The sequence below is a fragment of the Musca autumnalis genome, unplaced genomic scaffold (assembly GCF_047663935.1).
Source record: "Musca autumnalis isolate F117 unplaced genomic scaffold, ASM4766393v1 scaffold_1, whole genome shotgun sequence".
NCBI lineage: Eukaryota > Metazoa > Arthropoda > Insecta > Diptera > Muscidae > Musca > Musca autumnalis.
The window spans coordinates 60,063,286-60,135,374 of NW_027411644.1; the positions used below are offsets into that span (position 1 = coordinate 60,063,286).

General features: G+C 35.9%; 2 protein-coding genes across 7 annotated transcripts; both read right to left on the reverse strand.

The window, feature by feature from the left end:
- Positions 1-5,002: 5,002 nt before the first annotated feature.
- Positions 5,003-37,853, reverse strand: RASSF8 (ras association domain-containing protein 8). 5 transcript variants are annotated; one of them, XR_012411671.1, is made up of 9 exons: positions 36,671-37,853; positions 25,265-25,794; positions 24,194-25,193; positions 19,423-19,539; positions 19,159-19,355; positions 18,937-19,093; positions 18,259-18,346; positions 17,996-18,170; positions 5,003-6,192 (listed from the first exon to the last, which is right to left on the reverse strand). XR_012411671.1 is itself a non-coding variant. In XM_073976000.1 (8 exons), the coding sequence occupies exons 1-8, from the start codon at positions 36,740-36,742 to the stop codon at positions 18,070-18,072; spliced, it is 2,262 nt and encodes a 753-aa protein (XP_073832101.1). In that variant the 5' UTR covers positions 36,743-37,853; the 3' UTR covers positions 17,754-18,069. The 5 variants fall into 5 exon arrangements, 1 of the variants encoding a protein (XP_073832101.1); XR_012411673.1 differs by having other exon boundaries at positions 5,003-6,209; XR_012411670.1 differs by having other exon boundaries at positions 5,003-6,327.
- An 8,324-nt stretch (positions 37,854-46,177) lies between these two features.
- On the reverse strand, positions 46,178-51,224 carry mor (SWI/SNF- related protein mor). Of its 2 annotated transcripts, XM_073975979.1 has the most exons (7): positions 50,969-51,224; positions 50,740-50,865; positions 49,729-50,647; positions 48,287-49,657; positions 47,676-47,783; positions 46,917-47,597; positions 46,178-46,854 (listed from the first exon to the last, which is right to left on the reverse strand). In XM_073975979.1, the coding sequence occupies exons 1-7, from the start codon at positions 51,083-51,085 to the stop codon at positions 46,619-46,621; spliced, it is 3,558 nt and encodes a 1,185-aa protein (XP_073832080.1). In that variant the 5' UTR covers positions 51,086-51,224; the 3' UTR covers positions 46,178-46,618. The 2 variants fall into 2 exon arrangements, with proteins under 2 accessions (XP_073832080.1, XP_073832088.1); XM_073975987.1 differs by lacking the exon at positions 47,676-47,783.
- Between the last annotated feature and the right edge of the window lie 20,865 nt (positions 51,225-72,089).

The following is a 72,089-nucleotide window of genomic DNA, read 5'->3' on the forward strand; positions in this document are numbered from 1 at the left end:
AAGGGTCTATAAAAGCACCCTTTCTTTGAGAAAGGGTCTATAAAAGCACCCTTTCTTTGAGAAAGGGTCTATAAAAGCACCCTTTCTTTGAGAAAGGGTATATAAAAGCACCCTATCTTTGAGAAATGGTCTATTAAAGCACCCTTTCTTTTTGAAAGGGTCTATAAAAGCACCCTTTCTTTGAGAAAGGGTCTATAAAAGCACCCTTTCTTTGAGAAATGGTCTATAGAAGCACTCATCCCTTTAGTAAGGGTCTATAGAAGCACCTTTTCTTTCAGAAAAGATCTATAGAAGCACCCTTTCCTTGAGAAGGGGTCTGTAGAAGCACCCTTTCTTTCATAAAGGGTCTAAAGAAGCACCCTTTCTTTCATAGAGGGTCTAAAGAAGCACCCTTTCTTTCATAAAGGGTCTAAAGAAGCACCCTTTCTTTCATAAAGGGTCTAAAGAAGCACCCTTTCTTTCATAAAGGGTCTACAGAAGCACCCTTTCTTTCATAAAGGGTCTAAAGAAGCACCCTTTCTTTCATAGAGGGTCTAAAGAAGCACCCTTTGTTTCATAAAGGGTCTAAAGAAGCACCCTTTCTTTCATAAAGGGTCTAAAGAAGCACCCTTTCTTTCATAAAGGGTCTAAAGAAGCACCCTTTCTTTCATAAAGGGTCTAAAGAAGCACCCTTTCTTTCATAAAGGGTCTAAAGAAGCACCCTTTCTTTCATAGAGGGTCGAAAGAAGCACCCTTTCTTTCATAAAGGGTCTAAAGAAGCATCCTTTCTTTCATAAAGGGTCTAAAGAAGCACCCTTTCTTTCATAAAGGGTCTAAAGAAGCACCCTTTCTTTCATAAAGGGTCTACAGAAGCACCCTTTCTTTTATAAAGGGTCTACAGAAGCACCCTTTCTTTCATAAAGGGTCTAAAGAAGCACCCTTTCTTTCATAAAGGGTCTAAAGAAGCACCCTTTCTTTCATAAAGGGTCTAAAGAAGCAACCTTTGGTTCGGAAAGGGTCTAAAGAAGCACCCTTTCTTTCATAAAGGGTCTATAGGAGCATCCTTTCTGTAAGAAAGGGTCTATAGAAGCACCCATTCTTTGAGAAAGGGTTTATAGAAGCACCCTTTCTGTGAGAAAGGGTCTATAGAAGCACCCTTTCTTTGAGAAGGGGTCTATAGAAGCACCCATTCTTTGAGAAGGGGTCTATAGAAGCACCCTTTCTTTGAGAAGGGGTCTATAGAAGCACCCTTTCTTTGAGAAATGGTCTATAAAAGCACCCTTTCTTTGAGAAAGGGTCTATAAAAGCACCCTTTCTTTGAGAAAGGGTCTATAAAAGCACCCTTTCTTTGAGAAAGGGTCTATAAAAGCACCCTTTCTTTGAGAAAGGGTATATAAAAGCACCCTTTCTTTGAGAAATGGTCTATTAAAGCACCCTTTCTTTGAGAAAGGGTCTATAAAAGCACCCTTTCTTTGAGAAAGGGTCTATAAAAGCACCCTTTCTTTGAGAAATGGTCTATAGAAGCACTCATCCCTTTAGTAAGGGTCTATAGAAGCACCTTTTCTTTCAGAAAAGATCTATAGAAGCACCCTTTCCTTGAGAAGGGGTCTGTAGAAGCACCCTTTCTTTCATAAAGGGTCTAAAGAAGCACCCTTTCTTTCATAAAGGGTCTAAAGAAGCACCCTTTCTTTCATAGAGGGTCTAAAGAAGCACCCTTTCTTTCATAAAGGGTCTAAAGAAGCACCCTTTCTTTCATAAAGGGTCTACAGAAGCACCCTTTCTTTCATAAAGGGTCTAAAGAAGCACCCTTTCTTTCATAGAGGGTCTAAAGAAGCACCCTTTCTTTCATAAAGGGTCTAAAGAAGCACCCTTTCTTTCATAAAGGGTCTACAGAAGCACCCTTTCTTTCATAAAGGGTCTAAAGAAGCACCCTTTCTTTCATAGAGGGTCTAAAGAAGCACCCTTTGTTTCATAAAGGGTCTAAAGAAGCACCCTTTCTTTCATAAAGGGTCTAAAGAAGCACCCTTTCTTTCATAAAGGGTCTAAAGAAGCACCCTTTGTTTCATAAAGGGTCTAAAGAAGCACCCTTTCTTTCATAAAGGGTCTAAAGAAGCACCCTTTCTTTCATAAAGGGTCTAAAGAAGCACCCTTTCTTTCATAGAGGGTCGAAAGAAGCACCCTTTCTTTCATAAAGGGTCTAAAGAAGCACCCTTTCTTTCATAAAGGGTCTAAAGAAGCACCCTTTCTTTCATAAAGGGTCTAAAGAAGCACCCTTTCTTTCATAAAGGGTCTACAGAAGCACCCTTTCTTTTATAAAGGGTCTACAGAAGCACCCTTTCTTTCATAAAGGGTCTAAAGAAGCACCCTTTCTTTCATAAAGGGTCTAAAGAAGCACCCTTTCTTTCATAAAGGGTCTAAAGAAGCACCCTTTCTTTCATAAAGGGTCTAAAGAAGCAACCTTTGGTTCGGAAAGGGTCTAAAGAAGCACCCTTTCTTTCATAAAGGGTCTATAGGAGCATCCTTTCTGTAAGAAAGGGTCTATAGAAGCACCCATTCTTTGAGAAAGGGTTTATAGAAGCACCCTTTCTGTGAGAAAGGGTCTATAGAAGCACCCTTTCTTTGAGAAGGGGTCTATAGAAGCACCCATTCTTTGAGAAGGGGTCTATAGAAGCACCCTTTCTTTGAGAAGGGGTCTATAGAAGCACCCTTTCTTTGAGAAATGGTCTATAAAAGCACCCTTTCTTTGAGAAAGGGTCTATAAAAGCACCCTTTCTTTGAGAAAGGGTCTATAAAAGCACCCTTTCTTTGAGAAAGGGTCTATAAAAGCACCCTTTCTTTGAGAAAGGGTATATAAAAGCACCCTTTCTTTGTGAAATGGTCTATTAAAGCACCCTTTCTTTGAGAAAGGGTCTATAAAAGCACCCTTTCTTTGAGAAAGGGTCTATAAAAGCAACCTTTCTTTGAGAAATGGTCTATAGAAGCACTCATCCCTTTAGTAAGTGTCTATAGAAGCACCTTTTCTTTCAGAAAAGATCTATAGAAGCACCCTTTCCTTGAGAAGGGGTCTGTAGAAGCAACCTTTCTTTCATAAAGGGTCTACAGAAGCACCCTTTCTTTCAGAAAGTGTCTATAGAAGCACCCTTTCTTTCATAAAGGGTCTATAGAAGCACCCTTTCTTTCATAAAGGGTGTATAGAAGCACCCTTTCTTTCATAACGGGTCTATAGAAGCACCCTTTCCTTCATAAAAGGTCTAAAGAAGCACCCTTTCTTTCATAAAGGGTCTAAAGAAGCACCCTATCTTTCATAAAGGGTCTAAAGAAGCACCCTTTCTTTCATAAAGGGTCTAAAGAAGCACCCTTTCTTTCAGAAAGTGTCTATAGAAGCACCCTTTCTTTCAGAAAATGTCTATAGAAGCACCCTTTCTTTCAGAAAGTGTCTATAGAAGCACCCTTTCTTTCATAAAGGGTCTATAGAAGCACCCTTTCTTTCATAAAGGGTCTATAGAAGCACCCTTTCTTTCATAAAGGGTCTATAGAAGCACCCTTTCTTTCATAAAGGGTCTATAGAAGCACCCTTTCTTTCATAAAGGGTCTATAGAAGCACCCTTTCTTTCATAAAGGGTCTATAGAAGCACCCTTTCTTTCATAAAGGGTCTATAGAAGCACCCTTTCTTTCATAAAGGGTCTAAAGAAGCACCCTTACTTTCATAAAGGGTCTAAAGAAGCACCCTTTCTTTCATAAAGGGTTTAAAGGAGCACCCTTTCTTTCATAAAGGGTCTAAAGAAGCACCCTTTCTTTCATAAAGGGTCTAAAGAAGCAACCTTTGGTTCGGAAAGGGTCTAAGGAAGCACCCTTTCTTTCATAAAGGGTCTATAGAAGCACCCTTTCTTTCATAAAGGGTCTAAAGAAGCACCCTTACTTTCATAAAGGGTCTAAAGAAGCACCCTTTCTTTCATAAAAGGTCTATAGAAGCACCCTTTCTTTCATAAAGGGTCTGTAGAAGCACCCTTTCTTTCATAAAGGGTCTATAGAAGCACCCTTTCTTTCATAAAGGGTCTAAAGAAGCACCCTTTCTTTCATAAAGGGTCTAAAGAAGCACCCTTTCTTTCATAAAGGGTCTAAAGAAGCACCCTTTCTTTCATAAAGGGTCTAAAGAAGCACCCTTTCTTTCATAAAGGGTCTAAAGAAGCACCCTTTCTTTCATAAAGGGTCTAAAGAAGCACCCTTTCTTTCAGAAAGGGTCTATAGAAGCACGTTTTCTTTCTGAAAGGGTCTAAAGAAGCACCCTTCCTTTCATAAAGGGTCTAAAGAAGCACCCTTTCTTTCATAAAGGGTCTAAAGAAGCACCCTTTCTTTCATAAAGGGTCTAAAGAAGCACCCTTTCTTTCATAAAGGGTCTAAAGAAGCACCCTTTCTTTCATAAAGGGTCTAAAGAGGCACCCTTTCTTTCATAAAGGGTCTAAAGAAGCACCCTTTCTTTCATAAAGGGTCTAAAGAAGCACCCTTTCTTTCATAAAGGGTCTAAAGAAGCACCCTTTCTTTCATAAAGGGTCTAAAGAAGCACCCTTTCTTTCATAAAGGGTCTAAAGAAGCACCCTTTCTTTCATAAAGGGTCTAAAGAGGCACCCTTTCTTTCATAAAGGGTCTAAAGAAGCACCCTTTCTTTCATAAAGGGTCTAAAGAAGCACCCTTTCTTTCATAAAGGGTCTAAAGAAGCACCCTTTCTTTCATAAAGGGTCTAAAGAGGCACCCTTTCTTTCATAAAGGGTCTAAAGAAGCACCCTTTCTTTCAGAAAGGTCTATAGAAGCACCTTTTCTTTCAGAAAGGACTTCTATAAGAAGAATTATTGATATTCTATAAGAATACCTAACGCTCTTCTATAAGAAAACCTAATGGCCTTCTACAAGAAGACTTAATGGCCCTCCATAGGAAGGCATTGTGGCCTTCTATAAGAATACCAACCATATAGACGTTATTTGTCTTGTGTCTTACCATTTCAAAATTATTAAATAAAACAATTGTTTTTGTTATGCTTTAGCTAGGTTTGCTTATAAATTGCATTCTTTAAGCTTCATAATTTTTTTATTTTTTATTTTATATTTCATTTAAAGAAATTTGCACTAAATTGAATTTTAATTTGTTTTGAAATACAATAAATTTCATAGCTATTTTCTTTTGTTTAGACATTATTAAGTAATTAATTATTAAAAAATAACTAATAAATGGTGCATAAGTAATATATGTTTGTATGTATGTATTTATATAGTAACTATATATTTGAATACCGATTTAAGATGAAGAAAATGGGGCTAATAACTAAGCTAAGGCTAAAACTAATGGAGAATGGAGGGCAAGGAGAAACATGTTTAATAAACTTTTTTGTCTAACAATTACAATAATTAATAAAGGTTGGGTTTTAATAAATTGTAAATTTCTTTTTAAGAAAATTAAATAAATTTTTGTTTTTGGAAAAACATTGCTTTTTAACTCGTCGCTATTTTAACAATTTTAAATATTTATAATTTTAGGCTTATTAAATATTGTGTCTATATGTATCTATGTATGTGTGTGTTGTGGTAATACAAATGGTGTTTTTGTGTAAAGAAACCATATTGTTTTTTGTATAAATGCCAAAAATTAAATAATTGTACTTCTTTTTGAGTTTCTCGATTTGATTTGTTTATAAAAAAAAACTTATTTTTAAAATACACAATTTTTTCTTTTAACTTAACAACAATTAACAATTACTTATATGAAATAAAAAAAATCATTTAAAAAACAAGCTACAAAACTTACTAATACTAAATATATTAAATATATGTCTTTTATTTCATTTTATTTGTTTTGTTTCTTTATTTTAATTCCTAAATCAAAAGGCAATGTGTTTTACAGAAACTTTATTGCATTGTTGTTGTGGGCTGTTTAATTCTACTTTTTAATTTTTTGTTATTAAATTACACAAGATTTTAAAAAATATAAAAAATAATTAAAGCATAATGGCAATCAAATTGAGATTTGAAGTTGTTTAAATTAAATTTTATTTATTTTTTATATTATAAGAGATTTTTAAAAACTTTTCTTTTGAAAATTAAAAATTATACAAACATTTTAAAGACTAGATAAAAAGAATAGTAAATAAAAATAAAAACAAAACTATAGCAGTACCATGTTTTTGTTGTTGGTTTTTTTTTTTCATTATAATAAAATGCACCTGTAATGAAAGTTAAACTAAAATATAAAATCTAAATTTAAGTTATATGTTTGAAACACATATGTCTGTTTTGAGATTAAACGCTGTTAAAGGGGAATTTTTATTTGTAAAGGTGTAAAGCTGGCTGTAAAAAATCTTAAAAAAAAATAAAACAAAAAGTTAGGTTAGGTTATTGCAAAATGTGCCTTGAAGACTCATCTCAGTTGGATGTTGAGTAAAATAGAATAATGATTATATAAGAAGACATAGTGAAATTTTATGAGAAGGCCATGTGGCCTTCCATAATAATACCAAGTGGCATGTCATAAGAAGAAAACGAAATTGCCGTCCATAAGAAAACCAAATGGCCTTCCATAAGAACATCTGATGCCCTTTTAAAAGATGACTATTGACCTTACCTAAGAGGACCGGTCACTTGGTCCTCTTAGGTAAGGTCAATGTAAAATGGAACAAGTAAAAAAGTATCAATCGCCTTTGCCGACAGAAATATATCCCCACTCAGCCTGTGTGGATTGAAATACTTTTTTTTTCCAATAAAAACAAAAAAAAACTTTTCAAAATTTTGGCCGTATGCACCGATAGGATAGGATAAAAGCTCAAAAATTTCCGGTGATGTCGATAGATAGGGCTTTTTATCACACTAGCCTGCGAAAAACATAATATCGCCAGCTATATTCCGTAATATATTCGGTTCGTGCCCTCCAGCCACTACATATGGTGCCATAGGGTTCTTTTTACAACTTTCGGGCTGTTTTCTCAAGAAGTATGAACTTTCCCCTGAAAAAACTTTTACTGTCGTAATTGAGGCAGCGAATGCAAGTTGCTTCAACAAAAATCAAAGTGATTCGAGAGCAGGTCTTAAAGTGAACTTATCTAAAATTTTGTGTGGGAGGTACCCGAAGGAGTGGACCAATATATTCCATATTCGAAATTGATCTATATCTGGTAGATATTTTAGGATGTATAAAGTATGGACCAAATCGGTCGCTCCCATCAAGAGTAATCGTGTGCACAATTTTTCCGAACATTTTTGAACTTTTGTGGGGGAGGTACCTTAAGGTGTGGACCGATATGGCTTATCTTCGATCTTATACTAAGTGTGGACAAAATATTACGAAGGCAAAAATTTTGAATCGAGTCTGCAGATCCGTTCAAGAGTTATCTTGCGCACCAATCACCTCTCACGGTGTCATAGGGGTTTTTTGAAACTTTCAGGCTATTTTCTCAGGAAGTATGGACTTGCCCCTGATGAAACTTATACCGTCGTATGGGGGGCAGTGAATACAAGTTGCTGAAGCAAAAATTAAAGCGATTCGAGATATGGCCCTAAACTGAACTTTTTTGAAATTTTGTGTGGGAGGTACCCGAAGGAATGGACCGATTGAGTCCATATTGGAACCTCATCTAAATCTGGTAGAAATTTCACGATGTGCAAAGTATGGACCAAATCGGTTACTTCCTTCAAGAGTTATCGTGCGCACAAATTTTCCGAACATTTCCGAACCTTTGTGGGGGAGGTACCGGAAAGAGTGGACCGATATAGCCCATCTTCGAACTTAAACTAAGTTTGGACAAAATATTACGAAAGCCAAAATTTTAACCTAATCGGTTCATCCCTTCGAGACTTATCGTGCGCTCCAGCCAGCCAGACAGACAGACAGACGGACGGACATCGCTCAATCGACTCCAAATTGTCTGAAACACATTTCGTCCAAACATACTTGGGGTCTAAAACCATTATTTCGATGAGGCACATTTTGCCGTTATGAAAGTAAGGGTATCTAATGACCTTCTATAAGAATGTCTAACGGTCTTCTATAGGAAGACAAAAGTGACCTTCCACAAAAAGATCAAGTAGACTTTTTATACAAGGCTTGACTTCTCTGTTTCTCCTCATTCAGAATATGCTAGGATTCTTTATAAGGCTACTTATATTTTCTTTTAGAAAGTCAATATAGTGGGTTGGTAGGTCTTATCTACCCGTCTGGTATAACGATATTGAGCGAGACTGAAAATTCGGACAGGAATGCTCAAGCATCACGTTGACTATAGCAGGGAGTTCTTTGACCCCATAGAAAAGTGTGCGTCTCTTGGACTGAGTCAGAAAGATTCTCCAGAAATTAACTGAAAAGACATTTTTCACTTTAACTACGATTGGATACTGCGGTATCCCCCGCAGGGTCTGAAGAGAGCATCAAGCAGCCAGATCGCAATTCTTTTCGGGGGTAAATCATCGCCCGTAGCCGATAGACCCTTTTTGGATATATTAGTGGGCGATGTAAAAAAAAATAATTCCTACGATCAACCTTAAGGGTTAGGTTAGGTTTGGGGATGTGTAGTCGATATATATGTATATTGACTACGCCACTCGGAGACCTTTCGGTCCATTGTGATCATCCATAAAGAAAAAAGGAGGTTCAGAATTACCTGAAAAGAGAAGAGAGAAGAATAAAGAAAAAAGGGGGGGGGTGTGGTTTGGAGAGTAGTAATAAATGAATTATTAATAAGAAAGAATGAAGATATAATAAAGACAGAGAGGGTGGTTTATTTGGCGATGGTGGAAAAAACTGTCAGAGAAGTAGTTACGCTTATGGGTCGCGCCGTCCCAGCCACTTTAGATTTTTGATGATGTTGTTTATGATTGTTGGTTCCATGTTTGAGTAGAAGGTTAAGCTTGGAGGAAAGCGTATTCCTGTTAATCTATACCGCTTTCGAGTTAACATCGGGCAACGACATAAAATATGCTCGATCGTCTCCGTTTCCTCCTCATCTTCACAGAGCCTACAATAGTCCACGCCATCATCCTGCCATTTGCCGATAAAAGCTCGTATGTTGCAATGGCCGGTAATGACTCCCGTCAATACCCTGATTTCTGACTTACTCAAACTTAAAAGCGAAGTTGTTCTCTTTGTTGAAAGATTCGGCCAAATGGCCCTTGACACGTTGCACCTTGGTTCATTATGCCATAGTTCCTTGGCTTGTTCTTCAAAGAACGTCTCCACCTTCCGAAAAACGTGACATATGGGTGGTTTAATAGAAACAGTGATAGCTTGACTTGTTGATTGAGATCCGTGTCTTGCCAGTTCATCTGCCTTCTCGTTTCCCACAATGTCACAGTGTCCCGGTACCCAGGAGAGTCGGACAGCGTTAGTTAGGTTCGCCAAGGGTACTATGGAGACTTCTCGATATCGCATATCAAAAAAAACTTCTCTACAAGTGATGTCTTAAGACCCATTCAAAGAGATAATGTGAATCGGGTTGGAGTGACAGAAGTCTCCCTTGTCCCTTCTGGGATGTTTTAGAACAATTATTATTAAAAACACTCAGGAACATAACTGAGGGGATTTGTATATTACACCATGGTGGCACCCTGAAGATGTTGAGGTTGGAGAGTAGAAAATGGTCCACTTCCCACATCAAATGTAGCATATTTGTTGACAGGGTCCCAAACGGGTTTTAAGAGTCGGAATTTAGATTCCGTTGAAAATCAAATTCATGAGTCGATTTGAAAGGAAATACTCACATTTTGAAACTTTGGTCCAGATGCTTGAAAAGCTCAAAACCTGGTAACTTCCAACAGCTCACATCCCTTTTAGAATCCAGTTGTGTTTGCGGCAGGGTCGGGTAACTTTACTTCATCGGTTCAGACGACGGCAACACGACAGATAGACCCTTTTTACCCAGCCAGGACGTCTTAGTGAACGAGATGAACTGCTGATTTCCGTATTGACAGTTGCTTTGTATTCGTGCATGAAACTATGAAATCGATTTAAGAACCCCTAGTTTCATGCACGAATACAAAGAAACTGACAATACGGAATTCGGCCGTTCATCTCGTTCACTAAGAAACTAGGGGTTCTTAAATCGTGTTCCATACTAGAGTAATTTTATGAAATTGAAGTAGTGGGGAAATCGATTTAAGAACCCCTAGTTTCATGCACGAATACAAAGCAACTGTCAATACGGAAGTCGGCCAACCACTCCTCCATATCGCCAGCCCTGAAAAGCACTGAGGCCAAGAAAAGAAACATGTCTTATGTAGGAAATTTGTTGACAGGATCTCAAAGGAAATTTCGTATGCGGAATTTCTTGACAGCCGGTTAAAAATCAAGTTTGGTGAATCTATTTTAATGGAAATATCCTAACGCTGCGAAATATTTCCTCCCCCTAGACCGAATACCAACATTCGGTCCGGATGTAGACACCAACCCCAAGCCACAACGGTCCAGGTCCAAAAACTCAAAATCGGTGGCTTGGAGTAGGTCGCACATCTTCCAGATACTAATTGTGTGAGGTGTGAAGGTTCGGGCAACTTGAATCTATCCTATGAACGTACTGAAATCAGCGTACTAAAATCGGGAATGTCTAACTGACTGGTACGGATGTCACACAAAGCCTTACTGGGTGTACTTCTTGTATACCTGTCACTAAGGCTGTAGGGGGAACGGAAAAGCGAGAATGGTTCAGAAGATCCCAAATGCTTGGCAGGTCCCTGCAAGACCATCAGCTCTTCTGAGAATCATGGTGTAAGAAAAATGTTCGGGCAACTTGAATCTATCCTTTGAACGTACTGAAATCGGCAAAATCTGACTGGTACTGATGGAGCTGTCACACAAAGCCTTACTGGGTGTGTGAATACTTCGTTTGTCCCTGTCACCAAGGCTGTAGGGGAATGGAAAAGCGAGAATGGTTCAGAAGATCCCAAATGCTTAGCAGGTCCCTGCAAGACCATCAGCTCTTCTGAGAATCATGGTGTAAGAAAAAGGTTCGGACCACATCAATCTATCCCTTGAATGTACTGAAATCGGGAAAGTCTAACTGACTGGTAGAAGATCCGAAATGCTTGGTAGGTCGCTGCAAGACCGTCAGCTCTTCTGAGAATCATGGAGCAGAAAAGAGTGTAGGAAGTAAAGTCACTAAGACTGTAGGGAAAAAGAAGGTCGGGAATGGTTCAGGAGCTCCGACATTGCAAATATAGGTTACTGCATGAGTGTAAAGCCCGTAGCATGTCCAGCAGCCCTTTTGAGAATCGTGGAGCAGAAAGTAGAATTAGAGATGGCCCCGCAATGATCCGGGAGGCAACTGACGGGCCATCAATATCAAAGCAAACGGGTAACTCGAAGTCGACCGCAGCTAGTTCACACCAGATAAGTCAATCCCACGGCAGCGGGTTCTTTCGTAACGGAATGAAAGGAAACCATAGTGCTTCGTTCAGCGTCTTGCAACCCAGCATCAAACCTATGCTTTTGTGTAGGTTTAATGCTGCTGCAACAACAACAAGATAAGTGTGAGAAGTAAACGACCCTCTGAGGATCTGCAACCAACTGTAAAGTAGGTCTGCTTTTATAAGTAGCGCAGAAGGGCCTATTGGTCTTCCTATTGAAGGCATTTAGGTCTACTTATAGAAAGCCTGTATTTCTTCTTATAGAAGGCCTGTAGGACTTCTTATAGAAGACCTGTAGGTCTTCTTATAGAAGGCCTGTTGGTTTTCCTATACAAGACCTGAAGGTCTTCTTATAGAAGGCCTGTAGGTCTTCTTATAGAAGGTCTGTAGGTCTTCTTAAAGAAGGCCTGTAGGTCTTCTTAAAGAAGGCCTGTAGGACTTCTTATAGAAGGCCTGTATGACTTCTTATAGAAGGCCTGTAGGTCTTCTTGTAGAAGGCCTGTAGGTCTTCTTATAGAAGGCCTGTAGGTCTTTTTATGGAAGACCAGTAGTTCTTCTTTTAGAAGGCGTGTAGGACTTCTTATAGAAGGCCTGTAGGACTTCTTATAGAAGGCCTGTAGGACTTCTTATAGAAGGCCTGTAGGACTTCTTATAGAAGGCCTGTAGGACTTCTTATAGAAGGCCTGTAGGACTTCTTTTAGAAGGCCTGTAGTAGAGTTGGGTAATCTAGTTCCTAGTTCCTTGTACTAGTTCCAAAACGTATGAGTAACATCATGAAATGTAACGTGTGTTGTTAAGTATACGCAGTTTGTTCAAAGAAAAAATGTGGGTCATTGGAACTGCGAAGTGAACGAGATAGTTCCATATAGTTCCTTTGGCACAACTCTAGCCTGTAGGTCTTCTTATAGAAGGCCTATAGGTCTTCTTATAGAAGGCCTATAGGTCTTCTTATAGAAGGCCTGTAGGGCAGGACGTAGAGGGCATTTTTTTCAATTCAATTTCAGTTTATTGCGTATAATATACAGTATGAATTACATTTAACATTCGGAAGACAAACGTTTAGAAATATAAAATTTCTGTTCTACTACATTATTAATTATTTAGATATAATATGTTGAGTAATTAGATTATGGTATTTTGGGAAAATGCAAAAAAAAACCGAATGAATTTTATTTAGTTTGCGTCGGGGTTTTAAAAGTACTATGACATTAGGTCATTAATGTGGCGGTATTGTGATGCTTGACACCTTTCATTAAAATTGCTTGTCAGGATATTTATCCTATCCTGTACCATGATAATCCCAGTTAACGAGTGTAGTCTATTTGTTGAGTACAGCCAAGCAAGGTTATAAATCATTTTGAGGAGTTTGTTCTGTGAAACTTGTAGCTTTTTGATGTGGCATTTGGCAGAAGAAGACCAAACAGGGGCACAGTAATACATTATGGGTTGAAATATTGATTTAAATAAGAGCAATTTGTTCTCCAAGCTAAGTTCAGATTTCCTGTTGATTAGCGGGTACAGCATTCTGGTGACCTTGTTGATTTTGTCCACGATATATGGGATGTGGAACTTAAAGTTAATTCTTTTGTCGAGTACAACTCCGAGGTATTTGACGCTATCCTTCCATTCAATGTTGTAGTTGTTGAAAAGTAATGGTCTATTTGGCAAGAAACATGATTTACGCTTCCTAGTAAAGTATATGGCATCAGTTTTTTCATGATTTAATAGAATTTTCCATTTTTGGAAATATAAGTTTAGGACTGATAAAGCTGATTCCAATTCATTAATGATATTTGTGAAGTATCCGAACATAAAATGGAAGTGTCATCTGCAAAAATGGAAGTTGTGCAGTTACTAAAAGTTGGAATGTCAGAAGTGAAAATGTTGTATAATATTGGAGATAAGCATGATCCCTGAGGGCATCCAGCATTTATACACATTTCATCAGAAGAAGTTGTTCCAATAAATACTTTAAAGGATCTCTCTTTTAAAAAGCTTTGAATAATTTTTATGAGGAATAATGGAAAATTAAATTTGCTCAGTTTGTAGATGAGGCCGTCGTGCCAAACAGAATCAAAAGCAGCTTTAATATCTAGCAGTACCATTCCGGTGGATTTACCAGAATTGAAATTTTCCATTACCATATTTTTAATTTTGTAAACTGGGTGAGCTGTATTATGTTCTCTCCAAAAGCCAAATTGTTGGGGTGGGAGGACATTATTCGTATTAATACAATGTAGTATTTTGTCTTTGATGATGGTTTCCAAAACGTTACTTATGGATGATAGCAAACTTATCGGCCTATACGACGCTGGCTTGTCAGGTGGTTTGTTAGGTTTGAGCAAAGGAATGGTTTTAGAACATTTCCAGACAACAGGAAAGTATGAAAGTTTCAGACCGGAGTTTAAAATGTGTGTGAGGTATTGTTTCCCCTTCTTAGGCAAATTTTTTAAACATAGGTTGTTTATATTATCAATGCCAGGAGATTTTCTGACTTTCATTTTTTCAATATGACCTCCACATGTGCCAAATTTATAAAAGAATCATTATCTAAGACTGCAATCTGTTGATTAATTTCAGCAATTTTTGCGTTGACGTCAGAAATCGTTGCGGTGTCACTAAGGTTGTTAGTCAGATTGTGGTTATTGTGAAAATGTGTTGCAATTATATCGCATTTGTTCTTCTGCGAGTAATAAAGATCGTTGTTGTAGGACAGTATTGGAATATGTTTCGTTTTTCTTCTCAACATTTTGGAGACTTTCAATAGTGGTTTAGAGGAAGGATGTAATTCTGATAACATTTTGTTCCAAGATTGGTTTCTAAACATGATTAATTCATGATTTATCCTTTTATTTAAGCGGTTCATAGCAAGTCTATCTCCAACATCTCTGAATCTTTTGAAATTTATTTTGTATATGTTTCTATGCAGGATTAAAACTTTAATAAAGTTTGGTATCGACTTTTTCTGTGGAGTTATTTTAAGTTTAGGTACACTGTAATCAATTGCGGATTTTATGGTGTTCGTAAATGATTCAATATGTGAGTCAATTTGATTTGTATTTCCACATAGCACGGCTTCTTCCGAATTAGGTAGCCTTATTATAGTCGAGGTATATACCAGTAGTAGTTCTTACGTTCAAATTTATTTCGCACACGACTGGTAAGTGATCTGAATTTAGATCGTTGACGCTATTAATAGAAATCATATTTTGAGATATGTTTGTAAGAAAAATATCCAAATTTGATGGACGCCTTCTTGGATCAGCTGGTATGTAAGAGTTTTTTGATGAGAATACTATCTGAAGGTTGTTGTGTTGAAGATTGTCGTATAACAAATTACCCCATGCGTTATTTCTTGAACTTCCCCAATAACAGTGTCTGCAGTTAAAATCTCCTCCAAGTAAAAACTTGTTAGAATTTGTCGTCAATTTTGCGTAAATCTGATGCGAAACGATTTCTTAATATAGCGTTAGAACTTCCACCTGGAAAGTAGCAGGAATATATGTGTAAGTAATCATCGCCTGTGTATATTTTTATTCCAATGTTCCAATGTTATTCGTATTTAGTGGTGGTAATAGTTGATGTTTTATGCATTTCTTAACAAGAATGGCAACTCCGCCGCCCCTGTTATCAAGTCGATCATTTCTATAGACGTTGTATTTTCTGTTTTTTAAAGAGCAATTTCTATTTAACCATGTTTCGTTTAACAGGCAAATATCAACATTGTGTTTTTCAATAAAGTGCAATAATTCTTCAATTTTGTTCCGGATGCCGCGGGCATTCCATGTCATTATATTTAAGTTTTGGGTGTTCATGATAAAAAAATTGAATGCTAAATTAGTGATGACGTCAAATTGGTCAGCTTTAGACTTACATTTCCTCAAACTCGAAATTAGTTCAAAAGTAATATTTTTCATCTCTTCAAGAGAAAATAAATTATTATTGGACTGGCTATTATTTTGGGGAACATTCCATCCAGAAAAATTGGGTACGTTTTCCTGTCTCAACGAATTTGGAAATTCGTGAGGGAAATTAAGATGTTTCTCGAACTGCGCAGACGGTTTTTTAACGCTGCGAGTTTCATAACGTTTCTTCAATTCAATATATGTATCTCAATCGACTTGGGCAATCTGATAACGAAGATTTATGGTCACCATTACAGTTGGCACATTTCTGGATTGTAGCATTACATTCGGTGGTTAAGTGATTTCACATAAGGTTTTGACCCTACAACGATTAGATCCATGGCCAAACATTTGGCAGTTGTAACATTGCGTAATTTTTCCTTTATTGGGTTTTTGGTATTCCCAACGGACTCTAAGTTTATTAATGTCAGAATAATTTTGACGCAAGTCTTTTAATGCTACCGATTTCCTTTCGAAATAGACAACATAAATTATATTTTCATAAGGGCGATCATTTTTAGACTTTCTAATCACCAACTTGACATCCACGCACTTAAGTCCCATTACAATGAGATATTTTTTTTACTATCTTTGGATCCATTTTATCCATTTGAACTAAAATTGCCTTGAATGGCTTTTCCTGTTTAGGAAGATACGAGAAGAACTCCATATTAAATTGTTCACTTAATGCCTTGCACATTAACTCCATATCTTCTTTTTTGGTTAAGAAAAGTTTTAATCCTATTGAAATTTTTCTTACTGAGTAAGAAGTAACATTCAGAATTCTACATATTTCATGGACTTGTTCCACTTTGCATTTTAATATTGTTATTGGAGGAATTTTATCTTTGATTGTATTATCGATAACAGTATCATCATTTATGTTATCGTCATCATCTGGATCCACCACTTGGAGAGGGAGAAAGTAGTTTTGATTTCCTCTCTGAGGAGAATAATTAGTTTTTTGTTTTTTTGTCATGTTATAATGCCTTGACGGGGCAGCAACTGCATTGTCGCACGTTCTCTTAATTTTGCTTGTTTTTATTTTTTGCCTCTCGTCTTCTCAATTGTAAGAAGAACAAGCAGGAGTAGCTGTAATTATTGTTTTTGTTTGTAACTGAGTTTACTAAGAAGAAAAACACGTCTGCACAATTCAATGTAAACTATACGACTGAGGGCCTATTTTAAAGAAGACGCCCTGGTCCTACGGCGTTGTTGTGGGAACATATATGTATGTAGGATTTCTTATAGGAAGCTTGGACGTCTTCTTATTGAAGGACTGTAGGTAGTGTTATATAAGGATCTTTTTATAGTAGCCTGTAGGCCTTCTTACAGGAGGCATGCAGAACTTCATATAAAAGACCTGTAGGATTTCTTATAAAAGTCCTGTGGTGCTTCTTATAGAAGGCATATGGTAGTTCTTATAGAACTACAGATCTTATAAATGCTTCATTAAAGGTCTAATTAAAGGTATGTAATAGTTTTTGTAGAAGACCTGTAGGACTTCTTGGGAAGTCTTTCTATAGAAGGTATGTAGGTATTCTTATAAAACTCTTGTAGGATTCTTAGATGGCGCGAAGGGGTTCTTATAGAAGGCATGTAGGGCTTCTTATAGAAGGTCATTCTCTATTTTCGAATTCGAAGATATCGATGGTGATTTGACTTCTAGCTGAACCGATGAGCTTTGACGAACTTGTTTGATTTAAGTTCATATTCTCTCCTATCATAAAATAACAGTTTGGCTCAACCTGAGATTATCTGCTGTGGTTGGGTTAACTGTGATAACAAGTTCGTCATCATAGTAGTTAAATATTGGCAGGTATAGCTTATCGACTGAATCTCAACTTAGTACATCAAGATACCATCTGGCACATATCATAAGCAGATGACGATGCTAATGTTTTGATGCATGCCATACCTGTTTATTAAGTACGCCCGCAGCAAGCGGTTAAATGACGCCACCTTTTAAACGTTTATCATCTAGTCTTCTTTGGAATGTCACTAGTTCCTCTTATATAACGTCAGTATGTCTTTTGGCAAAAAGCTACTAAGAATCAAGCTCGAAATTGATAAGCTCTAATTTATCGGAACTCCTATTCTCTCTAACTGAAAACAAATCATTGAAAATATTGCTAAAAAATAAAATAAATCAAATTTTCGTTTTTTAGGAGCTATATAAAATTAAAGCCAAAGGAAAACATTGGAGAGGGCTCTATTATTTTTAAGTTGAAATTTCAAAATATTATAGTGTTTGAAAAAAACTATGGAAAGATTATTTTAACTTGTTAATATGTATATGTAAATTTTCGGGAAAAAAACTTCTGCTACTTTGTATCTAAATTCCCTAAATGTTCTTCAACCTAGTTTCATACTAAATTCTTACAAAAGTTGGATCTTTACCTAATATTTGTCTAACATTTCAATTCACTTTTTGTGTGGGGAATGACTGTTCTAGTTATTTTCTCTATTTCTTTTACTTCGATATGTTTTCATTTTGTGTGTTTCGTTTTGTTGTGATGCTCATTCACATTAGTTTCTTTTGATTTTTTTTTTGTTGTTCCCAGTGTGTGATATGTGACTTCAATATTTCTTTTGTTAGGGAGAGTTAATAAATTAATAAATCTGTTTCTTAAAGATATGGAATGAATATAATAAGTATGATTGTTTGTTGTAATATAAATTTTTAAATATTTTGTGGTTTAGATATTGAAGAATAAATAAATAAATTAGATACCATTTGTTGGGTGTTTTTGTTGTTTATGTCTATTGATATGGACATTTTGGAGGAAAAAAATCTTTTTTCAATATTTAAACCCAAACACCATGGGGATTTTTACTTGTGGGCACAGCATTTTCCAATTGTCGAGGTGAGCCAATAATGCGACGGCTGCTGCCAGGTTTATTAGAACCTGAAATGATAACAAATATTAAATTAAATTCAAATCAAAATTTTAAAATAAAATTAAAAATAATGTAAATAAAAATGTGAATACCTACCCTCTAAAAAATGTTTTATTTCCTCGGATGTTGTTACTGTTAAACTCTGCAAATTAACTTCTTTCATTTCATTGACCAATTGCTCAACCTTTAAACAAAAAAAATAATATAGAATTAGAAAAACAGACGATTTCTAATTTCATTGTAAATTTAATGGCATGTGGCTGGAAGACTTTTTGGACTTTCTCTATGACGATTAGGAACCAATTTTGTTCAAATTACTACTAATTTCATACAATCCCAAGAAAGCGGGGTTTTACGTACCAGACTGATCCTAAACCATTGTGTTTCGGCCAGTGGCTGCCATGCTGGGTTGGCAGCCTAGGCTTCCTCGTAGGTTTCATGCTGCTACAAAAATAACAACTAATTTCATACGAAAACCGGAGGATTTCGAAGGATTTTTTTATTATTTTTTTTTTTGGAATTGTCTTAGAGAAACTGTTCATAACTAAAAAATTTGGTTTCATAGTCACATTGACGCATATCATTGTCCCGTGTGAATTTGTAAGTCCTTAAACAACCTCTCTTTAAGAAGTTTGGTGCAGATTTGAACAAATTTGTTTTCTTATTGTCTTAGAGAAAATGTGTATAAGTACATAACATTTTTCATTTCCCATTCGTCTCCAATCATTGTCTTGTATAACTTCTTAAGTGCTTAAACACCCTCCTCGTCCTTACCTGTCTCTTCTTTTCCTGTATTGCATTTTCAATTAAGAGAATTTCTTTTTTCAAACTTTCAGCAGTTTTATTAGATGTATCCGTATTGTGTATGGCCTGATCAATTTCACTTTGTATACGTTCCATTTCCATGAGGAAATCACGTTCAACATTTTGCCTACAAGTTAAAATAAAAAAATAATAAGAAACTTAACTTTACTGACATAATTTTTCAATTCGTACCTCATATTCTGTTTAGTATTCGCCCTCTGTTCAATTTCAATATCATCCATTAGCAAACGTATTTTATTTTTACACTGCAATAGCTCCGTTTCACAATTGGCCAATTTTGAACGTAACAGCGCAATTTCAGACTTTAAAGTTTTCTCCTGTTGCTTCACCAATTCATTTTCTTCTTCAACATATTGTAAAGTTTGGAGCTGTTGGGTAAAAAGAAGGAATTTCATTGAAAAGAAATTGGTGACATAGCCAATAAAAGCTTCTTACCTGTTCACTACCTTGCCTGAACAATTGATCAGCTTTTGTTATTTCCCTTGATATGGCCTCCAATTCCTGAGCTTGATCTCGTTCTTTGGATTCCAAGTAAACAATTTCGGCATCATACTGAAATTAAAAGAAATTTTATTAAAGATACATTTTTTTAAATGTCAGACTTATGGAAGAACAGTAGGTCTTTTTTATTAGTCCAAGCAGGTCAGAAGGTCTTCTCATACAAGGCCACTAGTCTCCTTATAAAATGTCAGTAGGTCTTCTTATACAAGACTGCTGGGTCAATCGAAAGAAGGCCACTAGGTCATTTAATACAAGGTCACTAGGTCTTCTAATAGAAGGTCATTAGGTCTAGGAGATACCTATAACAATTGTTTCACAAACATCCCAGAAGGGACAATAGACACTTATGTATCTCGTATGTACCCCGATTCACATTTGCTGAATGATATGGGACCTTCTATTTATCGTCGAGTCCGAATGGCGTGTCTTAAGACGCAAATTGTAGAGATTTTTTTACATGGCTGAAATAATCAGGAAGTGTCACCAACATTAAACTGAGGGGTATTTTGTACCATTGAAAATTTTGATGTTGCTTGGCCTGGCAATCGAGCCGGGCATTCAGTGTGCATCACGGTGGCAACTTAGAGACACCTAGTTCTTATAGGTAGGTTTTTCAGAGAAGGTCAATAGGTCTTCTCTCAGAAGCCTGGTGGGTTTTTTAATAGGTCAGTAGGTCTTCTTATAGAAGGTGAATATGTCTTCTTTTGTAAGATAGCTAGTAGCTTTTTTATAGAACACACCATTAGATCTTCTTATAGAAGACTAGAAGATTTTCCCATAGTAGGATATTAGGTTTTCGTATAGAAGAACAGTAGGTCCTCTTGTGGGAGACCAACTGGTCTCCTAATAAGGTACCAACAGCACTTCCAATAAGTGATTATCAATTATCAATTGGTATTCTTATAGATAACCAATATATAGAGGACCGATTGGTCTTCTTATAAGAAACCAACAGTCTTCCTAAAGGATACTAATAAGTATGTCTTCTTACTACTAGTGTAGAGTAGATGGCCCATAGAGTAGATGGCCCATAGGGTCGTCTACTGTAGAGTAGGCCCGTAGGGTCGTCTACTGTAGAGTAGATGACCTAAGGGTCGTCTACTGTAGAGTAGATGGCCCGTAGGGTCGTCTACTGTAGAGTGGATGGCCCGTAGGGTCGTCTACTGTAGAGTGGATGACCTAAGGGTCGTCTACTGTAGAGTAGATGGCCCATAGGGTCGTCTACTGTAGAGTAGATGGCCCATAGGGTCGTCTACTGCAGAGTATATGGCCCATAGGGTCGTCTACTGCAGAGTATATGGCCCATAGGGTCGTCTACTATAGAGTAGATGGCCCATAGGGTCGTCTACTGCAGAGTATATGGCCCATAGGGTCGTCTACTACAGAGTAGATGGCCCATAGGGTCATCTACTGTAGAGTAGATGGCCCATAGGGTCGTCTACTGCAGAGTAGATGGCCCATAGGGTCGTCTACTATAGAGTAGATGGCCCATAGGGTCGTCTACTGCAGAGTAGATGGCCCATAGGGTCGTCTACTGCAGAGTAGATGGCCCATAGGGTCGTCTACTGCAGAGTAGATGGCCCATAGGGTCGTCTACTGTAGAGTATATGGCCCATAGGGTCGTCTACTGTAGAGTAGATGGCCCATAGGGTCGTCTACTGTAGAGTAGATGGCCCATAGGGTCGTCTACTGTAGAGTATATGGCCCATAGGGTCGTCTACTGCAGAGTATATGGCCCATAGGGTCGTCTACTGTAGAGTAGATGGCCCATAGGGTCGTCTACTGCAGAGTATATGGTCCATAGGGTCGTCTACTGTAGAGTAGATGGCCCATGGGGTCGTCTACTGTAGAGTAGATGGCCCATAGGGTCGTCTACTGTAGAGTAGATGGCCCATAGGGTCGTCTACTGTAGAGTAGATGGCCCATAGGGTCGTCTACTGTAGAGTAGATGGCCCATAGGGTCGTCTACTGTAGAGTAGATGGCCCATAGGGTCGTCTACTGTAGAGTAGATGGCCCATAGGGTCGTCTACTGTAGAGTAGATGGCCCATAGGGTCGTCTACTGTAGAGTAGATGGCCCATAGGGTCGTCTACTGTAGAGTAGATGGCCCATAGGGTCGTCTACTGTAGAGTAGATGGCCCATAGGGTCGTCTACTGTAGAGTAGATGGCCCATAGGGTCGTCTACTGTAGAGTAGATGGCCCATAGGGTCGTCTACTGTAGAGTAGATGGCCCATAGGGTCGTCTATTGTAGAGTAGATGGCCCATAGGGTCGTCTACTGTAGAGTAGATGGCCCATAGGGTCGTCTACTGTAGAGTAGATGGCCCATAGGGTCGTCTACTGTAGAGTAGATGGCCCATAGGGTCGTCTACTGCAGAGTATATGGCCCATAGGGTCGTCTACTATAGAGTAGATGGCCCATAGGGTCGTCTACTGCAGAGTATATGGCCCATAGGGTCGTCTACTGTAGAGTAGATGGCCCATAGGGTCGTCTACTGCAGAGTATATGGTCCATAGGGTCGTCTACTGTAGAGTAGATGGCCCATAGGGTCGCCTACTGTAGAGTAGATGGCCCATAGGGTCGTCTACTGTAGAGTAGATGGCCCATAGGGTCGTCTACGTAGAGTAGATGACCCATAGGGTCGTCTACTGCAGAGTAGATGGCCCATAGGGTCGTCTACTGCAGAGTAGATGGCCCATAGGGTCGTCTACTGTAGAGTAGATGGCCCATAGGGTCGTCTACTGTAGAGTAGATGGCCCATAGGGTCGTCTACTGTAGAGTAGATGGCCCATAGGGTCGTCTACTGTAGAGTAGATGGCCCATAGGGTCGTCTACTGTAGAGTAGATGGCCCATAGGGTCGTCTACTGTAGAGTAGATGGCCCATAGGGTCGTCTACTGTAGAGTAGATGGCCCATAGGGTCGTCTACTGTAGAGTAGATGGCCCATAGGGTCGTCTACTGTAGAGTAGATGGCCCATAGGGTCGTCTACTGTAGAGTAGATGGCCCATAGGGTCGTCTACTGTAGAGTAGATGGCCCATAGGGTCGTCTACTGTAGAGTAGATGGCCCTTAGGGTCGTCTACTGTAGAGTAGATGGCCCTTAGGGTCGTCTACTGTAGAGTAGATGGCCCTTAGGGTCGTCTACTGTAGAGTAGATGACCCATAGGGTAGTCTACTGTAGATTAGATGACCCATAGGGTAGTCTACTGTAGAGTAGATGACCCATAGGGTAGTCTACTGTAGAGTAGATGACCCATAGGGTAGTCTACTTTAGAGTAGATGACCCATAGGGTCGTCTACTTTAGAGTAGATGACCCATAGGGTCGTCTACTGTAGATTAGATGACCCATAGGGTCGTCTACTGTAGAGTAGATGACCCATAGGGTCGTCTACTGTAGAGTAGATGGCCCATAGGGTCGTCTACTGTAGAGTAGATGGCCCATAGGGTCGTCTACTGTAGAGTAGATGACCCATAGGGTCGTCTACTGTAGAGTAGATGACCCATAGGGTCGTCTACTGTAGAGTAGATGACCCATAGGGTCGTCTACTGTAGAGTAGATGACCCATAGGGTCGTCTACTGTAGAGTAGATGACCCATAGGGTAGTCTACTGTAGAGTAGATGACCCATAGGGTAGTCTACTGTAGAGTAGATGACCCATAGGGTAGTCTACTGTAGAGTAGATGACCCATAGGGTAGTCTACTTTAGAGTAGATGACCCATAGGGTCGTCTACTTTAGAGTAGATGACCCATAGGGTCGTCTACTTTAGAGTAGATGACCCATAGGGTCGTCTACTGTAGATTAGATGACCCATAGGGTCGTCTACTGTAGATTAGATGACCCATAGGGTCGTCTACTGTAGAGTAGATGACCCACAGGGTCGTCTACTGTAGAGTAGATGGCCCATAGGGTCGTCTACTGTAGAGTAGATGGCCCATAGGGTCGTCTACTGTAGAGTAGATGGCCCATAGGGTCAATGCCATTACAGATTTGTGTTTGAAGTGCATCAAAATATAAGACTATGCGCCTTATCTTGTTCTTGTTATCTTGTTCTGATTTTTTGTATAAAAATTTCTCGGATTTTTTTTTTTTTTTTTTTTTTTTTGCTGTATTTTCACTCTCCAGGGCATTGCGGATATAGTGATTCAACATATTCAATGTTTGGTGTTTGGAATTTAAATATGTCACATTTTTTGTATATTTTTTCTAGAAGATAATAAGTGTGTCTGCGTACTCGATAATTTGTAATAATTATTACAAATTATTACTGAATGTTGTCTTTTTACACAAATGTTCAGAAAGGAGAATGAATTGAGAAACTTGTTTTGAAATTTTTATTACTGAGAACTTATAATTTTTACTGAAGGAATTTTGTTCAGTAACATTTTGTAGCTTTAGGCAGTTGTCAAAAGTTTAAAATATTCAAATATCATAAACGTAAATATTAATCAAATTGAAAATTTTTACTGAATGTTGTCTTTTTACTTTTTTAATTTTTTCCTTTGAAAGAGTATAAAATGCTTTACTCTCTAAAAAGAAGTTACTGAGTAATATTTACTGAGAAAGTACAAGGACAAACCTAATGCCTCCATAATAAGAATAGATTTCACATTTGTGGTATATTGACTAAAATAATATTAGAGAAAATGAACTTTACTCTACTGATAGTCTCATTAAATATAAATATGATTTAAAACTCTTACCTTTGTTAGTTCCATTTGTTGTTGATTGATTTTCTCCCTTTGGAATTTAATCAATTGCAGCAAATCATTATATTGCGTTGCCTGGAAAATACTCTCACTCTCGTCCATGCTAACGGGTAAAACCAAGTCGTTAATTTGTTGATAATCAACAAAATCATAATCTTGAGATTGATGTGTGGTTGTGGGTGCAACTGGCACCGTTGCTGCTGATGGTGGCGGTTGATTTGAATACAATGCATTTGATGCATTTGTATTTGGAGCAGCATTCATCGTTGTTGCAGATGTCGCCTGTTGCAAAGGACTATTACGTGGTGGGGGTGGATCTCTGTAGGGCGGCGGACAGAGTGCACCATTTGCCGATATGGCTGGAGTTTGTTTATACAAATCATTTGGTGAATGAGATGAAAATTTACTATTGCCATTATAAATGTCTAAAAGATTTTCATTGCTACCACTTGTTGCATTAGTGGTGTTACCGTGTGCATTATTGGGTGATGGTGTTGATGGAAAGTTGGAGGTGAATATTATTTCAGCACTACCACCCATCATCATTGGTTGTGCTCCTGAGTTATTGCCAGTAGTTGTGTTATGATTATTGCCTGCTGTTGTTGCCGTCGTGTGATTGTTAGTGGCCGCCGCCATTGTCCGCCTATCTAAAGCATTGCGTACCTCAGCCAAATTTATTTCATTGATGGACTTACTGTTATGAGCACCCAATTGTTGGTATATGTTATTAGATGTATTGTGGCCATTGTTGGTGTTGTTGCTGTTATTGTTATATTCCTGATAAGCACCTGTACCTTTGCCAAGACCACCATTACTTCCGCCAGCGGATGAAGGCATTTCTATGGGATTTGAATGAGATTTTTCATGACGAGGAATTATACCAGAACTTGTTGTGGTGGTTGGGTTATTCGGATTATTGTTAAGATTAGTTTTATTGCGCTGAGGCACACCTTTAACTATGCCAATGTTATCAAAACTTTTGGCATCATGTACTCTGAAAAATTAAGGAAAATAATTATTTTTTAAATTTGAATAAATAAATTAAAATATGTTATTTCTCCCTACCCAAAGCTCTTCTTCAATTCCTTGGCCCTTTCGTGGGCTGCATTTAAGCTTAATTCCATGGTTAAGGGTTTTTGATGTTGCGTCTGTTGAGCCGTTGTTGTTGTTGTTGCATTTAATGCATTTTCAACAATTGAATTGTTAGTAGTTGTATTAGTATTATTGTTGTTGTTGTTATTATTATTATTTTTGTTATCAATTACATGATTATGGTTGTTGTTGTTATTGCTTAATCCCAATGATTTTTTGTTTGACATCACAGTTGTGCTTTCATTGTTGTTGTCGTTGTTAGTGTTATTATGATGCAATGTTTCTTGTTTTAACTGAATATTTTGTTGTTGCTGCTGTTGCGGTTGCTTACTTTCCGAACGCTGTAGTATAAATTGTACATCATTGGCATATTCACCCCATTTGAGCAGAAGCTTCAGGGGATTTTCATTGGGTGCCAAAAGTCGTTCATTATTGCGCCATCGCTCAATTAATGTGAATCGCCCCACCTTTCCAGTGGCATGAGCCAAAGCAAAGACCACATCCTGTAAATATATGTAAAACAAAAGTGATTATTTTGTAAGAACATATAGGGCGAAGGTGCCTTTTTTTCTGGGATAATAGAAAGGCTTTATTAAGAACTATCTGGAATATAAGTCCTAAACGAAGTAGTTTTTATTCCGCTTTATGAACATAACTTTCGTTGGTAAAAGGTAAAGAGATCACGTAGGTCTTTAGAAGGCTGGTATATCTTCTTTCAGGAGACCAGCAGGTATTCGTAAAGTAATATTACCCCTTTGCGAAATAGTTTTTGACCATCAATATGAAGATAAGCCTCCTTTGGATAGAACATATTTCTCGAGCAAATCAATAGTCGATTTTATACCCTCAGGCTATGCTACGATAAAAATGTGTCTCATCGAATTAATGGTTTTGGGCCCAAAGTATGTTTGAACGAAATCCGTTTCAGACAATTTGGGAGTCGATTTAGACCTTTCTGTCCTTTTGTCTACCCGGCTGGCTTACAGGTGCCCAGTATAGCTCTCTCATACAGATCAAGTTGGAAGATGGGTCATATCGTTCCACTACTTCGAGGACCTCCCCAATAACAGTTCAAAAATTTGTTTTTAACTCTCGAAGGAAGCAACAGATTTGCTCCAAACTTTGCACATGGTAATAATTTTTTTCAGGTTGAGGTTCGAATATCGACTATAATACGACCTTCTGGTACCTTCCACACAAAATGTCAACAATTTTCGCAAAAGTACAGTTTAAGGACATGTCTTAGAACGTCTGAAATTTTTGCAAAATACTGTGTAACGTTGGATAGCATGTTTAAGTCGTCCGCGCATCCCACAGCTATTTCCGATAAGATCAGAGGTAGTAAAAAGGTGCTCAATTGGCTTGGGGATCTGACAAAGAAACCTTGTTGCGCCAACGTGGTCTGCAAAGGTTAGCACTACGCAGTGAAAGAAGATTCAAACCTGCCAGAATGCTGCCCTGAGGACTGGCTGGCTCCTCATGACACCAGTGGACCATCTTCATGAGGAGACAAAGATTTTACCGGCGCGTCAATACAATAAGGTGTTGTCGATGCAGTAACTGCTTGGGTGTAGAGTTGTGCAATCTAGTTCATTTTAAAGATCTAGTTCAATAGCTCAGCTCTTTAAACTGAACTAGGTCAGTAATCTAGTTCATAGTTCACTGTCCAGTTCAATCATTCGGATCAAAATCGTTCACCGGCTCTTAATCGGTCGTTTGATGAAAACGCATACATACACCAAATACAAACAAACAAAAGACTAATATAATTTAACTACTCCATAACAAAAATATTACACTTGCATAGTTTTATTGCATTCTTAAAGAAAGATTAATTAATTTTAGAAAAACATCATTTAGGTGGCTGGCAAAAAATCGTATGTTGTGTGTGTGTGTAGAAATTGTGTGTTTCTTTTTTAATTTTTTAATTTTTTTTAATTTTTAATTTTATTTGACAAACACAGTTACCTAGCCCATAGGGCCATGAGCGGTTCCAAAAACAGCTATACAATAACTACTCTCAGATACTTATATCTAACAATATTTCTTAGCATATCATGAATAGAATTAAACATAAACAGTTTCCTTTTTTCTCTTCCCATCACAGTTTTATTTTTATTTCGATAGATTTTTCACCTGTTTTACGTGATGATTGGGTTGAAATTAAAGATTACAATCGTACTAGGCTTGAAGACATTTCAGATTATATTGATGACCTTGAGCTTCGATCTATATTTCATTCAAATGATGTGGATTTACAACTTTCCAAATTAAATAATGTTGTAAATGTCCTTCATGCTCATGTCCCAACAACTAGAGTAAGAAAAAATCGTAATGAAGACTCTTGGTTTAATTCTAACAGAATACGACAGGCTAGAAAGGAAAGAGATAAGGCATATGGTTTATACCTTCGTTTTCATACTGATGAATATTGGAGAATGTATTGTCGTTTGAGGAATAAAGCAAAGGCTATTGTCAGAAAAGTCCGCTCCGAATTTGTTTGTAAGCAATTTTCTAATCTTAATAATGCTCAAATGTGGAAAAAGATTCGTTCGATTGGTTGTATTGAACGTGAGAACAATGATCTCTTAGAAAGTGATGTTGATCAGATTGCAAACAAGTTCTTAAGCTACATGAACCCCAGAGATGATCGCGATTTTAATTTTGAAGCGTTTAGTGAATCGGATAATTCCTTCTCCTTTAAAACAATATCAAGTACTGAACTTGTTCTTGCCCTAAGCTCTATCAAATCGAACTCTGCAGGTTATGATGCGATTCCTACTAAATTTATTAAACTTATCTTTCCAATTATATCTCAATATCTATTACATTTGATCAATACGATACTAACTGTTTCCATATACCCATCTGCATGGAAATTAGGACGTGTTGTTCCAATACCTAAAGATGGTAGCCATGATATTGATAATATTAGACCCATTACAATACTTCCTGCAATGTCTAAAATTCTCGAAAATGTAATGAAAAATCAAATACTTGAACACATCAACAGTTATTCTCTATTTAATCCCTCTCAGTTTGCGTTTCGTAACAATCATAACACCACCTCCGCATTGCTTGCTCTTACCGACTCTATCAGAAAAGATCTAAATGATAATGTATCTTGCGCTATGGTCTCACTGGATCTCACAAAAGCTTTTGATTGCATAAACCACCATATTATGATTGAGAAACTACGTGATAACTTTAGATTTTCGAGGACATCTTGTAAACTAATTCATTCCTACTTGTCAGGACGTAGTCAGTACGTATCTGTAAATGGGATTTGTTCTTCTGTTGATTGGGTTACATCTGGTGTACCTCAAGGGTCAGTATTGGGCCCAATACTATTTCTTATATACATAAACGACATTATTACTAAGATTAAGAATCAGTTTTGTCAACCTTTTGTTTTTGCAGATGATTTCTTTTTACTATTTAAATCACAATCTTCACAAGAGTCCATAAATTCTCATCTGAGTATTATATCAAAGTTAATGGAAGATAACAAGCTTAAAGTAAACCCTCTAAAAACTAAAGCTATAATTTTCCACAATAGAAATCGTGAGATTTGTTATCCCAATTTTTATATTAATGATACTCAAATTAATTCTGTTGACTCTGTTAAATGTCTCGGTGTTATACTGGATCAGAATCTGAGTTTTGATAAACATATTAATACTTTGTCCAATAAGATCTGTCTTACTTTGAGGAGGCTATATAGTCTTAAAGCATATACTCCTAGGATTGTGAGAATGCGTCTGGGGTATTCTTTACTTATGAGCCTGATTAATTACGGAATTGAAGTTTATACAGGTACTTGGTCTTACAACATTGATAATGTTGAAAGAATTTTTAGGAAAATTATACGATATGTATATTCATTAAATGTAAACGATCATGTTAATGCTCTTGAATTTACACATGCATTTTTGGGCTGCAATTTCCGTAATTATATTAAACAAAGGACTATATTACTTTTTTTCAATATCATGAAAATGCAGCAACCTAAATTGTTAGTTAATTCATTTCATTTTATTCATTCTACAAGAAATGTTCAAATTGATATTCCGATTGTACATTCCTCTATGTATGAACACTCATATTTTGTGCGTGTTTATCGTATCTGGAATTATCTCCCAAATGATCTAAAATTGTTTTCTTATTCATACCATTCTTTTAAACATAAACTGAAAGTTTACTTTAACGGTCAAGTTAATAATTATCGCTGGTTGGTATAGGGTTATCTTGTTCTAAAATGTTTGCAGCATTCATATGGCTGGGGAGCCTAATCGATTTTGTTTGTTATTATAAATTTAATTTTTCTTTTTTATTATTATATTGTTGAATTATTTGCATAGTCTTTATCTTACAATACATAAATAATAGGCTTTGTAAGCTTTCTTTGTATTGATATTGAATAAATAAAATAAATAAATAAATAAAATAAATAAAAGCAAAAGCATGTAAATTAAGAAATGAAAATATATAACAAAATAATCATTAATAGAATCAGCTATGCAACAATATATCATTACAAACTAAGACAACATTTATGAACGCTGTATTTGATTACGATTAAAATGAGCACATAATTTATTCTTGTAACATTTTAAGGAGGAATTAAATGTCTTGAGACATGGTGGCAGATTGTTATAAACACGCGAAATTCTAACATAAAATGATTTTTCCAAAAAAGGAGTCAACTGCGGAACAATTATCTGTTTGTTCCTCTCAAAACGAGAAAACGTGAGCAGACTCAACACACATAAAGGGGTCTTCAACATAAAAACCTTATAGAAGAATAACATAGACCGCAAACTCAAAAAATTTTCAAACGTGCAGCCAAGAAACTCTTTCACATAAGGAGAAATATGATCACGACGTTTAACACAGAAAACATATCTCATAACACTATGAAACAATAGTTGCAGCTTACGCAAAACAAAACCATAACTACCCCCGAAAATCTCAGCACAATACAAAAAGTGAGGCATAATCAATGCATGGACCAATTGAATTCTAATGTCTCTAGACAGAACTAAGTCCAAACAGTACAACTTTCTTAAAACAAAGTTTACCTTGGACACCACAGAATTCACATGCACATCAAACACTAAACCACTATCAAGAAACAAACCAAGACATTTCATCGAGCTTACAACATTTATAGTAGTACTATAGATGGAAACACTAATTGAATCCTCTTGCAAGTTTCCAAAAAACATCACTTTAGTCTTCCGAGTATTCACTGAGAGCCCGTTACAAGACAACCAAGTAACCAACATATTGACATTGAAATCAATTGACGACTGCAGAACATCCAAAAACATATATTCTCCTTTAAACAAAATTTGGACATCATCAGCAAAAGCAAATGACATACAACTCCTACTATTAACACAACTCAACAAATCATTAACATACATTACAAATAACAGAGGTCCAAGAACAGACCCCTGAGGAACACCACTACTCACGGGAAGCATACCAGAAACACTATTCTTACATGAAACATACTGTCGTCTATTGAACAAGTACGAATAAATTAAATTACAGGCTGAGGATGAAAAATTAAACAGACGATGCAACTTCCTAACTAAATTGGCATGATTTAATTTGTCAAAGGCCTTTTCCAAATCCAGTGACAACAATACGCAACAACCACCAGCACTAACAGTATTCCTAATATTGTCAGTCAACCCAACGAGAAGCGATGTTGTGCTGCGATTATTCCTGAATCCATACTGACTCTCATGCAACAGCGCATGTTCATTAATGTAGCCAAGCATTTGATCCTTCATAACATATTCGACCATTTTTGAAAGGATCGGCATTATTGATATAGGTCTATATTCACCATTGTCACCACTTTTGTGAATAGGCACTATTTTGGCTATTTTCCACACCTCGGGAAACACAGACGCTGTTAACATGGTATTAACAATATGTAACAGAAATTGACCAACAAGAGGAAACACAAGCTTAAGAAACTTAAGCTGGAAACCATCGGAACCTACTGCTTTAGACTTTATTTTATTAAACGCAATTACCAATTCATCATAATCAACACAACGAAACGAAAAACCATCATAAGCGCCAACAGGAACACAAGAAACATCAAAAGCATCCACCGTCTGATTGGAAACAAAATCAGCATTCAACCTCTCTACATCAACATTCACTTCGCTCTCAGAATCACGCAAACCGTTCTTACTCAATATCGACCACATCTCTTTTGTGGTTTTATTCATAAACATCTCCTTATGTGCAACCCCCTTCAACCTCCTTATCACTTTCTTCACTTCAACCTCCTTATCTTTTCTCCTTTTTTCTATCCAAAAAGGAAGATTCAATAGGTAATGGATTCGACATATTGTAATATGTTATGTCTCGTATGTTTTTGTAGAAATCTTTATTTCCGGACAGCTATTCCATGTACCTTGATCCAAAACATAAACAAACTGATCACATTACGAAGGCATCCCTTAACATAGACGACGCCGTCACTTTATGTATTTGTGAACGACATGTTGAACTAGATTGTGAATCGTTCGTTGATCGTACGGTCACCGACTGATTATAGTTCAGTGAACTATTGAACTATAATGAACTATATCGACTGATCTAGTTCATACGCTCTTTTCAATGAATCGTTCAATTGAACTAGTTCGTTCATGAACTATACAACTCTACTTGGGTGTTATTGCAGTGAGCATCCCTGTCATGATTTAATGGACAGGCTTCCTCCACCCAGGCACGTCAGGAGAGATCTTCATGATCTAGAGAGAGAGAGAGGCAGTGTTGCCGTTTTGGGCATTTCGGCCCAAATTTGGGCCGAATAAAATATAATTTTTAATTTTGGGCCGATGGGCGGTCCAAATCCTTTTTGGGCCGTTTTCATGCTAATAATTTTAAACAATATTTTATAAAATATCAAATATTAGTCTTTGGGCTATTATTACATGCTTACTTTTACTATTGGATGGATTTGAAAACGTAAAATAAAGCAATTTGGTGGCATATAATTTTCACATTAAAACTTAATGCCATGAAGGTCCTCCTAGTACTTTAATTGCCACTTTTAACTTTTAGTTACCCGGGTTTTGAAATATATTTTTCGTGATACTTAAGCACTGTTCCTTTACGAACAAGAATCTTCAAGTTTTACAACTTTTTACTCGAAAAACGTTCCTTTACTTCAGACACCATACAATTCATATGGAAGCAGATTACAACTTTTGCTACTTTTGCCGGTTTTACCATTTTCAAAAGTAAAGGAACAGACCATTAAGTATTTGGTAAAGGTTCATGCATTGTGTTTATAAATAAAAAAGTTCATAATAAATTGGTGGCAACGGAATCATGCCAAGCTAGAGGTTTTTTTTCTATTTTTGGCATATACTTTACCTATAATTAACAACCTTAAGAATCAATTTCAAGCAGATAGTTCAGGTTTATACTATTTATATCCGAGTGTCAACTCAAATTGTCTTTTTTATAAAAAAAAAATAAAAAAGAGCATCAATATATTGACATTGACTACAAAAATAAATCGTACCAGCTCGAAACTTCATAAATATTTGTAGGCACAAAAGTAGACAATTACATTTATGTACTCTTACTTAACAGAAAATGAAAGGTTTGAAATAAAATTTGCTGTTTTGGATTTTTTTATATTAAATTACTAGATCAAAATAATGAGAGAATAGACTATAAAAGTGACCCAAATAGCCCCCTTTAAAACAACTCTTCTTTTGTTATAGTTTGGATTTTGCGTACAGATCTATAGCATTTCGGCTAACTTAAATTTGAAATTAATGATTAAAATTGATGGGGGCCTTCTTTGTATTAACGTTTAGTGTGAAAATAACACTTTACACTTTTAATGCATGCAAATTGGTTTTCAAATCCACCCAATAGTAAAAGAAAGGTGTAATAATGGTCCCTAAACTACTAAATACAATAATTCCATATAAGGTAACCTCAAAGGAAGTTTTGCCTATATGAACCAGGTATTACATTTTCCCAGACTTGTAGAATGTGACCCCGTATTAATAATAAAAGATTGGAATTTGCTAAGACTCGGTGAAACTATACCTTCTTTGATCTCAAAGAACACATCTTATAATACCTTTGGAATTGTTGTTATTGAAAAATAGTGCATATTCTTGAGGTAAATGGCTATCTGCGAAACCATCTTTTTGTAAAAGCGTTTTGCGGTGCCAACGATAGCTCGAAAACGGATGGGCCGATCATAATTTATAAAAGAATTTAACAAAAGTATTCTTAAAAAAAAAAAATTGAGTTGTCAAAGTCAAAATTTCGACTTTACCGAAAAAATTGACTGTTTTTGTCAAAAACTTGGGCAAAAAAAATTTTAATCTGTCTCGCTTAAAGGCAAGCGTTTTATGTATTTAATAAGCTCACATGAATAATATAATAAGGTTATATGAAGATCGGTCAATTCGTTTTAGAGCTAACGTTGGCACCGACTTCAAAAACGCCGTTTCGAGAAACACACACTTGATGTGTATATGCTACATTCAAATCACAATAAATTGTTGCCTTCCAATCATTATAACTCAGACAATTTTTGCGACATACTACCTTTACGTAAAAATAGACAATATTGTTTTCGATTTTTCTAAATGTAATAAAAGGTATCTATGAGAAATATACATATATATTTTTTTAATTTTGAATGTTCGGCCGTTTTAAGTCGTTTTGGGCCGTTTTTAGGAAAATTTTGGGCCGAAAAAATTTTTTCGAGCGGCAACACTGGAGAGAGGTCCAATGGTATAAAAGAGAACCTCTAGACCAACGAGCCTATAAGGCAGGCTTGGATAGCATTCACACTGATATGGTTGCACAGGCAGTACAGAAATACAGTGTGAATGCCGTACATGGAGACCAGCCCCCATCTATCGTAGCAGAAGAACGCCAGCTGCCAAGGCACACGAGTAGTTTTAGCCCAGTTAAGATCCGGACGATGCAGTCGCCTCAATTCGTATGGAGGCCACGATGCCCAACACATGCCCAGCATGTGGATTGGGACCACAAGATACACTGCATTTGTTTAGCTGCCCAGCTAACTTCACTCACCTGTCTCTGATTCCTTATGGACGCAACCAGTCCAGGTTGCAGAATTCTTGAATCTTCATACAGATGAACCAGAACCTGATAACTGGAATAATACACGAACAAGCATATTTGCGTTGCTACAACAACAACAACAATCAAGCGCGGCAGAATTACGCCAGCTGCCAAGAGTGGTTTTGCCCTGTTAAGATCCTCAATCCATATTGGGCCGGAATTAATGCCACGATACCCCACACATGCCCTGCATATGGATTGAGACCACACGACATTCTGCATTTTTTTTAGCTGTCGCCTAATCAAAAGTTCAACATTTTTGCTTAAGTGCAATTTAAGGGCTTTTCGAGAATCGTTGTGAAATTTTCAGCGAAGGTAATCCTTGTGAATCTGATGACAACATAACTTTTTTGTTTTCGTCTTCACATTATGGCTAAAAGGACTAAAAATCCCACGGTGACCATTTAAAATGGCTGGTTGTGGCGATAACTATCGAAAGGAATGACTCCCAATAATATATGCCGTTTTAAAGTGTACTATTATATCGGTCCATTTCTTCTGGTACCTCCTCCGCAAAGGTGCAACACTTTAGTGTTTTGGAACAAGTGTCGTTTAGGGGCACCTCTCTGATCGTACCGAAATTTTGACCATAGGTAGCCATTGGGACCCTGAACACAACGATATATAATTTTCCGGGGGGAAGTTCATACTTCCTGAGATATGGGTCTTGACATTTGGGAGATTTCGTACTTGTAACACCTTTAGGTTGTTTATGGGCACCTCACGGATCGGGCTGAAATTTTTACCATAGTTAGCCCTTGGGACGCTGAACACAATGATATATAGTTTCCGGGGGGAAGTCCATACTTTCCGATATATGGGTCTTGACATTTTACAATTCTAACGTGGGCAATATAGGCATCGTTTTAAAGTTTATGGAGAGTACTTTTATCCACGCGACCTATTTTTACACCTGTTTATAGGAGAATGTATTAAATTTCTGTTCAGCCCGATCCGAGAGGTGCCCATAAACAACCTAAAGGTGTGAAAGTACGAAATTTCCGAAATGTCAAGACCCATATCTCGGGAAGTATGGACTTCCCCCTGGAAAATCATATATTGTTGTATTCAGGATGCCAAGGGCTATTTAGTTTAAAAATTTCAGCCCGATCCGAGAGGTGCCCCTAAACGACATTTAAGCCAGTGTTTTTATCCATTTTAAGGCCACTTCTCGGATCGTGGTGACTGCAACATTATAATTTTTTTCTAGAGGAGCCATATATTTAGGGCCACTTCCTCACTAACACTTTATAAGCTATGTTGTAACGATATAATTTTATTTTCTATACTTCAGCCCCCCTATTCAGTAACTTTTTAACAACTTTACTCATTGTTTATTTTACAACAATTTCATTTGTTTGTTTTGTAGTTGTTACAAAAACAAAAGAAATTTTAACAACTTTTTAATCGATAAAAGTTACAGAATAGGCCTACTGCCCCCCTATTCCGTAACTTTTTAACAACTTTACTCATTGTTTATTTTACAACAATTTCATTTGTTTGTTTTGTAGTTGTTACAAAAACAAAAGAAATTTTAACAACTTTTGAATCGATAAAAGTTACAGAATTCCTATACAGGGGGCCTATTCTGTAACTTTTTAACAATTTAACTCATTGTTTATTTTACAACAATTTCATTTGTTTGTTTTGTAGTTGTTACAAAAACAAAAGAAATTTTAACAACTTTTCAATCGATAAAATTTACAGAATAGGCCTACAGGTGTGAATGTTTCTAAAACTCACTCAAGTGGTATTCCTTTTAAAGCTGGATAAAATTGGTAAACTATAAAAATGGCATGCTATAAGCCTCTATACTAATTCCACTTGCTATTTTTATTGATTCGAACGGTTATCCACATCATATTTGTTTTGCCTCATTGCCAAAAAAAAAATAGTATTTAATTCATAGGTTTCATCCCATTCAGGTTGATGATAATAATGGGAACGTGATGATACCCTTGAAACATATTTAAATACATATAGGAAACATGTAGTCGTCGTCGCGTCTCATAACAGTTCTTTAACGCAAGATTCATGATTTTCCAAAAAAAAAAAAAGAAACAGATACAACAAGCGCAAAGAACCAAACGGGCAGCTATTAGTCTAAAATGAGCTATTAATCACTTCCAACTAATTGTTGATGATGACCCGGTGTTGGTGGTTCAAACTCAAAAAATAAGAAAACAATAACAAAAAATAAGTCAAGATATTAACCATACATACCTGACATGTGGTATTGACTGTAACACCACAAACAATCCTTTGGATGCCTTCAACCCAAACTTTTAGCTCCATGATTAGCAAGGGTTTTCTGGCGGAGTGGTTGTGAATTTGCCTTGTCGTATACAATTATTCTGCTTTGCCAAAAATTTTCAAGTTAATAACTCTTATTTTGCTGTGTTTATTTGCCATTAAATTTTTGTTTGCAGAGAAAGCAGGTCTGGTCTACTCTGGCTAATTAAACTGGCTACGGGATGGCTGGTACATTAATACTGATAAGAGTTAGTTTGTTTGCTGAAGCAGCAAAATGCCGTGACCATAACAATGACAATTGAAATAGTATTTCATTGGAGTGAGTTTGTGCGACGGTCAATTGGAAACGACAATAATGTAAGTTCAGTTTGCGTGAAATATGTCGTTTTTCGTTGATGGTTTTGTGTTGTGTGTGTATGTTTTGTCGCTGATGCTTCTTGTTGCTTGTTATAATAGGTATGAGCTACTGCCAAATTCCAATGCGCTGAAGAGGCCAAATCAAGCGTAATGACATCAAATATTTGTTAAATAATGAAACTATTGCGCGACGTTGATGTGGATTGACGGACGTTTGGAGGGGGAGTGCGACTTTGGTTTTCGACCAAACAGTTTTTGCTTTGCCACAACAACAAATTTCCAAAACTGGGATTGGGTAGCAGATACAGCACCCATCAGACACTACTGCAATAAAACCTTTAGAAATATGCCACCATCCCATCAATGGGCCAACACAAGCAACAACAAAAACAATTCCAATAACAATCTTCTTCCTATTGCAGCACGCAAATTGTTGTTGCCCAGTCCGTACTAGGTAATTAACATTTAATTCACTTTTATTTTCGCTTTTCTTTGTTGTTGGTTGCTGGGTTTTGTTGGGTAGTGCGATGGAAAAAAACTTCACTTGCACTCTTAATGACGATCTTTTTGCACGGACATGAAATAGCACGCATATGAATTAATTCTTTGTTTCTTTTTATGATATTTTTATTAACGATAACACGATTTCAACAATTTCCTTTTTCTTATTTTCTCACAAATATTATTTGTTTATAAATAAAACAAATTGAATTTGTTTTTCACTTGACACACACACCACCATTCTAGTTAAATAGAAATAAATTACTGAAAAGAACCTATATGGGATAGGGTAATCATTTCTAGTGAATAACATGCTAGCATTTTGCAATGAATGACATTTGAAATGTCTTTTTTTAAGAGTTTACCTTTTACTGTGAATAACAAATGTCCTTTTATTTTTTATGCGCCAAAAAGTATGCTTAAAAACAGAAAAGTTGTAAACACCAATTTGTTAGGCATCATTTACATCAAATATTTTTTTAATGATCAATAGGTCTGTACGATAACCCAAAAGTTTGTACAAATTTCTAAAAACTTTTACAAAATGCTGTTCGATAACAAACTTGTAAAGTAAAAGAGAGCGAATTTGTAGAGAATTGTGAGAGAATTTTGTAAAGAATTTTGGAGACTTTTGTTACTGAGAACTTACAAGTTTTTGCAAGCAAAATTTTCCTTGTAAGAATTTGCAAGTTTGATCAGCTGATTTAAATTCGAATGTTATGTGGCGGACTTTGCAATTCTTAGCAAAAACATAAACAAACATTTGGTTATTAAAATAATTACAAGATAAAAAAGAGAAAAGATAACTAAATAAATTATAGCTCTGTTCCTTTACGTGCAAGAATCTTCAAGTTTTACAACTTTTTACTCGAAAAGCGTTCCTTTACTTCAGACACCATACAATTCATATGGAAGCAGATTACAACTTTTGCTACTTTTGCCGGTTTTACCACTTTCAAAGTAAAGGAACAGACCATATGGAAAACTACTTATTTTGTAAAATAATTTATTTTAATTTGTGGTGATTGTTTTATTTCAAAGGTATCAAATCCCAGCAAAAAGCGGCGCATCCATGGAGTAGGAGGAACCCTATGTGGCCGTTAAATTATGATATGGAAAGAGAATTATTTTTGTAGCAATGGATAATCAAATAATTTTCGTAAACAAACCTTCGATTATTAATTTAAATTATTTCCGCCAAACTTCTTGATTGTCAAATCAGCTGAATTCTTGCAAGATTTTGCAAATTGTTGTTCGATAACATTCTCCAAATTTTTAGCTTCGAGAAAGTAAAATTAGTGGAGAGAAGATAATGAGAACTTGCTGAGTACTTGCAAGTACTTTTTACTTGCGAAGTTATCGTACAGACCTAATATTTTATTTATTTTGTGAAAGCTTACAAAGCCTATTATTTCATACATTCTACAAAGACATAAAGTAATAAAGACCTGACAAAATGCATGCAACAAAAAAATGTTTACGAAACTATGTATAGAAACATTACCCTTAACAGGTTGCAGTTAATTCAAAATCGCAACCAAGGAGGAACATTTCATGTAATGGTATCAGAAACGAAACTTATGAATTCAAGGATCTATTCAAGAATAATTCCATGTCAATTGGATCGGTAAATTCGGTTAAATACGTAAAAATGTATAAAAGAAAAAAATGTTATATCACCATATCGTAACATAACATTATGTTAAATTCAAAAGCCATTCACTGAAGAATGATAGCAAAAGAAATGTCTTATCTTGTTGTATTTATGTCTTTGCATTCTACGATGAAGATTACGCAATTAACTCATCAATCTAATAAAAATGAAAACAATTTTATAATAACAAATATACATGACAAGTAAAAGACGTATTTGTCCAAAACACTAGTTTTACAGTATTTAGACTCTGCTGGATTTAGCAAATCCAGTCGATATAAGTTGTCAAGGTATGTATGTCAAATAAATAGAGATAGTCCCGGTCCACACTAGCGTGAATTTCATGAAATTAGGCGTTCTTAAATCGAATTCCACACTGCAGCAATTTTATGATCTAGAGACGCATAATTTCATGAAATTTTTTAATGCAATTCACGCTAGTGTGGACCAGGACATAATGCACCTAATCGTGTTATAAGTGTGTAGTCTAATAGTACGTTTACATTTAAGAAATCGAATGGATTTCAACTGTCAATTCCTTTGCGTATATGTCTAATGAAATCCAATGGATTTCAGATGAGATTTCATTGACGTATTGCAATTGCCAGTTAAAATCGAGTGAATTTCGTAAATGTAAACCTAGCATAACAGGCGTTTTAGGTGTAACCCTGCGTTTACACATGACAGGACAGTCGACTTCATGTATTGATTTTCAAAATCCCAAAACTTGCCTGTGTGACGTACGCATCCCGACAACAGCAAAAACAGTTGTAAAATTATTAATGAAAATCATCGATTTATTTTTATTTTCCATTCATATATTTTGTTTTTGTTCATGTTCTTTTGTTTTTAATACATTTCAATTATTTTTACGTGATAATTTGTAATAATTATTATCAATTCCATAGCTCAAACGTCAAATGAAATCTCATTTGAAATCCGTTGTGCTTGGTTTACATCTACGAAATCCACTCGATTTCAACTGTCAATTCCTTTGCGTATACGTCAAATGAAAACTCATCTGAAATTCATTGGATTTCATTTGACATTTAAGCAAAGGAATTGACAGTTGAAATCGAGTGGATTTCGTAAATGTAAACCAAGCATTGGCTTTCATTAGACGTTTAATACCTCGGTTACACTATTGAAGGTTAACCCACTGGGTTTAATAGATCCAGTGGGTTAATCTTTGCTGGTTACACTTATGGGTACACGATATGTTTTTTACATATGGGTTGACACTTTTTAAATACAAAATGCATGGTATAAGTAAAGAGGTAGATTTAAATGAAAACAATCTATAGAACCCTTGTTTTTCCTGAATTCCTAAAACGTCAATATTAGTAAACACAAAAGTAGGTTTGTTTACAATACAATTTTAGAGCATTTTATAAAGAACGCGAAAAATGAATGAAGTGTCAAGGTTTCTCCACATAATCGAGTTGTGGATATGATAAAATGTTTGTTGCAATGCATAGCTGACGAATTTCTTCCATACAAATGTTCTAAAAACAAATTTAAAAATCATTGAATTCGATTGTTTTTAAAATTGTTTGGCATATTATTCAAACAGCACATACACATATGTGTATATTGATTTGACGTTTTAGAAACAGTCGAAAGAAAAAAAATTAATTTGACAGATAGCTTTAGCTAACCTTTCTTATTAAACCATGACAAAATGTATATGCAAAGTGACAGCACATATATAAAATAACATATCGTGTAAAGTACCCATTAGTTTTTCGAGGATATGAACTATAATAGCACGGTTACACTACAGCTTTTTGCCGGGTTAACCCACTTCATGAGGATTTATTGCTTAATAGTGCGGTTACACTACAGTTTTTTGCCGGGTTAACCCACATTATGAGGATTTATTACTTAATCTGGTCAAATCTGACCAGATTTGCCATACAAAAATTAAATCCTCTCACGACTGGGTTTATTTTAAATCCGGCACAAATCCACCAAAAATACAGTGTTGTATTCGGTATTTGTGCAAAAAAATCCAACTCTACTCAAAAAGTACCAAAAGTTGCAACTGTTTTTGCAACAGAGTTTGTCGTGTTTTACACGTTAACGATTGATCGCATGAGATTTTGTGGAGTTAATAAATCTAAAGTTATTTGGAAATCATAAAATTATTTTTTTTTTCATTAGACACTTTTTTAACAAAAAGTACGATTGATACCATGATACAAAAATGTATCCCTGTGTGTAAAATATAACAATATGAACAAAGAGGGAACGATATCTCATATGAGAAATTGTAAAAGTGTAACACACGACTCTATTAGTTATTTTGTATGTATACGTAAACAAACATCAGCTGACAGTTTATATCCTCGAAAAGCTAAGTGTAACCAGCAAAGATTAACCCACTGGATCTATTAAACCCAGTGGGTTAACCTTCAATAGTGTAACCGGGGTATAATCTGGTCAAATCTGACCAGATTTGCCATACAAAAATTAAATCCTCTCATGGCTGGGTTTATTTTAAATCCGGCACAAATCCACCAAAAATACAGTGTTGTATTCGGTTTTTGTGCAAAAAAATCCAACTCTACTAAAAAAGTACCAAAAGTTGCAACTGTTTTTGCAACAGAGTTTGCCGTGTTTTACACGTTTACGATTGGTCGCATGAGATTTTATGGAGTTAATAAATCTAAAGTTATTTGGAAATCATAAAATTATTTTTTTTTTTTTCATTAGACACTTTTTTAACAAGAAGTACGATTGATACCATGATACAAAAATGTATCCCTGTGTGTAAAATATACCAATATGAGCAAAGGCGGTGATGATATCTCATACGAGAAATTGTAAAAGTGTAACACACGACTTTATTAGTTATTTTGTATGTATACGTAAACAAACATCAGCTGACAGTTATATCCTTGAAAAGCTAAGTGTAACCAGCAAAGATTAACCCACTGGATCTATTAAACCCAGTGGGTTAACCTACAATAGTGTAACCGGGGTATAAGCTGATGTTTGTTTACGTATACATACAAAATAACTAATAAAGTCGTGTTTTACACCTTTGCAATTTCTCGTATGAGATATCATCCCCTCTTTCCTCATATTGGTATATTTCACACACAGGGATACATTTTTGTATCGCGGTATCAAGCGTACTTTTTGTTAAAAAAGTGTCTAATGTAAAAAAATAAACAATTTTATGATTTTCAAATAACTTTAGATTTATTAACTCCATAAAATCTCATGCGACCAATCGTGAACGTGTAAAACACGACAAACTCCGTTGCAAAAACAGTTGCAACTTTTGGTACTTTTTGAGTAGTGTTGGATTTTTTTTGCACAAATAGCGAATACAACACTGTATTTTTGGTGAATTTGTGCCGGATTTAAAATAAACCCAGTCGTGAGAGGATTTAATTTTTGTATGGCAAATCTGTAGTGGGATTCTGTAACTCATTTTTGCTGTTATCGATAATTGTCGGTAAAATTAAAATGCTTATAATTTCGATAATTAACGAAATTTTTCGGTAAGTTAACGATGAATAAAAAGTAGTCGCTAGCCTCTACCGACACAAACAGTGATGCCAACTTTTCTTTATGTTTTTAGTCATAATTTTGCAATTTAGTTTTACCGATTTTTGTCGGTAACAGCAAAAATGAGTTACAGAATCCCACTACTGGTCAGATTTGACCAGATTAAGCAATAAATCCTCATAAAGTGGGCAAAACAACTGTAGTGTAACCCCACTACAACCTATGGATTTGACAGTTGAAATCGAGTGGATTTCGTAAATGTAAACTTAGCATTACTCTCCGAAAAGAAGTTACTGAATAATTATTACTGAAAAAGTGAAAAGACACAACCAATATATCACACATTTTTACAAAAATGTCAACAATTTGTTAATCCTACTGTCTGTGAAAAATTAATAGACAGCTCGGAGACAAGCGACAAATGTATGTATGTGTTAGTAAATCGGAGCTGTATTTGAAGACAAATTGTCTGGTTTCAACACCTAGAAAATCCCGTCCCACACTAGAATAATTTCACTGAAATTTTAACATGAAATTACGAGTCTCTAGATTGAGTTCCATAGTACAGTAAAATCATGAAATTGCTGTAAGTCCCAATTTACATTAGGCGAGTTTACTTGCGGCAATTGTCAGTTTGTAGGTGAGAGAGGGTGCTGAGAGGCAAAGGGTTACCATATGCCTCACCTCTCTCTCCTAAAAAATGACAATTGCCGCAAGTAAACTCGCCCAATGTAAATTGGGACTAATGGGGAATTCGGTCTAAGAACACCTAATTTCATGAAATTTTTTAATGAAGTTTACTTTAGTGTGGACCGGGACTAACAATGCTATCTTATGTCTTATTCAACTGACGGTAATACGTTATCTATTCGTTGTTCGACCCCAAATTACGATATAATTACTTCATTTCCCATACAAAATTTTGAGAACGAACAACGATTTGTGTACTTTGTTCAATTTAAATTACTCTCAGAATGACGATAAAATATGTCCCATCTCTAACAAATGAGAGAATTTATCGAAATAAATTAATTATGACAGGAAAAATAAAAAATTTAAAATTTATTAAAAACCCAAAATTTTTAAGTAAAACTGCAAAACCTGAATGAAAAATAAACGGTTTAAGGACTAATAAACATTCAAATCATAGCAAATTTTCTATTTTCGTTTATTGCAGTTGCATTTCTTGTCCATCGTTTCAAATTCGCGTACAAATTTAAAAACAAAAATCAAATGCCTGCCAGAAAGTCTGTATACCAAAAAGTTATTTTGGCAGGTCTCTCTCTCGTTAATTTTGAAAATAGAAAAATATTTTTATTTGCTGAAAACACCAAAATTGTGGGAAAAAATAGAAAAGATGAATGAAAATAATGTAATTAAGGGGTCGATTATGAATAGCAACCTAACCCCAGTTGCGTTGCCCACAACAAATTTAGTAATATAATTTTCTATTTTTGCATTAACATTTATGGGTATATCTTGTATTGCCACTAAACTTGAGTTGCGTTGTCAGTTGTCTGCCATTAATATGTGTGTTCGTTTACTCAAAATTTTTACAAATTGTTACTGGATGTTGTTCGTTTACTCTACAGTACAATGCAAAAGACCTTAGCCGATTACTAGAAGTTACTGAACTTGTACAAATTTGTACAAATTGTTGAGTAAACGAACACACCTAATGTCAACTCAACTGGGTGGTCGATAAACATGTTATCGATCAGTGTTTTTTCAAACTTGGGACCTCTATTCGCAAAAAAAAACATTTTAAAAATAATTGCGCTTTGGATAACTCTTTTGTGTATTCTGAACAATATTTTAATATTTTGGCTGAGTTTTCGAGCAAATTTGGAAAACAGCCCAAGATTGGAAGATTACCTGTCCATTGAATCTTCGGATCGTCAAGTTTTATTTCTGTCCCAAAAAATGATAAGTTCGGTGGAATTATTTTTTGATGATGAAGAAAATCTACAGGACATTGCATCTATTAGAAGAAATTTGAGGGACAAGTCGAATCCATTGGAATTGCTATCTGCACTGTAAGCTGATGATCATGTGAAAAGATCTGTATAATCAGTAAATTATTTCAGGTTTAAGGCGTATTTTCGATTGCCAAAGGATGCCGTAGTTTACGTTGTGGAAACGTAAAGGAAGACTTCAAAGTAAGTTACAGATCAACAGCAATACCCCCACCCCCCAGGACGGAAGTTTCCAAAAGTCCCATGGCAATGATTTCAACAATTGCATGGCTCAATCTACATTGTCGAGAGTATTGAAGGAAGTTGTCCACTTGATAGAGGACAAATTGTGCCAAAATTGTATCGTTTCGAAGTTGACAGAGGAGGAAAAAAGGCAAAATAAAAACCATTTTTATTCAAAAACGAAATTCTCTGGTGTAGTTGGCTATATAGATGGAGGATGTTCGTCATTTGTACTTAAACTGAACCTACTGTATTTGTCACCAAATTCATTTGCAAAAGATTTGCTGCTGTCCGCTCCAAAGGCGATAAATTCACTTATTTTGATGGACCACCACCAGTGTCGTTGAAGTTTATTTTTTTTTTGAGGCATTTTCTTTTTCAACTTTGCTTTAAAGTGAATCCAGACTCTCTGCCACTCTTCAGGTGTTCGTGTTAGAGGTTCATGGCTGTTTAAACTGTCCGAAATGGACCTCCACGCTTCATCCGTTGTGGCTTTGGTTTCACCAAAACTCCCGAACTCATCGGGCTAAGTTTGGATTTTCACTCAGTTTATCAATTAATATTTCGAACTGGTGCTTTGTCGTTATTTTCACCATATTGATACACAAAATTAATTAATGATGCAAAGAATCAATAATTGTTAACAAAATGTTTATTTTTCCTTCTATTTTACTTCTTGTTTCTTCGAAAATGTTCACTGCAACTGAAAATTGGTGGTTGCTGAAAAACAGCCGCTTCGTCAACTGAGATTCGCAACTTCAGTTGAGAGTTGCCATACGTGGATCAGTTTTGACAACTGGCAACGCCACTCAACGATAATTGTTATCGACGATCGACCCCTTAATCTCAAACAAACAATTGGGAGAAAAGCAGACATGAGAAACGACTTTTGTATTAGAAAATCGGAGAAGCCGACAATCACACAATCAAGTTCGAAAATTTGGGGGTCGATTATGGATAGCAACTCAACTGTAGTCGAGTTTCCAGAACAACAAATCATACAACTAAGATAAGCGAAACGACGGAATTTTTGTCCAATTCATTCAGAATCTGTATGAATTTCAGTGCGGAAATGGACATTTCTATTATTAAATTTGCTGTCGGCAACGCAAGTGGAGTTGGGCTGCGATGCATAATCGACCCCTTACTAAAAGAGTGAAACAATTGTGCCTACTCTTTCAGTTGATGTTCCATGTGAATTTTTTTCTTTTAATTTCATTTTACTTTAGTACCCAAAATATAGATGTGTTTTAACTTACGTACAATTAGACAAATACGTTTATTTAAAAAAAGAAACTTCTTTTTTTTCAAAATGATGTTTACAAATTGGTATTTCATTATCCTTTATGATTTTGCGCTTATCTCATTGTAGTGATAAATATTTTTTGTTTCTGTAAATCGCATTTTAAATGTTTCAATTTTTAACTGAGCACATGGCTGTCTGACACAGCATCCAAATTATCATCATTATTTTTGTTGTAATAGCGTTGTCGTTGAGAGGGAGGAAAGCATTGCAAATTCACTCAAATATTTATAAAGAGAACGAAAAAAGAAGAACCCAAGTTAAAAGTACAACTATACAAATCTAGGGGAGAGTGTAAGTCTAAAATTAAATACTAAAATAGCTTATATTAATTAAGAGACATGTGAGAAAATGGATTTCTTTTGCAAAATGGATAGTAGAGCGATTTAGGCAGGAGGAATTCCTGGGGCACCTGGTGCCGCAGCACTTGGAGGCCCTCCCGCATTTGGTGTTGTTAGAGGAGGACCACCAATATTTGGTGGTACACCTGACGATCCTGGTGGATTTGTGCCGGCCAGAGGTGGTTGTCCTGTGGAGGCAGTGCTGGGTGCTGTTGTTTCGGCTGCTGCTCCACTTGCAGGGGGAATGGTGGTTGGTGGTACTGTTGGAGCTGGGGTTGTGTCTGTAACGAAAAATATATACGTAAAATGAAACAAATTGCATATATGTATAAATTATAATTACCCATTGGCGTAGCGGCTGGGGCACTGGGTGGGGCACCCGCTATGGCAGCCCCTGGGTTGCTGGGTGCACCCACATTTGCTGAGGGTGTTGTACCTGGTGTGGCGCCCGCAGCATTAGGTGCCAGTGGACCTCCAGCGGCAGTACCCGCTGTTGCCCCAGGTGCATGGGGAGCTGTATTTGGCCCACTTGCTCCACCTGCTGCATTGGCAGCTGCTCCCGATCCTGGCGCCCCTCCTGTTCCCTGCCATTGTTGCTCTTGCTGCAAACGATGATGGGCCTGTTGACGTGCCCTAAACTCAGCGGCTTTCAGTTGTTCCAAATGAAATTGTTGTCGTTCCGCAATAAGTTGCTGCCTCTGATACTCCAAACCTTCACGCTCCTTCTCCATTGTTGTTTCCAGTTCCTCAAAATGACGTAATTTAATTTCCAATTTTTTCATTTGTGTTTCCACCAAAAGAGCCACCAATGATTTTATTTTACGTTCTTCCAAGGCAGCCAAATGTTTGGCTTTCACAGCGGCCGAAGCCAGGGCTGCAGCCGCTGCGGTTTGAACATTGATTTCATTGAAAACTTGTTTTGAAGAATCCGTGGCATCTTTATTGGTAGACCCATCACCCGATGTGGTACCATCCCTACTGGTATCTTCCGTTTTGATATCCCTAGCCTCCAAGTTGGTAGAATCTAGAAAATGAAAAAAGAAAATGAAAAATGTCAAGTGACAAATTGTTCCACAAAATCCAAAATGTTTTTATGTATTACTATCATCTTTATCATTCTCTGTTTTGTCTTTTTCTTTATCATCTTTTTTATCATTGTCTTTAGTACTATCCTCAGTTGTAGAGTTGGAGGTTGTGGTTTTGTTGGGATCTTTTTCAGCATGCAGGAGGGAGTTTGAAAAAGTGGTGGTGGTTGTGGTGGTAGCATCATTGGAGAGGATAGCAAACAAAACATTTAACGAAACCAAAAATAAACAAATAAAAAGAAGGCTCATAAGGGAGGGGGTAAAAGAAAAAGTTAAAAAAAAAATAAATAAAAGTAAGAAGTTCAGTTTAGAGGCTCCACTTTGATGGGTTAAGGTTTTTTGTTGAGCGGTATTCGAAGCATAAACATTCCACTCCAGAATCTAGCTCTAGTAAACTAATTAAACAACAAACCCCAAGTGGAGCCCCTAAGCTGGACTGGGTAAAAAAAGTGTAAACAAGGGGGTTATCGTGAACGAAAATATTCCGTGCCTTTTGTCTCTTTGCCATTTCAATTAGACGGAAAAAAGTGAGAAAACTCACGGATAATTTACGTTCAGAATAATCCCCAACCTATGTAAAGTGACAAAAAAAAAAAAAAAAAAAAAAAAAAAAAACTTTTTGACTTACCATCTTTCTTGGACATGTCTTTCATTTCTTCATCGCCGGTTCCTGGTGTTGGCTGTATAGGTTGGCCTACACCACCTGTATTTGGATCCTCATCTTCTTTATCGGTACCAGTACCAGCAATACCACTACTTGCCAAACCATAGCTTGGATTAAATTTACCTCCTGCCGATGCTTTTTCAACATTTTTCATGTGATTATCCATTATGGAAGCCGGTACCTCATCCTTTATTGCAGCAAATTCTTCCATGGCCGCCTTAGCTGCAGCAGCTGCCACACGTGGATCAACTACCGAGGCCAAAAATGCCACAGTCGACATAATGGGATTACCCGACTTACTAAATGGTATGGGCTGACAACCCAAGGGACCCAAGAAACCACCATCATCTTCAAGATAGGGGTCTTCAATTGGCAAACGTAAGAAATGCAATATACACTCATCCTGGGTGCGTGTTCCCACATGTTCACACACCTTATTCCAATCGTCTTTATACAATTCCAAACCCTCGAGCAAGAGCAAAGTCTCTTGATCGGTCCACTCCCGTGACATACTGGCGGCAGTACGATTTTTCATGGCTGCTGGTTTTTTGGCATACTGATCCAATTTTAAGCCGAATTGTCCAGTGGTTGGGGCAATTGGTGCACCGTTCTCTGGTGGTTCAGTTTTAATACCCACCACTGTGGGTGCCTTATCCAGGGAATCTTCTTTAATATCTTTATTGGCACCGGTGGCGGCAGCAGCTGCGCCTGCAGCCGTAGCCCCACCAGTTGGTTTCTTATCCAAATCCAAAAGTGTCTTAGCAGCAGATGGTTGTGGAGTTTTTTGTGGATTTAAAGACTGTATTCCTGATGGAGTGTCGGATAGAATATGGAAATGGGAGGTGGGTGGTGGTCCCATAGGTGTGGGACGCAGTTCGGCATCGATTTGATAATTTATTAAACCCCATTGTTCAAGAAAAGCATGGACCCGCATAATGGCGCACACATCACCGGCCAAGTTGCGACGACAGGCCGTACTTGTAAGATATTCTGTTGGATTTAGGCGATAGGTATCAATCATAAAATTCCTATAGGCCATATAGATTTCTGGTGTCTTGGACTTGTTTTTCGAATTGAAAAATTCTGGCATTGCCCGCTTTTCAATGACATGAATGGAATTGTAATCGAACCATGCCGAGTACGAGGGTACAATAATGTGATGTGTCTGTTCGGTGACATTATCTTCCATGTCTTCCTTGGCCGAGGAAGAGAATTCTTGGGTATTGCTATTGTCACTTGTCTTGCCAGTTTGAGAATTTTCACCATCGCAAGCAGATAATGCTTGGGTACCACTGCCACCAGTCATTTCATCATCCAAATCTGTCAAAGTGCCACCTGAGGTAAAGACAACAAAACAATCAAAATGGAGTTAACATTCCCTACGACAGCAAACATATTGTATTTACCTTTTATGGGCACCATATCATTGTCAGCCCTTGACTTACTGCCCGGTGCTGGACTTGCGGTCGACTGCAAGGTATTACTCTTGATAACCTCCTGTAGATTCGTTTCAGCCGGTGGATCTTCCATGTCACGTGTCAAGTCTTCATCCTCCTCATCGTTACGCGATTTCTTATGCAATACAGCCGGTGAACGCTTACGCTTGCCCGGCTTAGAAGAACTTGGCGAAGGAGAACGTCTTCGTTTTTGTTTAGCCGCTGCCGGTGTAGCACCACCAGCTGCCTTTTTCTTTTCATCCACTCCACCCGACATAATATCATCGATGGACAAACGCAACTTATGTGTTTTCTTTTTGCCCATTTCATCAACTTCATAATCTTCTTCGGCCATCCATTCATTATATTGTTCCAAATCGATAATCCATGTGGCCGAAACACGCCAACGTTCAACTGGTGATTCTGGATTCTCAAACAGATTATCAGGCAGCTCCAAAGTATTTACAGTCCACGTATCATAGGATTCGGGAAAATAATACCAATGCATCATTACATGATTGCCCCTTCTAAAAACCGGACGGGCATATTCATCAGGATGAGGATCAACTTCTGGATAAATAATGTGTGTAGCATCTTCCTCATCTGAGACAATTTCTACACGACGTATTGCCAGAATTTCTCTTAAACGTGTTGCCAATTGCTTATCCACTTCAGGGCGAATATAAATATAGGGAATACGATAGAGATCAGCTTCAATCAAGGCCTGTTCTATATCAATAAGCAACTGGACATTTGGATCTTTGCGATTGGGATTTTTGCCAACAGAAAAATCCAATTTCTTTCCTCTCTGTTCGGCCCGAAAACGAAACATAATGGAAAATATGACACAAAGGCCACCACCAGGTTTGAAATCCAAAAAACAACGCATCTTTAAAGGAGAAATAAAAATACAAATTACTTTCCAGCTCCTCAATTAACACGCATACAAAATGTACGAGTGTGTGTGTCTATTGTACTTACCGGTATTCGCGTTGTTGGCTGCTCTTGTGAATTCTTGCCCAATCTTGCCTCCAAATATTGCAAGAATTGTATAAGCAACTGGGCCAAAGATTCTTTGGTGATAGTTTCATTGCTACTGGCCAAATACTAGAAAAATAAATAATATTAAAATAATAAATTACAAACGCCATTTTTTCATCGCTTCGATTTTGTCATGTTTGGCTTTGTTTTCGGTCGTTCGTTGTCTCACCTTTTTACAATTTTTTTGCAACCACTGTCTTATTGTTTCAAATCCCTGCAAAGATTCGGCGGAATTGTAAAACTCTATATTCGGACTTCCGTCCTTCTTGGGAGCAAGTGTACACATTGTTTTTTCAACTTATTATCAATTATTTTACACAATTTCAACAATTAATTCCACACACAAATTTTTTTCTCTACCAAAAACGACGCAAGGTGCCAAGAGGCCAGAGTCGATTGTCAGTCGGCGGCGCGCTGCCGCCTCTTATTTCTTAAGGGGGGTTCAGCCGCCGCCGATTTAAATTGCGGTTAGTCCCGGTCCACACTATCGTGAATTTTATTAAAAATTTCATGAAATTATGCGTCCCTAGATCGATTACCATAGTAGAGTAAATTCATATCATATTCATGGGAAATTCGATCTAAGAACGCCTAATTTAATGAGATTTTTTAATGAAATTCATGCTATTGAAAATATATGAAAGCTTTGCAAAAGTTGAAATGTTCAACAATTACCAACACATCATCCAACGGGATTTATTCTCTCAATATACGAGTAACGGTCCTGAAGCTCCCATAAAAGACTAATGGGTACTTTACACGATATGTATTTCACATATGGGTTGTCACTTTGCGTATACATTTTGTATATAAAAAGTGACAACCCATATGTAAAATACATATCGTGTAAAGTACCCATAAAGGGCTGAGTACATAAGCTGCCTTGCCTGATTGCCTTGCTTTCCTGCTTCATTTCTGACATAATAAAAATAAAAGAATAAAGAAGGCCGAGCAAATTTCGAACTGGGTTGCCCTTTTCTTTTTTATTCTTTTATCAGAAGCAAGCAAGTTAAGTAGGCAAGGCAGCTTATCATGAGCTTTGTTCCTTTACTTTTTTAATGGTAAGGGTGGTAAAAGAGAAAAGTGTCAAAATTGCTCTCTCATGAACATTTTTAACAGAAAAGTAAAGGAACGGAAAAATGGTAGGTCTGGCAGCAATGTCAAAAAGAAACATAAAAAATCAATTTTCGTCTTTTATTTCACAGTTTTTAATTTAGTTTTGTAAGCGTTCGACTTTTTCTTCTGTTTTTCCATTTTCTTTTTCATTGTGAAATAATCGTCAAGCAAAAGTCGAAAAATCAGTTTCTGCCATTTTTACCTGCAGAAATTTTGCTGGTAGCCTGTGGTAGAAGAGAAAGCCATTTTCGGTCTCTCTCTCTCTCCACTCTCACTCAATTTTTGCAACCATTTTTTGTGGCGTTTAAACGACCAGTGGCATTATCTGGATTAAGAAACGTTCTAACCCTGCGTTTACACAAGCCCAGGACAGTTGACTTCATGTATTGATTGTCAAAATCCCAAAACTTGCCTTTGTGACGTAGCGTCCAGACAACTGCAAAAACAGTTGTAGAATTATGAATAAAAATCTTCCAATTTCTTTTTGTTTCTCTTTCAAAGATTTCGTTTTTGTTCATGTTCATTTGTTTTCAACACATTTCAATTATTATCTCACTTATTTTTACAAAATATGTCAAAAATTTGTTAACCCGGCTGTCTCTGAGAAAATGATGGACAGCTGGGAGATAGCTGACAAATGTATGTATGTGTTAGTAAATCAGAGTTGTATTTGCAGACAGACTGTCTTGTGTAAACGCCTAGTAAATGGATATATAGAAAATGTATGGGAAAAATTATTTAATTATGTACAAAATGCCCTCAAATATAGAAAATGTATAATTCAACAGCTCTTTTAAATGTAAATTAACTTTTTTTATAAAGTACACATTAACAGAATTTAAAGAAATTGCAAATTTGACAGACAACTTTACAGTTATTGTCAATATATTAATCTTATTTTGTTTTTTCTTAGTATGAAATATATACAATTTTAAGTAAATTTGAATTGTAAATTATGAAGAAAACGAAATAAATCTAATCTAAAATTTAATCTATTAAAATAAATTTCCAGTGATTTACCCTTTCCATAAAATCACTAAAGAATGACTACCTGCCAGTTGCCATACGTCTTCATAAAAAATCTAAAAATCTTGTTGTTGTTGTGCTCTCTGTCCTCTTAAAATGACGAACACTCATGAAGATAATAAATTATTAACGAAATAGACTTCGATGACTGTCAGTTTTGTTGGCCAATGTGTACTAGGCTTTAGGTATAGCTGTAAGGCGTCATAATTTTATAAAAAAGCTTGCGCTTATCCACAGCGTTGAGAATAACCCCATATAATTTGGTAGAAAATTATTGTTTTAAGCTAACAAAGTTATGACATTTAAAGTTTATTGGATAGAAATGCAATGCAAAAATCTATTTTTCCTTCTTTACCTAGAAATAGACAAATTTATCATTAATTTTCTGAAATATTCCCATTTTGAGACGTATAAAAATGATACGCCAAACCACTACCGCCATCTATGTTTATCCCAGAACACTAACAAACGGAACGCGTTTACATTTTACCACTTCGTCATCGTGCGAACCCCACTTCACCATTTCAACTTCGTCATCGTGCGAACCCCGTCATTTTGACATTTGAAAAAATAATATAGCTCTGTTCCAGAACTAAAAAGTTTTTAAAATTTTTACCACTTTTACACATTTTGCGTTCCCGTACACAAAATTTATATGAAAATCGTTTACGACTTTTACAACTTTTACGACTTTTACCACTTTATAAAGTACGGGAACAGGCCATATATAAACATAAACATGGCGATCGAAAAAGTTGTATATTTCGGAAAAAAAGAAAAAAAAAAAAGGCGGGACCGCTCGAAAATTTGCACCATCGAATTTACAGTATTATTAAAACAAATAATGCTTTGGGAAAGTTGTCATTCAATTTTGAAAAACAAAAAGGGAAAATGGATTTAAAAAACACAACGAATATTAACACATTATTTATTTTAAATAATACTGTAAATTCGATGGTGCAAATTTTCGGGCGGCAAACTGCCGCTTTTGAAAATGTTCTTAATATTATAGACAGGGACATACACCGAGTGCCTGTCCCTACCGCAGCTCAAGAATTGATATATATCCCACCTATCCCACCGGCTCCCGAAATTAAAAATTCAATCCAATTTCCAGAATTGCCGTTAAAAAAAGAAAAAATAATATTGCGCCCGAAGGTAAGTTTATTTTATTTGAATAATGTTTTTTTTTCAATTTTTTTTTTCGAATCTCGTAATAATATTTCAAAAAGTAAAAAACCAATTCCAAAAACAGTTTCGGAAATAATCCATTTAACAAACAGCACACGATTTCGACCTTGAAGATGAAGTTAAGAAGGGCTGCAACTTTGCCTCGGAGGGTAAATCAGATTTCTTAATGGTTTGGAAGACATCAGAGCCTCAAACCTTTGGAGGCCTATAAACGCGGTAGTTGATGATCAATCCAAATTTGGTATTGCGAGTAGGCACGGAAGTCTGAAAAGAATTAAATATTCATAGTGCTTACTATTTTCATATGTTCATATGGAATATTGCTCTTCTATTCCTTTCCGCATACGAAGTAGCGGGCATTTTGTAATTGAATCAGTTGAAAACGGCTGGAGCGATTTGGATAATTTTTTGTGGAAATGTTAGTCATAGTCCAGTTTAGGTTTTTATGCAAAGAAAAATTGGCCACGCCCATTTTTATAAATATGTTATATCTACGAAACTACTCAACAGATGGCCCCCTGTTGAAATAGGCTACACATTTGGTTGAATTTCGGATCGGGCGGGGTACCTGCCCTATGCCCTATTTTTGTAAAAATGCAATATTTGCAACAATTACAAATGTATCGCTTTGAAAATTAATTTCCGAGCCAATGGCGATTGTGTCTCCGACCTTACGTGCTTATTTGGAGCATTAAGACTGGACAACGCCCACTCTTTTAAATATGTTATATCTACGAAACTACTGAATCGATTTTTTTTTCAGCGAATGTACAGGGTTGGTCCCCGATAAAAATAGGCTACATATTTTTTGACTTTCGGATCGGGCGCGTACTTCCCCTATGCCCTATTTTTGTAAAAATGCAATATTTGCAACAAATACGAATGTATCGGTTTCGGAATTTATTTGCGAGTCAATGGCGATTGTGTTTCCAACCTTACGTACTTATTTTGGGACTTAAGATCCGACCACGCTCACTTTCTAATTAGGTTATATCTACAAAACTACTGAAGTGATTTTCAAGGAAATCGCGATTTGTCTAAACTTTTAAATCTTTAAAAAAAAAAAAATCAAATGTCGTTCGTTGGCCATGGCATCAGTTGAGAACGGCTGGACCGATTTCGATATTTTTTATGCAAAGAAAATGTACGCCCCCTTTTTTCAATTTTCAATTTTTATCATTTCTACAAAAACTACTGAACCGATTTTCCTGAAATTGCCAGGGAATGTACAAGGATGGCCCCCGCTTAAAATAGGCCACAAATTCAGTTGAATTTCGGAAGGGGCGGGGTATTTCCCCTATACCCTACTTTTTTAAAAATGTTATATTTACAATAATTACGAATGTATCTATTTCGGAAGACCTTACCCACTTTATTAGGATCCAATGACTTGACCACACCCACTTTTTAAAATATGTTGCATCTACAAAACTACTGAACCGATTTTCCTGAAAATGTCAGGGAATGTACGGGCATATTTTCTTGAATTTTGAAGGGGGCATATTTGAAAAAAACGCCTTACTTTTATGAATAAAAATCAAATGCTGTCATAACCCAACTTAGGTTTTTTGGAAAGAAAAGTTTACCACGCCCCCCGAATACAGGTTACATTTTTTATTGAATTCCAGAGGGAGCGGGGTACCTCCCTATGTGATATTTTTAAAAAACGTTATATTTGCAAAAATTATGCATGTATCGGATTAAAAATTTACGGATTAATCTACAATCTAGGTACTTCTTTAGGGCCTATAGGCCCGACCACGCCTGTTTTTTTTTTTTGCGACAAAAGCTCAATGTTTGTCGTTGTTATGTATATATTATGAATTTCGGAAGAGGTGGGGTACCTTCCCCATGCCTTGCTGTTAAACACTATATATAAGCCAAATGTATGATTATATCGGTTTCAGCATACATTTTGGTAGGCAATGAAGTTGTGTTCACCCTAGGTACATATTTGGAGCCAAGATACCGGACCAGGACTTCTTTTTTTATATGTTATATCTTGAAAACTGATGACCACGCCCACTATTTTCAAAACATTATTTTTCCAAAACTACTGAACCTAATATTCAGAAAATGTTCAGGAATGTCCCGTGGTCCAAAATGCTATATACAGTTAGGCAAGAAAAGTATTGCAAAAACCAAAATTGTAGACAATTTCATATTAATTGTTCATTTATGGCAATAAATTATGTAAAAACTATACGGTTTTTTGTGCAAATCTCTTGCTATAGGTCCTTACAACAATATTCCATCAAAATATGCAAAGGTTATTTGCGATTTATAACAAATACGGTCAAAAATAAGAATTAACTACTATTTGGGGGTGACAATAAAAGTATTGCAACGGGAAAATCAGTACTATAAAACTATAACATTTTTGCTAATTTTTGCGGTCATTATGCATTTTTATGACTTTTGCGGCTAATAATAGACTAACAGTATTGAATGTAATAAAGTTCAGTGATAAAAAATACGTTTATGGAGGGTCTTCAGACAGGTAAAAAACGCATGGGGCCATATTAACAATAAACAATGACGAATCGGCCACAGGCAAGTATGCCAAAAATGAATATTTGACTCAATATGTATTGTAGGATAATGGAACAATGCAAAACAGTCCGATTTTGGCTTTGAGAACATAGCAATACCTCTGGAAAGTATATGGAAAAAACTGACACCAGTGTAGTATTTTGAAACGACCTACGACAGAGCACTATTTCGTCTCTCAATGGTATTGATATGATTTAATTTTTACTAATTGGGTAGATATTATCCTCTGCTATCATAATAAATCCAAAAAATTGCGCCAAATCCAATAAAACCCATCAAATGTGGAAATTAAACCGCTACTGGAGAAGCTGGAATACCGAATATTTGGGTACTATATTCTTTCCCATGGAAAATAGTATGCGAAATTGGGTTCACCGATATAATAATTATTAGGAAGACATCCCCACTGACATCGTTAAGAAATATTTAATAGTCATTAGTCTGAAAGTCAGAAAAATCGATCCCGAAAGCTCCAGCAAAGTCAACTACCACCATTCCAAAGACCAGATAATGACATGTTAATCTTATTTGTGTAAATTGCCGATGTATTATAACAACACAAAACTCTTAAATACATCTGGCCAACATCCTGATATCAACCCTCATAAAATGTTTGGGTCCAATTTAAGAAAAAAAACTCCAAAAACATCCTCCAACGAAGGATCAAGATTTACTAAAAATTGGGGAACAGTATCCCTAGAGTGGAACATACCGAGCCTTAATTTTTGGTTTAACTAAGCTTATTAATGCTCCAATGAATGTTCAAAGTGGATAGACAACTCATTAAGGAACACACCTTTGGTAATTCTCGAAGAAACCATCGATTTGGTAATTTTTGCAATACTTTTATTGTCACCCCCAAATAGTAGTTAATCCTTATTTTTGACCGTATTTGTCATAAATCGCAAATACCCTTTGTATATTTTGACGCAATATTGTTGTAAGGACCTATAGCAAGATATTTGCACAAAAACCCGTATAGTTTTTACATAATTTGTTGCCATAAACGAACAATTCATATGAAATTTTCTACAATTTTGCTTTTTGCAATACTTTTCTTGCCTAACTGTATTTGTAGACGAAGTTCGGGGCATATTATTTTATAATCGCTATATTTGCTAAACTTATGAGTGCATATTCGTTTTCGAGACAACGGTGGTTGCGCCCCCGTTCAAGAAAAACTATATATTTACAAATTTACTTGAATGGTGAGGTTCAACGGTCCATCAGCCATTAAAAGCTAAAACATATATGTAAGTCTCAATAAGCGGGAGAATTCGATTTAACCACTTTTTAACCTTTAAAATTAGATCGTTTTAGGATAAAGACAGGGACATGGAGGATAATAAATCCTAAAAAGCATAAATTGGCGAAAAAATCCGACAAAGTCCGTAAGAGAAAAGAAGGTTACAGACAAAAAATCCTTCTCTGTTAGACAATAGACCGAAGAAGTGAGGTAGAAAATACCTATTTTTGAATTTTCAAGCATAAAGTCGATTAAAAGTTTTCATTAAAACTTCTTACGACGGGCCAGCAACGCGGACCGGGGTCTGCTAGTTTTTTATAAAAACATTAAATGATTTCTCGAGTAGCGTAATCACAATGCCTATTTTGCATATTTAATAAAATGAATTGAAATTAATTCACTTTAAACATTTACATTTGTATATGTACTACAATATCATGAAAATTTACATAGTAATAAATATAATAATTAATTATTAAAGAAACATAATATTCGTTAGGGCTTCTTCTGTGACATGTTGAGAAATTTTAAGCAGGACAATTAAGGACATCAACGCCAACAGCAAAAAAACTGCAACACAAATAAAACAAATTACTACTTCCTCAAAAATAATTAAACATAACCTCAAATCTACTTACCCAAACACAAAATACCCAAAATTGTTTATGTCTTACTTATTTGTTATATAAATTGCTTTGGGAATTCATATTCATTGAGAAACAATGTATATGCTTCTTCAAGCGTATTGGTACACTCTACCGAAGCATCGAAACGCGCCTTCACATAATCCATGGTCGCTTGCGTTGACGTTCCGTTGGTTCTTTCCCTTATTTGTGCGAAAAAATTTTCTAACGAATCGTGAGTCGATAGATGTTTCAAATTTATATCTCGATAATCTGTCAAAAATTCTTGCCACGCAGTGAGTGTGCAATACAGATAAGCCTTGCCCGTAAATGTAAGGTTTTCCAAGAATTCTTTAAAATCTCGGCAAAAAGCTTCCTTACTCTGTGGACTTCCGCCAATTTTAAGCATTAGAACAAATTTTGTGGTCATTGCCAGAAATTTAAACGTTCAGTTTGTCAAGTAATTGTTTTCGAACCAAGAAAACTAATATTTTTCTGTATTAATTTATGAAAAATGTCTGACAATTGGGACAAAAATGTCGGGTTTTTTGCAAAAAATAGTTGGTAAACTTATTAAAGACAAGATAGGATGTTTAAATAAAACGTTGACCCTCGTAGTCCAACAAAAAATAACGAAAACCCATAACTACATACAATTCAAGCTGTCAAATAAATGTTTTCAAAATTGAATGGAGGTTCCAAAATAACCCATATTTTTGGTAAATTCTTGAAAACCATGACATTTTATGAATGTTATTCTTAAAAGGGGTTAACTACTAACAAGTATCAACAATATTAGGCATAAAATATCCCTACTAGGAGGGTTACCACATGGACCAAGCGAGTACCAGGTCATATTGCATGTAAACAGGGTCCTATAGGTCTTATACCGTGAATATCTGAAAATTAAGGCGTTTTATGAGTTTTTTTAGTTCACCAGGATGGACTGCCATCAGTTACAATAAATATTAACTACAGAATAATTAGACCAGGGGGGGTTGCCAGATCTACTAAAAGGTGACAGGTTATATAAACAGTAAACGAGGCCACCTGGATCCATATCCAGGGCTTAAAGTTTGTTTATTTAACTCAAATTGAATAAAGGGATAAAGGAATTCTCCAACATAAACCAAAATACGACATAACTGTACAAAAATCGCTTAGAAATGCATATAAAAGATATTGTCAGTCTATGATGATTTTTAATAGACCTCCGATTTCAACTGTTTATAACGAGTTCAAAGGAATTTTCTAAGTTTTTTTGCTTCCATGCTAACACTGAAGCATCATTTACCCATCAACATAATTTTCCCCTTAAAAATTTACTACAGTAATACTGCAGAGTACGCGAAATGTGTCCAATATGTCGAAGTATGCATTTCTGAAAATTGTCGAAACCTTTACCCCATACATTTCTAAGCAATATTGGTCTCCTACTGCGATATTTTCGATTGTTTAGTGAAATGTCATTATTTCTTAATTAATTTTAAGTAAAAGACAAACTTCGGTGCCCTGTTCCGCGGCCCAGGTGGCCTCGTTCACTGTTTATATAACCTGTCACCTTTTATTAGATCTGGCAACCCCCCCTGGTCTAATTATTCTGTAGGTAATATTTATTGTAACTGATGGCAGTCCATCCTGGTGAGCTAAAAAAACTCATAAAACGCCTTAATTTTCAGATATTCACGGTATAAGACCTATAGGACCCTGTTTACATGCAATATGACCTGGTACTCGCTTGGTCCATATGGTAACCCTCCTAGTAGGGACATTTTATGCCTAATATTGTTTATACTTGTTAGTAGTTAACCCCTTTTAAGAATAACATTCATAAAATGTCATGGTTTTCAAGAATTTACCAAAAATATGGGTTATTTTGGAACCTCCATTCAATTTTGAAAACATTTATTTGACAGCTTGAATTGTATGTAGTTATGGGTTTTCGTTATTTTTTGTTGGACTACGAGGGTCAACGTTTTATTTAAACATCCTATCTTGTCTTTAATAAGTCTACCAACTATTTTTTGCAAAAAACCCGACATTTTTATCCCAATTGTCAGTCATTTTTCATAAATTAATACAGAAAAAAATTAGTTTTCTTGGTTCGAAAACAATTACTTGACAAACTGTATGTGCCTTTCTTTCGTCTGCTTCGTAAGCTAAGGCCACTCCTCGGAAGTGGTTAACAACGGTTTCGTTGAAGATTTGTTCATAGCTCTCAATTGCAAAACGCTCATAGTTGTAATCGTTTAACAAAAGATCTACACTACTGCTACTTATTTTCGTATACTCCAGCACACTATGATGTTGAATCGCTTCACCGTCAAAACTTATTCCTCCAGTAAGGAATAGTTGAACCAAATGTAGCAGCATATGGTACGCGTCGAAAACCAAGCGTTGTCGTCTATACAGTAAATTTTGCGGAGTATAATTGGGCACCAATCCTAAATGCTTTCTGTCCCCGTCACACACATTGCCAACGATGTTGAGACCTGCATTTCTGCCGCAGTATACAGTTAGTCAACTATATTATTGCAAACGATGAATTGTTAAGCATTTAGATTTTTAATTAGGAATTACTATAAGAAATTCTTTCAATAATGTTGGGGTTTTTGTACATATCTGTTGATTTACCTGTTAATGACAACATCCAGCCAAAAAATGCAGAAATCGGTCGTAAATTACAAAAACAGCGGGCAAAAAGTATAGGTACCTGGTTTTTGTGGTGTCAACTAAATAACTGCAAAATGAATGAATGTGCAATAAAATCGTGGTATTTTCCCAGCGATTTTTTTCAATTAAGGATTTTTATGATTTTATGGTATGTGGACATGTAAACCCATAATTTTTGATCATGAATTAATTGTTCTGTGTGAAACATAAGCGATATATTCAGAAAAAGAGAAACTCAGGTAAACGGATTTCGGAAAATATGCTACATTTGGTCTATTCCAATTATAATAATGGTAAATCCGCCAGAGAAATCGCTAAAATCACCTCTCATAAGCTGATAACTATATGCAACATCATATACCGCACCGAGAGAGAAGGCAGGTTCAAACTAAAGACGTCACATTGTAGGCCAAAAGTAGTAAACCCACGAATTGGCAGAAGACTGATGAAAGAAATTGACGAAAGACCCCAAAGCAACACCAGATAATTGCTTTTTCTAATCAAAATAGAATTTGGAGTAAGTGTTTCACATGGAAAAGTCAGAAAAGTGCTACATAATAACAAGGTTTCATCATGAGTGACTAGGTAAAAACTATTACCCTCCCAGCACAACATATAGAAACTATTCAGACTTGTTACAGACAACTTTTCATGCCATCTTAAGTATTGGGATGACGTTATATTTTCTGATAAGACTAAAATTATTTTGTACTATCACGATGGGCCTCAAAAAGTACTGCGAAACCCCTTTATAGCCACGGAAAACAAGAATTTAATACATACCGCAAAGTTCGGAAAACTGTCAATTATGGTATTGGGTTGTATTCCAAGCAGTGACGTTGGTGACATCCAGATTTTGAAGGAAACAATGACAAAGTACGTTTATTTACGAGTTTTAAAAATTATTAACCAAAAACGTCAATAAAGTTGGACCTGTTGACCCTTGAAAATGCAAAAAATTCCAATATGAATACTACCAAGACAACGACCCTACGCTTAAATCGTATTTATGTAGGACTTGATTGTTATACAACTGCACCAAAGTCATTGACACCCCAGTCCAAAGCCTAAATATTAACCCAACATCGACAATTCATGGGTACACCTGAAGAAAAAAGTCGGGAATAGGTCGCCCACTAACCTGGGGGACTAAATAAAATGCAATAAAGAAGAATGGCTAAAAAATACCATTGAAATATGACATTCTGAAACTTATTTATTAAATTCAGATACGTTTACAAGCTGTTTCTGATGCCAAATGTGGGCATAGGAAATACTAAAACCAACTTTTCGAAAAATACCGTGAAAAACTGAAAAGTTGTGAATTTTGCAATTATTTAGTTGACAGTGCAAATAATGAGTTGTACTCATTTTTGTTAATTTTAAAAAAATGTTTAGTGAAATTTAGCTACTTTTTATTTTATTATATTAATAAACATGTGTAAGAATTGTATTGTTAACAAAAATATTAATAATGATATTTATTTATACCAATAAAATGATGTTTTATTTAAAATTTTGTAATAATTTTGGTTTTGCAATAATTTAGTTGACTAACTGTATATTTCTCCAAGCATGTTGTCAATGTCGGCTGTATGAAACCTATTACGAAATTCTGTTCCTATTAGTATTTTCCAGTCGTATTTCAGACCCGTGAGCATGAAGGCGTATTGGTCGGCCCTTTCTCCATTGTATTCGACCCGCAGAGCGTCGAATGAGAGAATACATTTATTAGCATCCGGGTGTTTAGGGGCTAACTTAGCAAAGTAATTTGGCGGACACATATGGCTTGATCGATTTATCGATGTAACATGTGGAGTTGGGTATAAAAAGAAAATATCAACTTATTAACCAAGTTATCTGCACGACCCGTATTTTTCTTATGCAAATTGATTAAATATCCTACAGCTTTTATACCTTCTATTCGCCCTGCTGTGTGTGTTGGTGTTGTTGTACAAATGCATTCAAATTTATAGATGTCCAAAGTCCACTCTCTCTCTGCTATTCAGTTTTTTGCTTATTTATTTTGTAGATATTCTTTGTCTTCACGACAATGTCATTGCCGAAAACAACAACGCTCAGGAAGAATATCATAACGTGATTGAGGAAGAAAGTTGCTTAAACGCAGAAGAACTCATTGAGGAAGAAATTTCCGTAAACGCAGAATATATTATTGAGGAAGAAAGCTGCGTAAACGCAGAAGACCTCATTGAGGAAGAAAGTTCCGTAAACGCAGAATATATTATTGAGGAAGAAAGTTGCGTAAACGCAGAAGACCTCATTGAGGAAGAAAGTTCCGTAAACGCAGAATATATTATTGAGGAAGAAAGTTGCGTAAACGCAGAAGACCTCATTGAGGAAGAAAGTTCCGTAAACGCAGAATATATTATTGTGGAAGAAAGTTGCGTAAACGCAGAAGACCTCATTGAGGAAGAAAGTTCCGTAAACGCAGAATATATTATTGCGGTGAAAATGGTTGTAGCTGGTAACATCAATCAAAGATCTGCTGCAGCCAGTATCAACATGCACAGAACCTCATTCCTATACCACCTACGAAAGTTTAAAGCAACTGGGAAAATCGGGAAAGTTTTTAATGAACGATCCCCACATATAGAGGAAAACTTGGAGAAAGCGATTGACATACGTACTAAAAGCGGTTGCAGTATCGCAAAGGCAGCTGTATCATGTCATGTGTCTGCTAGAAAGTGGTATAAAGCCATGGAGAAAAGAAAAGCTATCTCGGTTCCTAAAAGAAGATCATCAATAAATTCTGAAAAATATATTATTATATCAGAAGAAAATGTTCAAGATTGTGGCGAAAATGAATTGAAAATTTAAGACCTTTCGCCAAAGCTTTATACAACACTTTGAAGAGTTCGCCGAGAAATAACAAGTCTAAAAATAGGTGGCAAAATAAAAATAAAAGAATTGTGCCATCACAATAATACACTTTTTTTCACAAAAGCAAAAATCAAATGAAAGAAAAATTGTTGATCATTAAAAACATAATTATTACGATTTTTATGTGTTTCTTTTCTTTATTAAATATCAACATTCATGGATCCACAACGTCCATTCTGGTCGTCACCTACTGTAAAAATGCAATATTGTGAATAATCCTTCGATAGGGTTGGACTAACAACACAACAACAAAACGTAATACACTACGCGCTGGGAAAAAGCACACAAAAAATGGTGCACTCATCCACAGCAGCAGCTACTTCAGGCCCTGCATCTACGACAGGTGAAATAATCAACTATTTCTTCACAGATGACCTACGTATGATAAGATATATGTAAGTAAATTAAAACCCTGCACATAAGAGGGTCCTTCTTATGGTGTCGATCTTGTCTTGATAAGATAGATCTATGCAATCTTTGCGAGTGGGCAGGCAGTGTGTTGATGATTGTGACAGATTGCATTTTTTGTTTTTATTTGCCTTATGCCTCCTCATGTTCCCCCACATTATGATGATGATGACCGTAGTGAGTTTTGATTTCATGTTGGCGTTTTCTATAGTTCATTTCCATTAAACCCCAGGTAATTCGTGTATTCTGCTTTTAAAAGGCAAATGACATGTTTTTGACTTGCCTTTGAAGGTGGTGTGAAGAACTTCTAAGAAATTCTTCATACCAATCAGCGGTGTAAGAAGGTGTTATCTCGATTTGGTTATTGAATAAAATTAATTTTTTTTCCTTTAAGTAAATTTATCATTTTTTTTTTTTGGTGCAATCACTATATTTGATGATATAGTATGAATGGATCATTCCCGTTCTATGAATGGGGGTTCCTCAATGGGTTATAACCACAAAATGGTACTGGAGTTAGTTGAGTAGGTTTGGAAAGGCAGTTGGAAAGATGCAGTGTGTCGTGCTAGCCTGTGCCGCATGCTGGGCAGATGGACTGCCTAGTTAATCCAAAACTATTTGTGACAGCTGATCCTTATTTAGAAGACCCACTGAAAACATCATGAAGCATTCTGTTGGAGTTCTCAGGGCGGCTCATTTACAGGTTTGAACATGATTTTTAACACATTGCCTATCCCCGTAATCCCTGTGTCCATATCCATGTAATATATATGTATATTTGCGAGAAAAATGAGATCAGTTTTTACAAATGACATCAGGGAAGGTATCCAACGTCAAAATCGTACAATTATCCGCATACCTACGATCTCTCTGTAGGGGGTATCAATCCACCTTTTGGAAATCCTTGTCTCACTCTACTGGGGTTGGACTTCTTGTTCCTGAATCCCCCTTACACCAGTCGTTGCTGTTCCAACCCCCGAGGATCCATCCTTTTTGCAATTTAATTGCAATGGTCTCCGTGGTATATCGAGGAAATAGGGAATTCATGAGTCGGAAGAATAGGAAACCAAGCTCAACAACAATTGCAGCTTACAGCACTGTGATGGTTATAACGTGCTGACGAAGGATCACACCAAAAGTGGAGGTGGGGATAAACTTGTGTAGTCTGATCTTCCTTGATGAACAAAATGAAAAAATTATTTGTTTTTTTTTACAAATTTTTATTTAATACAAATGTAATGTATTTATAAAGAACAACATTTTTAAAAATTTTACAAAATTTTATGTATTAATGGGTATTAATGGCGTCAAAGAAAACAAAGGAATATTTAAATTATTTGGCAAAGCAAAATTTAAAAAAAAATACGTCACGGAAAAAAATTGTTATGCCATTTATAATGGCTACAATTTGTCGGGATAATTTCAACAATTTCCGTAGGATGGAGGCAAATCGTTTAAATATTTTGCCGCCGACAGTAACGGCCATGGCTGCTCCATCCTCGTCTTTGTCCTCCTCTGGCAGGTGGAACTTGATCCAATTTCCTTTCTTTGGTTTTAAAAGGATTTCTCCTTTCATTTGCGAAAATAGCTTCATTTTTTCTTGGATTTATGAAATTAAAAACGTCGCGTCAAAACTTCAGTTACTTCTTTGGAAATCTGTGCTTCTGCGTAAATCGTCTGTTGGTTGCTCATGTGGTTGGCCGCCATTATTTTCACACCAACCATTAGTCGGTTGCTGGTACCAGCCATGATTCAATTGATCTCTCTGGGGTTGTGCGCCGTACCAACCATTGTCATGGCGGTACCAACCGTTTCCATGGTTTATACCATCGTCATGGTATAAACCATTATTATCCCAGCCGCTCTGATGTTGTTGGCGGTATAAACCATGACCACTACCATTGGTTGGTCGGTTGGCGGCGGTACCACAAACTGGTCTGTCGTGGTCTTCGTTTTTTGTTTTTCGGCTTGGGTTTTGATAATGTCTCTGCTGGAACCACATACACGATTTGGGAAGGGGCCTATAAAACAAACAAAAAATTAGTTAATAGGAAATAAAAGCAATTGGTCTGTTCCAGAACTTTCAGGAACAAAAATTTGCTTCTTCCAGAACAAAAATTTGCTTGGTTCTGGAACAGGCATATAATATATATACAGTGAATCACAGTCAAAAGTATCCACTTCAGTTTCTTTCATTAAAACTGCGATTGCTAAGAATTGTTTAATGATAGCGATTTCATTCCTTTTTATATTTTTACATTAGTGTCAACTTAAATATAATAAAATGAAATTAACGAAATTCAGATAAATTTAGATAAAAAAAATAAAAATGGTTAAACAACATCGATTTTTCTACCTCACAGTGAAAAGTATGCACTCTAAAAGTTTTATGAAACAAAAAGGATTTTTAGGATTTTCATGAAACAAAAGGATTTTTTATTTGCCCTATGACATACCTTCTTAATTGGTCCATATGACCAAAACAGGTTAAAGTTGTCTTCATTGCTTTCATTGGCAGCCTGTTTTGGTCATATGGACCAATTAAGGTATGTCATAGGACAAATACCGCCTTGGACCCTAATATCATGTTCACACGAGCGTTTCAATTACGTTGTTCGCCTGTCGAACGACGTACACGAATTAACCCGTTTCCACGACACCATTCGTAATTAACAGAAACATAAACAAAATTTCCTTCATTTTTGTTTCCTTGTTTTCACGAAAATTTGAACAGAAAACACATAAAATATACATTAAATGCATAGGAAAAGCAATAGACTTTCCTTCAAATGTATCTTCTATATTCAAAAAATGAATGAAATGTTTTTATTTGAAAATTTTGCTTATTAGGCGATACGAACCCACACAATCACCACTGTGTGACATGCATGTTTCTCCTTTGGTTTAGGAAGGCTCCTCAGACACATCGACTGTGGGGCGGCTTCGCTATCCTCTAACTTATTTCCTCTTTCAAATGCAAGTTGTTTTTTTTTGTGAAATGTGATTTTTTTCATAAATTCTGAATAATTTTGTATTTACAATATATTTTTATACGTTTCTATTTTCAAAATTAAAGAGAGAGAGAGACATGTCAAAACAATATTTGTGTATACAGTCTTTTAGGTATTTGTTTCCATTTTGTTTTTGATTTTTTTAGGCGATTTTGAACTAATGGACAAGAAGTGTGTGTGGAATTAAGAATGAAACACAACCACCTTCCTTCTGCATCTACATACAGTATGCAAAGTTCATATTCGTACAAACTTCAAAAATGAGTAAAATCGTTATTAATTCCATATTTTATATGCAAATATGATACAATTGATGGGGGTTACTATAGCGAAGAAAGATTTAAAAATAACAAAACAAATTTTTAATTTATTCCGTCATTTAGGTATAGATGGCGCCTGTGAGGGTGGCAAAGTTCGTATTCGTACACCTATAAGCATTATATATTTGGTGTTTTTAAGGATTTTCAAAGCAAAATACCGCAAATTTCTGTTCTTTTCTTCTTTTGGAATGCCTCTGCTATAGAATTATGTAAAAATAACGGTCATTTTATAAAAATTTTGCATGAATAAAAAGACAGACGAATATTTAAAATACTTAAGAAAAATGTGCTAGATATGATTAACTACTTGCAATTTATTCCCGAATTTTGGACGAAAATAGCTAATAGCAGTCCTTCTGTAACTATATTTGAAGTCTAATATGAAAATAAATGTTGTCAGCGTTTGGAAATGTAAAGGAACGTAAACCGGGTTTAGGTGAAGTAAACACATTTTTGATTTTTACTAGGTAAAAATAGTAAGTTTCGTTTTATATTTGACATAAAGTGTATTGAAGTTTTAGAATACGGTTTCGAAAATAATTTTATGTCGAAAACTGTGAGAAATTATGAAGAAAAATGAAACTGTACAAGTTTTCATACTGGGGGTTATCATGAACGGCAATTCCCCGTGAATTTTTTCACTTTCTCCCTTAAGTTGCAACGGCGGAAAGACAAAATTCACGGGGAAAGTTTTTTCATGATAACCCCCACTGTCTGCGTACGACTGAAATTCTACGCTAACTATGAACGAGGGTTATGGCTGCCAAATTGGAAAAATAATGGTTTTTACTTCTTGAAAATTATATTTCTTTACCGAAGGATGCAAAATGAGTACAAAAATTTCAAAAGAATAAAGTAAATTGTCCAGGAAAGAACGTGGGGTAACCTTTTGAAGATAAGCTTTATTTTCGGGGAAATTTTCTTCCTTAAACATTTATTATTCCTCGTAATTGCCGGTATGTCTTGACATAAAATGATTTTCAAACCCATATTCTAAAACTTCAATACATTTAATGTCAAATATAAAACGAAACTTGCGATTTTCACCAAGTAAAAAAAAAAGTGTGTTTACTTTTCAAAAGCCCGAATTACGTTTCTTTGCAATTCCAAACGCTGACGACATTTATTTTCATATTGGACCTCGAATATTGTTACAGAAGGACTGCTGTTAGCTATTTTCGTCCAAAATTCAGGAATAATTTGCAATAGTTAATCATATCTAGCACATTTTTCTTAAGTATTTCAAATATTCGTCCGACTATTTATTCATGCAAAATTTTTAATAAAATTACCGCTGTTTTTACATATTTTTATAGTAGAGGCATTCCAAAAGAAGAACAGAATAAAAATGTGCGGTATTTTGCTTTGAAAATTCTTAAAAACTCCAAATATATCATGCTTATAGGTGTACGAATACGAACTTTGCCACCCACACAGGCGCCATCTATACCTAAATGACGGAATAAATTAAAAATTTGTTTTGTTATTCTTAAATCTTTCTTTGTTATGATAGTTTCTATCAATTATTTCATATTTACACATAAAATATGGAATTAATAACGATTTTATTCATTTTTTAGGGGTGTACGAATATGAACTTTGCATACTGTATATGTATAAAATGTTTAGTTCATAAATTCTCATTCATCTTTTTCATTTTTTCTAAAAATTTGTGTGTTTTCAACAATTTTTTCAATTTTGAATTTAGACATGTCATAATTAATTTTTTCGATAAATTCTCTCATTTGTTAGGGATGGGACATACATACTTATTCGTCGTTCAGAGAGTATTTCTAATCGAACAACGTAGAAAAATCGTCGTTCGTTTATAGAATTTTGTGTGGGGAAATAAGTAATTTATTTGTAGTTATGGGTCGAACAACGAATAGAGAACGAACGACGTACCGTGGAAACGGGCTATAAACACACAATTTCAACAGTAAAGCACAGAGGAGACTCTGTTATGGTATGGCGTTGTATGAGTGCTTCCTGTGTTGGAAATCGAGTCTTTATCGAAGGAATTAACGATAATATGTATTATTTAAACATTCTGAAAGGATAATTTGAAATTTAGGCGCTGAAAAAATGGGATTTGGGACAACATTCAAAGTTTATCAATATATGAGCCCGAGCACAAATCACATATTTTTCCAAAATGGATGCTATCCCTGTAGGAAACGTCAATAGTGAATCTATACTGACTTACTACTGACATTGTCAACAGTACTACTGACAAACTGTAGACAACTAATGTAATTTCCTATAGACATTTTGTATGAACGTGTCATTCGAAAGTCAGTACTGACAATGGAACTAGTATGTCAATAGTAAGTCAGTAGTTCCTGAGGAACCATGTGTTGACATTTGAGGTAGTGAGTCAGTATAGACATTGGAGGTAGTAAGTCAGTATAGACATTGGAGGTAGTAAGTCAGTATAGACATTGGAGGTAGTGAGTCAGTATAGACAATAGAGGTAGTGAGTCAGTATAGACATTGGAGGTAGTGAGTCAATAGTACCAGATTTTCAATACTAAATTTTTTAGCTTATTTGGAACTTTTCATAGGCAAAACAGCTATATAGTACGTTTAATAAGAAGATGAAGCTACACATTTGTTTAAATACTATATTTCATTAAAGAATAAAACAAATAATATTGAAAATGCTAAAAATGTACAAATTGCGTATTACAGTATTTGTATCTTTTTAAATGGCTAAGCCAAAGATTCCACATAAGTAAAAATTAGTAAATAAAGACTATGTTTTCAAGGCTGCTTAAACATTTTAACATATAAATAATAAAAAACGTTTTCGTTTTATTTTCTTGGCCAAGTCGCACCAATGACTTGTCTCCTTAAAGTAGTTCTTCTTCTGTTGCACTTAACGTTTTATCAGGCGATTCGCTGAATGTTGATATAACATCTAGGAATTGAAAAGAATAAACATGTATAAATAAACATAAATAAAAAATATGTCCTTAAATTTGCTTGCCTATTACAGCTGTATAACATTGGAAAAATCTCACAATCGATTTTTGCCAAATAATTCTTCAACATTGTAATTCATTATTTTGTTTAGTTGCATTCAGCATTTCCAGCGAGACGGGACAATATATACATCAGGCTCCACAATCTTCTCTAAAGGTTCCACATAATGTCTAATTGTCGAAATTTCACCACAAATGTTGTTAGTCGCCTCAGAATTCGTACTTTGCTATAGAATTGTTTATTTTTCACATGTCTTTTATATATTCTTTTGGTCATACTAGTTATTGAAATTATATGCTTTAAGTTTTCACGATATTTTATTGATTTTTACAAAAACACTTTTTTCACTAACCGCAACAATTATTTTACCCCAAACAATTAAAATTAAAAAAAGGATGCCTCGTTGGGCTATCATCTGTCAATATACACAATGCTTCTTCTTATTAAGGTAAAGGTATCAATAGTTGACAACCTGGCGACAAAGTGTTGACTTTGTCACCATATTAGTAGACAAAGTGCCGACATGTCAACACATGACCCCACACTTCCTACAGGGATGTAACTGTCCAAATGTCCAATGTCCAACACCTCCCCGATCCCCGGATTTGAATCCTATAGATAATTTATGCAGTATTTTGGAGACAAATATAAAAAATCGTAACTTCTAACGTATAGGAACCCTGAAAAATGCCTTGCAGAAAGGATGGGGAAAAATTCAGATATCTTGCACCGAAAATTTAGTTAAATTTTTGGCAAAAAGGCTAAAAGATGTAAAGGATAACAAAGGATGTCAACCAAGGGCTGAAACCCTAAAAAATCCTTTTTGTTTCTTGAAACTTTTAGAGTGCATACTTTTCACTGTGAGGTATAAATCGATGTTGTTTAACCATTTTTATTTTTTATCTAAATTTACCTGAATTTCGTTAATTTTATTTTATTATATTTAAGTTAAGACACTAATGTAAAAATATAAAAAGGAATGAAATCGCTATCATTAACCAATTCTTAGCAATCGCAGTTTTAATGAAAGAAACTGAAGTGGATACTTTTGACTGTGATTCACTGTATATACACATAGCCCAGAAAGTCTGCGTTCACCTTACTACTTTTCAAAAACGATGCTAAAACTTTAATAAATAGGTAAATGAGATCAGTTTTTCTTTTATAAATATGTTATTGGCACTCTTTACTACCAGAATAAAAAGAAAAATTCCTGAAAATATATTATTATTACAAG

What these genes read in the sequence shown, in the direction of transcription:
- RASSF8 (XM_073976000.1), bottom strand. Translation starts at nt 36,742, where the DNA reads ATGGAGCTAAAAGTTTGGGTTGAAGGCATCCAAAGGATTGTTTGTGGT. An exon ending in GAATTGAAGAAGAGCTTTGG is followed by an intron (nt 25,194 to 25,264) that starts GTAGGGAGAAAT and finishes TTAATTTTTCAG; the next exon opens with AGTACATGATGCCAAAAGTT. An exon ending in TACAGGAAAAGAAGAGACAG is followed by an intron (nt 18,347 to 18,936) that starts GTAAGGACGAGG and finishes TTTTGTTTAAAG; the next exon opens with GTTGAGCAATTGGTCAATGA.
- mor (XM_073975979.1), bottom strand. Translation starts at nt 51,085, where the DNA reads ATGTGTACACTTGCTCCCAAGAAGGACGGAAGTCCGAATATAGAGTTT. An exon ending in AGCCAACAACGCGAATACCG is followed by an intron (nt 50,648 to 50,739) that starts GTAAGTACAATA and finishes TCTCCTTTAAAG; the next exon opens with ATGCGTTGTTTTTTGGATTT. An exon ending in TGATATGGTGCCCATAAAAG is followed by an intron (nt 49,658 to 49,728) that starts GTAAATACAATA and finishes TCTTTACCTCAG; the next exon opens with GTGGCACTTTGACAGATTTG.